This window comes from Mustela nivalis (genome assembly GCF_964662115.1).
Source record: "Mustela nivalis genome assembly, chromosome: X".
Taxonomy (NCBI): domain Eukaryota; kingdom Metazoa; phylum Chordata; class Mammalia; order Carnivora; family Mustelidae; genus Mustela; species Mustela nivalis.
This window is the reverse complement of record NC_139040.1, coordinates 114,205,319-114,266,266: the sequence shown is the minus strand read 5'-3', so window position 1 is coordinate 114,266,266 and position 60,948 is coordinate 114,205,319. Positions and strand designations below refer to the sequence as shown.

At 40.1% G+C, this 60,948-nt stretch overlaps 1 protein-coding gene across 8 annotated transcripts; it reads left to right on the top strand.

Annotated features, from left to right (window-relative positions):
- The first annotated feature begins 396 nt into the window (after positions 1-396).
- Positions 397-57,157, top strand: ZFX (zinc finger protein X-linked). 8 transcript variants are annotated; one of them, XM_082718255.1, is made up of 10 exons: positions 648-1,199; positions 2,396-2,693; positions 16,715-16,740; positions 24,412-24,500; positions 27,423-27,992; positions 50,518-50,667; positions 50,887-51,030; positions 51,404-51,556; positions 52,091-52,231; positions 53,093-57,157. In XM_082718255.1, exons 4-10 carry the CDS (start codon positions 24,440-24,442, stop codon positions 54,274-54,276), a joined length of 2,403 nt encoding a protein of 800 aa, XP_082574381.1. In that variant the 5' UTR covers positions 648-1,199; positions 2,396-2,693; positions 16,715-16,740; positions 24,412-24,439; the 3' UTR covers positions 54,277-57,157. The 8 variants fall into 8 exon arrangements, with proteins under 8 accessions (XP_082574383.1, XP_082574381.1, XP_082574380.1 ...); XM_082718254.1 differs by lacking the exon at positions 16,715-16,740 and adding an exon at positions 16,553-16,649; XM_082718256.1 differs by lacking the exon at positions 2,396-2,693.
- Positions 57,158-60,948: the final 3,791 nt, after the last annotated feature.

Genomic DNA, 60,948 nt, shown 5'->3' with positions numbered 1-60,948 from the left:
GGAAATGCAAATATGCATTTTTGGAGTTCATAAATGCTTGTTTATCAAATACATATTTTTTTGCTCTTAAATATTTTTAAAGTTTAAAAGGCTTGTTTTAGTTTGTAAAATAAAAAACCAACTATACTCAATTCTGCTACCTCTCTAAAGACCGAAAAACTCATTGTTTATAAAACAATTACACAAGGCTTAGGTTTCATAGGCTCCCAAACTCTGAAATAGATATGTAGAAAATATACATTAAAAATTCCTGTTCATTGCAATGTGCGAAACCAGTTTGAAAAGGCAGCGCTTTTCCTCATCTTTGTATCCTGCAAACTAATAAAATCAGGTCCTCTGACTAAATGCTTGTTAAAAGAAAAATTAAACGATTTGGTAGTAGCTGTAGGATAACCCTTCTCCCCCTCCTCGTGCCCACACACCCATTTAGACTGGCAAGCCTTTTTTCATTTTATTTCAGATTTTTTTTTTTTTTTTTTAAGCCAAGGCAGGGGACGGCGGGGATTGCTAAATTTATCTTCTCCAGCCACAGGGATGAAGAAAACACATTTACTGCGGGCGGGGGTCTGAGGCCCTGCAAACAACTCGAGCAGGCGTCTCGGCCAAGACCGGCACGGAGAGGCGGTAGGTCTCCGGGGAGGGCCCGGGGGGCGGCCGAGGCCCACAGGAGATGGTAGCGCGGGGGGGGGGGCGGCCAGGCCGGGTCGGGTGCGGGCCGCCCGCCTCTCCACGGGGTCGAAGGACCGCGGCCCGGCGCGGTCTTTACCGCCGAGGCGGCGGCAGCGGCGCGTGTGTAGCGGCGGCGGCGGCGGCGGCGGGCGGGAGCGCGGAGGAGGTGGAAAGAAGGGGGGCGCTGTCACGGAGACTCCGGCCGCCGGAGACCCCGCCGCAGCGAGGCCACTGGGCTCCCCGGTCGCGGAGCGTGAGCGGTGCCAACCCGGGGCGCCGAGGGGACACACCGGGCGGAGGAGGGGGCCTATCTACCCTTCCGCATTTTCCTGGGTCTCTCTCCCGGGCGGTGACGTGACGTGCTGACGGCGGGCCCGTGCCGGGGAGCTGGGCCGCTTTTTGTCAGCTCCGAGCTCGGCCCCTCCTCCCTCCCTCCGCCCGCCCCACCAGCCGGAGCCCGGCCCAGTGCTCCAGAGAAAGGCCGGCCTGCAGCACCCGGCACCGTCGCCGACCGCCCGCACGCCCGTCCGGTGAGTTCCGGGCGCCGCCGCAGCCGTGGGGCCTAGCGCGCGCGCAGCGGCCTGGTCCCGGCCTGGTCGGCGGCCCGCGAGGCCCCCTTCCGCGCTAGGCCGGGCGTTGCGGCGCGTGGCGCCGAGCAGGCCCCGAGGAGGCCGCAGTTAGGCCCGGGGAGGAGCCCGGCTGCCCCGAGCGGCGGCGGAGGCGCGCTCCGTGAACGGGCGGGGGTTGGGGGAGGGTCGCCCGGTGGCCCGGGAGGCGGCGGAGGGGCGTCGGGTCGGCGCCGCGGCCTGCCCGGGGCACCGCGCGGGGGCGAGGCCTGGCAAGGAGTCGAAGGCTGCAGGCGTGAGGTGAAGGCCGCAGGCCGGCCGGGCCGATTTTCGCTATGTAAATATCGGCGAGGGGGGGGCGGAGGGACGGGGGACAAGATGGCGGCGGCTCGGCGCCTGCTGCAGGGGACGATTGAGGGGGTTGTCGGGAGGGGGAGCCGCCATCTTGAAGGCGGCGTCTGAAGAGAAAATTCCGCTACAGCCCGTGAGGGGGGGTCGGAGAGCGGGCGGCGGCGGCGGCGGCGGCGGCGGCTCCGGTGACGGGCCCCCGAGGCTCGGCACGGCAGCGTGTGCGCGCGGAGGGGGCGTGCTCGCTCCCCACAGCGGCCATTGCCCTTGCCGCCATGATGGGCGCTCAGGCTCTAGGCGCTAGGCGGCAGCGCCACCTTGCTGCCCTCCCTCCCGCAGCCCCGTGACTGGCTGCTGCTTCCGCTGCATTTTAACTGAGCTGCCGCAGGCGGCCATCTCGTCCCTCAGCGTCCCTGGCTGCGCGCCTTTCTCCCGCTCTTGTAGCAACCCGAGGGCTGCCGGGACGGGTGGCAGCCCAGGCATCTAGGTTCACTACGGCAAATGGAACCCCACGACATTGTATTTTTAGTCAGCGTCGTACGTGGCTGTTATAGGGCCCTTGATGCGGTTTTCCAACACTCACTGCTTTCTCTAGTACCGGAATAAAGAAATACAAATAAAATTCGGTAGGAAAGAAGTTCTTGTCACTCCTTTATCCAACAGGGGGAAAAGTGTAATTTGCACAGCACGAAAACGAATACATTTTTAAAGGAGTCTTTTCCACTCATTTATTTGAAAACAACTTTCTTGAAAAGGTCCGTTTAAACTATTAGTGATCTGTTCGTATTAACTTTTTTTTTTTTTTTTTTTAGGAATAAGACGGGCAGAAAGTTTTATTTTCTTAGTGTTGCAGTACTTTTCCTCTGCTTGCTATGATTTTTAGTTTATTTGATTTTAAAAATTCTTAGGTGGCATTCTGTCCCTTAAAGGACTTTTTGATTGCATACTGTACAACTCCCCCGCAAACTTGGAACCCAGTGTTATTGATGCACTGCGCTGGCTGATAAGAAAGAGTAGAAAGGTTCTTGTAATGCAGACGGTGGCTGCAAGAAGTTCGTTGTTCAGAGACGGAGGAGACGTGGTGGATTGCGCTCAAGTGCTGCGGGAAAGGTACAACCAATTACTGGGGTAGCAGAGGAAGGCAGAGTTTCTATTTGGAGCATGAGGAAGGGGTTTCTGAAGTAGGTGACATTTTGAGGTTACTTAAGGATGGGTAGAAATTTGTTAAGCAGAGGTGGGTGCTGGGGAAAGGACATTTCAAGGGTGAAGCTTCTTTACAAATTAGTATGTGGGGGGAAAAAAACACCAAAGCTAAAAACAAGCAATAAGTACTTGTAGTTTGGCAGGAGTCGATGGGGAAGGTAGGAGGGTGGTGGGAATCCTGGCTAGAAAAGATGGAAGAGCTTGCTTGCCAGGTGGGGGGCGGGGGGGGGGGGCTTATATGATCGGGCTGCCCAGGGAAGCGCTCACGTAGAAGGATGGCGATACACCTGAGCTGGCGTTTATATTTACTTACCAGTTCCATTGGACCTAGGAAAAGTTTCAGCGTTGAGAAATAATGAGAGTAGCAAGTGGATCAGTGTTTTCACTACCTGAATGATGATCAAAACTGTTTGGAAGTTAAGCCAATTCTGCTATTTTTTCAATGATTGGTTTGTACTAACTTCTCCAAATAACGTTTAGTTCTGAGATGTAATTTCTGTAGTAAACAAAGAGTGAGAGGTTTCTAACTTTTCATTTACTGTGGTTGAAAATTGCAGCCGTAGTGCTCTGGGTTACTTTGGAAGATGAGCAATGAACTTACTTCCTGCAGGTATTTTCATGGTGATTTTTTAAGAAGTCAGTTTGAAAAGTTAGAAGAAAGTTTACTAAAAAGGCAGCAGCCTTTAGATGGCCTTTGGCAGTCCCTGTTCTTAAGCCTGGTGAGAGTAACTACCCTTTTGTTTGAGAGGGAACTAAGGCCATTTGCTAAGCTAAACTTGCTCATGTTTTGATTAATACTTGACTGTCCTAGAGGGACGTGTGGGGAATGTGTTTCCTAGAATCCTATGATCTAAATCTATAAGTAGCGTAAGTATTCACTAGGAAGTTGTTTCAGTTTTTCCATTTTCCTGGACCGCCAGGAGTCGGAGCACTGATGCTCCATAAGAGGACAGAAGGGAACTGAAGATTAAGATTCTCGTGTTTATCATAAGGGGCCATGGTTTAGAAAAGTTGGAGAACACTGCATTGTAGGAGGCTGACTAGAAGCAAGTTGCTAAGCAAGTGGGCTGTGGTTGTTGAGGTGGTAAGGATAAACATAAACTTAGAAGAACCAGTTGCTTTCTATCTTGACAGCTGGGAAAGACGTAGAAGAGCTGTAAAAAAGAGAGCACTGTCTAGCTGCACACACAGTACAGCAGGAGTAGGTGGTTAACATTGAGATTCAACTTGTGTAGTCAGGAAAACAGATCATGTGTAGTTCAGAAGGATTTCTGTCGGATAAGTTTTTGCCTGAAAGGGTAGACCTTGATGATCTGGAAAACTGGTGTAACACTTTACTACGCAACCATTTTGGATAAATAAGGTGTTCTTAATTTATGCGTATATTTCAGATAGGTTCAGGTTTCCTTTTTTTTTTTTTAACAAAACATGCCCACAGTGCATTAAAAAACATTTTGTCCCCCCAGATTGCTCTTTGTAAATGCTTCGTCTCTAACCCCATCGGGACTCGTAATTGTCATTGATGACCTTGCCTGTGTTATTTGTGTTTGTGTACACTGGCGATTCCAGACTATTTTTTGACTCTCAAACTCCTCCACCCGTCCTTGAAACCCCTCAGCCTCACAGAATTACCTAATCTCTTACTTAAACCAGAAAGATAGACAACAATCTGATCTAAGCATTTGAGTTTCCTTCCTTTCCCTTGTATACTCCTCCTCTCTCTCTACCTAGGCTTTCCTCCAGTTCTTTCGCTGCTGAAAGAATTGGCCTCCTTCGGGCCCACAACCATTCCGCCTACGAGGCTCTTTCAGTGATTCTGCTGCTTGCATCGTTGCCCCTATGCTGGTGCCTTTCCTCCTCAGAAACACTCCTAGGTTTGCTCATCTTACAAAAACCTCACTAGTCTTCTCGTTCCCTGCACCAATACTTTTATTTCTTTTCATTGCACTTACTCCTGAATCCACCATTTCCGAAATTGGGAAACTTTCAGAAGATGTCATTGGATGTATTAATAAAAGTGTTCTTTGTTTCAGAAATTTTCTGTGCCTTCTCCGTCTTCTGTCATGGGATTTCCCTCAAGGTTAATTCTCTGTCCTTTTTCTTGAGTCTTCTCTGTTGATTTGAATGTCCCTTTACCATGCCAACCCTCTTCTAGTTTCTCATCTAGCATTTCCAGTTGCCTACTGACCATCTCTACCCAGGTGTGTTACTGTCTCAACATGGAGGAAACCAAATTTATCTGGTATATTGTAGATGTTCAGTACTAGTTATAGTCTTTTTTCTTACTTGTTTTTTATCTCAGAGTCCCTCAAACAAATCTTGCTGTCTCACTTTCTTTTTGTTATTCGCACTCTTGTTTTTCCAGGCTCATTCTTCTTTGTCTCATATCAGTGTGGGCAACTTTAATTTAGCATTTGACCTATTATATTTTTAACTGTGTGTTTATATATATATTTTTTAAAGATTTTATTTATTTATTTGACAGAGATCACAAGTAGGCAGAGAGGCAGGCAGAGAGTGAGAGAGGGAAGCAGGCTCCCCGCTGAGCAGAGAGCCCGATGCAGGACTCGATCCCAGGACCCTGAGATCATGACCTGAGCCGAAGGCAGCGGCTTAACCCACTGAGCCACCCAGGTGCCCCCTGTGTGTTTATATTTTTGTCATCTTTTCTGAACTCTGATTGTAGAGACAGGTTCTCTTTTATTATCCTCGAGCAGTACCTGGCACATGGTCGTTGTCTCTGAAAACAATGATCTCAGTTATTGGTTATAGAAAACTTTTTGTAGTTGATTAGTTTTCAGGTATTAAAGCATCTAATCTGTGTGTCCTTTGTCCAAGGAGTATACATATTAAGGCACATACATGAGCTGGGTATCCCCACCCCCACTGCTTAACTTTTTGGGGTCATTATGGCCAATCAGTTCTTACTCCTCTCAAATTTTTCTTTTTCTTTTCTTTCTTTTTTTTTTTCAAATTATTTTTCCAAACAACTTTTTACAGTAAAAACCCAGGTATCTCAGGGTGCCTGGGTGGCATAATCAATTAATTGTCCAATTCGCTTTTGGCTGGGGTCATGGTCTCGTGATCCTGGGATCAATCCCTGCATTGGGCTCTGCGCTCTGTGGAGTCTGCTTGAGATTCTCTCCCTCTCCCCGTGCTCATCCCGCTAGGGTGTGCTTTCTCTCTAAAATAAATAAATCCTTTTTTTTTTTTTTTGAGTATTTTTATTTGTTTGCGCGAGAGAGCGAGCGAACACAAGTGGGGGGAGAGCGAAGCAAGGGAGCCCGATGTGGGGCTGATCCCAGGATCCCCGGGTTGTGACATAAGCCAAAGGCAGATGCTCAACCTACTGAGCCACCTAGGCACCCCAAATAAATGTTTAAAAATCCAGGTATCTCATAACTATGTTTTATTCAGAGGAGGCACACTTTAAGGAAAATTCGGTGAGACATAGGTATAGGATTTTTAAAAGTATATTTAAAATTTTTAAATTGTGAAATATTTCAGAACTCCTGAAAAGCAAGGATCACCCAGAACTTAATAGTTTATTACATATTTGCTTCATAACTTTTTTTGTTTGTTTAAAGAAAGAAAATTTCACAAATCCATTTAAAGAGTGTCCCCCCAGCCCATTCCTGTCTTTTCTTTGCAAGAAATAACAATTGTCCTAATACATATGTACCAAAACCATTATCAGGTATTGGTTTTTATGTTTGAACTTTACATAAATGGTATATACTGTGTGGGTCATCTCATGTATTTTTTTCACTTAAAATTGTGTTTTTGAGGTTTTTCCATTTTGTATGTGGATCTAGTTCAGGAGTTCTCAGAGTGTGCTCTGGGAATTCCTAGGGATCCAGAAAATTCTTTTCCCCACGTTCTTGTGTGCTCTGTGTGAGTGCTGTACAGAGGCTACATGATACGTGATGTCATAATAGGTTGAACACAGAAGCATTTCTGGGAATCCAGCTGTCCTCTCTCAAGCCTATCTTTAAAGAGATTTGAAGAAATGTAAAACAATACTCTCTTCACTTATTTTTTGTTTTGAAAAATTATTTTAAAATAAGTGTTTATGTACAGTTGGCTTGTTTTTAATGAATTAATATTTTTAAATGTCTCAGATTTTATTTCTAATGTAAGTATCTATAGATAGAATACATGTAAAGAAAAACTGTTTGGGGTCCCCAATTTTTAAAAATGTAAGGGGGTCCTGGGACCAAGAAGTTTGAAAACTACTGATCTAGTTTATTATACTTGTATTTCAATGTATAAATATACTGTGGTTTATTTATCTGTTCTTCAGAGGGGCCATTATGTTGTTTGTAGTTTTGTGCGGTTTCAAACAGTGCTGCTGTGAACATCCTTACACGGTGTTCTTCTCTCTTGAGATTATAGATGTAGAATTGCTACATTCAAGAATGTGAGTTTGTCGACTTTACTGGGAATTGCCGAATCATCAAATTGTGTTCCATATGACACTCCCACCAGCTGCATATGAGCCTCTATTTCTGGAGACTACTGCCAAAAGATTAGCTTTTACAATTTTTTCCAATCTGTTGAGTATAAATTGTATCTCATTGCTGTTTTCACTTTGCATTTCTTAGATTACTATTGAGGTTGAGCTTTTTTCCTCCTGTGTATTTATTGACCATTTGAATTTTCTGTGATTTGCTTATTTTTACCTTTGGGTCCATTTTTCTGTTGGGTTGTTTCTTTTTCTCATTGGTTGATGGGTATTCTTTTTATATTCTGAATACTAATGATTTGTAATTATACATACTGAAAATACCATTTCCTAGCTTGTGGTTTATCTTTTAGCTTGTTTGTGTAGGATTTTTTAATGTGAAGGTCGCCAGTTTTCTCAGTTTTTTTTCATTGATGGCTTATGTCTTTTTGTATATGCAGGCAGTTCTTCCTTTACCCCAAGGTCATACTGATACTTTTTAATATTTGGGTCATTAATTCATCTGAAGTTTCTTCTCTGTTGTATGATGTGGGGATCTAATTTTATTTTTTTAATATGGATTCATCAAGTAATTCAGCCATTCTCTGCACTGATTTGTAATGAAACTCCTGAGGTTTATTGTATTCTCATATATACACATCTGTTTCTAGTTTCTGTCTTCTGATTCCATCGGCCTGTTTGACTCTCTGTACCACTCTGACTTAAAAGTGATAGCTTTATAACTAAATTTTTTTTTAAATAATCTATTCTTTTTCTTCAAAACTTTTAAAGCTATTTTCTTTTTGGGGGGGAGGTGTCAGTTTGTCAATGTCTATGGAAAAACTGTTGGACTTTTATTGTATTTGCATCAAATTTACAGAATAAATATATAGACACATAGATACATGATAAGTAGTGGAGCTGGAATTTGAATCTGAGCATGCTCTGCTGCTTTTCATACAGCTTTTGCACAACTTTGCTTTTTTGCTAGATACTATGCAATTGTTGTGAATAGGATTTTATTATTAGTTATTTTTATTTAGTTATTGCTAATGCATAGGGAATGCTATGGACTTACGTATATTAATTATGTAAACTTGCTGATCTTTGCTCATACTGTATTTTATAGATTCTGAGATGCAACCCCCCCCACCCCCCATATTTTAGAGTTTATAAAATCAAAATAGGTTTTTGGTAGGTCACCTTATAGTCACTGTCATTCAGGCAGCAGTCATGATGTAGTTCTCATTGCACACACTTGGTCAACACTCTTTGTTTTGTCATTACTTAAATGAGCATGTACATTGTTGTGTTGTTATTTCATGCCAAACACTACAAGTGAAGGCAGAAGAAATTGTGAAGTGAATGTCTGACTGGAAAGAAGATCCCACAGATAATAGTGGAGCATCTTAAGAAATGCTGTGTCACCAAAACTCTTGTTGGCCGAGGACAGTATTGTTAAGAAAGATTGGATAGCTTTGAGTAGAAAAAAGCAATCCATAGTAGGACCTTGAATGTGAAGTTTTAGGAAAGTTATATAGGAAAGTTTTGCTTTTATTTTTCTTTCTGTATATGTATGATAAAATATGTATAAGTCTAAAAGAATGGTCTCAATCTAAAATGAAAATTCTAGATAAAAAAGTATGGCATTGGTATAATTGGCAGTGTTTTTTCGTAGTTTTATGTAAAACAACGGTGTATCTTATAGTTGGTAGTATCTTTAGATTGAGTGAAACGTGCAGATAATAGTTTATAATTCTTTTGTATTTTCTAAGTAGTTGAGTGTGATTAGTGGAGGTTTTATTTCTTATTTACCATTAGATTTTGCACCCTGTTTCATTATTTTCTTCTGAAACTGCATTGACTAATCATTTATTAGCACAGTGTTGAATGGAAGCACTGGTATCAGGCATCCTTCTCTAGGTACTTTAATGGAGTGCTTCTAATATTTTGTCATTGCATATCATGCTGTAGTGGGTTTTTTTTTTTTTTTTTGGAGGGAATAGATATTATTTATTTTCTACTGATCATTTTAGAATTTTCGTCTTGAACAATTGATTTTTTTGTGTGTGTGTGCCTTTGCTGCATCTGTTGGTGTGATGAATTGCATTAATATATTTTTTTTAGTGTAGGCTCCATGCCCAGTGTGGAGCCCACCACAGGGCTTGAACTCAAGACCCTGAGATCAAGACCTGAGCTGAGATAAAGAGTCAGACCCTTAACCAATTGAGCCACCCAGACATCCCTAGATTTTTCTGTTTTAAACTGTGTTTGGATGCCCTGGATATTTGCATTCCTTTGTTATTACCAAGTACTTTTCCTTTTTGGTGTAGTCTTAGTTTTGTTTCCATAACAAGCTTATGCTAACTTCATAAGATGGGTTATATTTTGAGACAAATTGTATTTAATGGAGATGCTCTGTTTCTTGAAAGTTAGAATTCATCTTTGAAACTGGTATTTTTTGTGATTTGATTTTTGATATAGTTTCATGATGGTAAGTCTTTTTGGCTTTTCTTGTTTCTTGTTACACAAAAGGAACAATATTTTAGAAGAATATAAAATTTCAAATATATTGGTATAAAATACAGGCTTCTATAGTGACTTTGAAATATTTATTTCATTAATTTGTTTCTTTTTTTCCTGACCAATACTACCAGTAACTTGTCTATGTTATTAAGGCTTTCCAAATAGCACTTTTATTGATCCTTTCTGTTCCTACTGATATGAGTAATATTTCTTTCCTTCTACTTTATTTGCATTTACTCTGATATTTAAAAAAATTTAATTTGAAGGTTTAGCTTATTAATATTTAATCTCTGCTCTTATTATGCCTTTAAAACTATAAATTTTCTATAAACTCTGACTTGATGCTGTGATTTTGACATTAATTCATTTTTATTAAGTTCTAAATATACTGTGATTTTCATAACTTCAGTGAATTATTTATAAATTTGTTTTTAAATCTATGGGATTTTTTTTCTCTTGTCTCTGTGACATTTATTTCTATATTATTGCATTATAGCTGTTAGTACTGATTGATATGTAAAAATAAACCGTATTTCTCTGTACTGACAATAAGCAATGAAAATCAAATTTAAGAGCCAGTACTTATTACTCAGCCATCAAAAAGAATGACATCTTGTCATTTTCAACGACATGGATAGAGCTAGAGAGTATTAAGGTAAATGAAATAAGTCAGAGAAAGACAAATACCATATAATTTCACTCATACATAGAATTTTAAGAAGCAAAGGCGCAGAGGGGGAAAAGAGGCAAACCAAGAAATAGAGTCTTAACTGTAGACAATAAATTGACGGTTACCAGAGGGGAGGTGGGTGGCGGGGACAAGCTAAACAGGTGATGGGGATTAAGGATTGCACTTGTGTTGAGTACCCAGTGTTGTATGGAAATGTTGAATGACTGTATTGTGTACCTGAAACTAATATTGCACTATGTGTTAACTGGAATGTAAGTAAAAACATACTAAGACCTTTAGTAAAAGCTTTACTGAGAAGTAGAAGAATAACTAAGTTAGTGGGGAGAGATAAATCCGTGGACTGGAAGTATCAGCATTTCGAACAGGTCAGTTGTGATATGTAGGGATTCGATGCAATGCCAAGCAAAACCCCAACAGGACTTCTTTTTTTTTTGATCAATTCTCAAATTTATATGGAAATGCAAAGGGCCTGGAATTGCGAAGGCAATCTTGAAAAAAAGTTGGAAGACTTACAGTACTATATATCAAACCTCATTATAAAGTTAGATTGATTAAAACAGCGGGCACAAAGCCAGATTGATCAGTAGACTGGAACAGTCTGAGAGAAGACCTACATAGAGAAGGTCAGCTGATTTACAACAAAAGTATGTTGGGATTTTGATTGAATGTAGAGGTTAATTAAGGGAGAATTGATACTATTCAACATATTAAAGAACAAGACTTTATAAAAAGTTTTTATTCAAATTCCAGTTAGGTAACATGCAGTGTAATAATAGTTTCATATGTACTATATGGTGATTCAGCACTTCCATATAACACCTGATGCTCATCACAGCAAGAACACTGCATACTCCCCAACACTTACTTAACCCATCCCCCCACCCACCTCCTGTCTGGTAACCATCAGTTTTTTCTCTATAGTTAAGAGTCTGTTTCTTGGGGCACCTGGGTGGCTGAATCATTTGGGCGTCTGACTCTTGGTTTTGGCTCAGGTCATGATCTAAGGGTTGCGAGATTAAGACCCACGTCAGCCTCCACACTCAGCAGGGAGTCTACTTGTGATTCTCTCTCTCCCTCTCCCTCTTCCTCTGTGCCCTGTGCCCGTGCCCTCCCCCCTGCCCATGCTCCGTGCTCCCTTGGGTTCTTTCTTTCAAAATAAATACATACATACATATGCACATAAATCTTTTTTTTTAACATCTGTTTCTTTGTTTGCCTCTCTTCTTCCCCTTTGCTGTCTTCTTTATGTCTTAAATTCCACATATGAGTGAAATGGTATTGATCTTTCTCTGACCTATTTCGCATAGCACAGTACTCTAGCTCTATCCGTGTCATTGCAAATGACAAGATGTCATTCTTTTTTATGGCCGAGTAATATTCCATTGTGTATATATACCACATCCATTCATTAGTTGATGGACACTTGGGCTGTTTCAAAAATTTGGTTATTATAGATAATGCTGCTATAAACATTGGAATGCATGTATACCTTTGAATTATTATTTTTGTATTTGGGTAAATAACTTATTGCAATCGCCAGATCATAGCATAGTTCTGTTTTTTTAACTTTTTGAGAAACCTCCATACTGTTTTCCACCGTGGCTGTACCAGTTTGTATTCCCACCAACAGTGCAAAGAGGGTTCCCCTTTCTCCACATCCGCACCAATACCTGTTGTTTCTTCTGTTGTTGATTTTATCCATTCTGACAGATGTGAGGTGATATCTCATTGTAGTTTTGATTTGTATTTTTCCTGATGATCAGTGATGTTGAGAATCTTTTGATGTGTCTATTCTCCATCTGTTTGTTTTCTTTGGAAAAGTGTCTCTTTGTGTCTTCTGCCCATTATTTAATTGGATTATTTCTGTTTTGGGTGTTGAGGTTTTATAAATTCTTTATATATTTTAGATACCCTTTATCAAACATGTTATTTGCAAATGTCTTCTCCCATTCTGTAGTTTGCCTTTTAGCTTTGTTGATTGTTTCCTTTGCTGTGCAAGAGCTTTTTATTTTGATCAAGTCCCAATAGTTTACTTTTGCTGTTGTTTCCCTTGCCTCAGGAGACGTATCTAAAAAGAAGTTGCTGTTGCCTATGTCAAAGAAGTTATTTGCTTGTGTTTTCTTCTAGGATTTTAATGTTTTCATTTCTCACATTTAAGTCTTTCGTCCATTTTGAATTTATTTTTGTGTGTGGTGTAAGAAAGTGGTCCAGTTTTCGTTCTTTTTGCATGTAACTGTCCCAATTTTCCCAACCCCATTTATTAGAGAGACTTTTTTCCCATTGCATATTCTTTCCCACTTTGTCAAAGATTAATTGACTATATAGTTGTGGGTTTGAAGAGCAAGATTAATTTATCTATATGTTTGTGTTTTTTCATCACACTTAGAGTTTTCAAGTATTTTTATCAATGGGATTTAAATGTGTTACGTAAGAAAACTTTTGTCTTCAAGTCTATTAATTTTGTACCATCACACTATAAAACCATACTGATGTTAGTTTTTCATTTGATTCCTTTGGACTGCATAGTTATATCATATATAAATAAGTATAATTTCTTTTAAATAATTGTGGTTTGCATCGTATTATCTTACCTAATTACATTGGCTATAAATTCTCATGTAATCTTAATAATACTGTTATTGGGTGTACTTGTCTTTTGAGAGTGTTAGGGAGTTGGTGGGGCGGGACAGAGGGAGAGGGAGATAGATGATCTTAAGCAGGCTGCATGCCCAGTGCTGAGCTCTGTGCTGGGCTCAGACTCATGACTCTGAGATCATGACCTGAGGCAAAATTATGAGTCCGTTACTTAAGGGACTGAGCCATCCAGGCACCCCAGGGTGTCCTTGTTTCCATTGACTTTAGAAGGAATACTTTTAATGTTTTACCTTAATTGAATCGATGTCTTTTTTTGTTATAAGTTCATACATCATTCTCCTATTCAAAAACATGTTGTGTAACAAGCACTAGTTTAAGATTTGCTTATACTTGTGTTTTTTATAATTTATAAAATTGTTATAAAATTCACCCTTTAAAAATGTACAATTCAATGGTTTTTGGTAAATTCAGAGTTGTGCAACCATCACCACTAATTATAGGGCATTTTATCACCCCCAGAAGGAACCCTGTGTCCATTAGCAATCATGGTCACTAACTCCCACCCCTCACAACCACTAATCTACTTCCTATCTGTATGTATTTGCCTATTCTTCACATTTAATACATGATCTTTTGTTTCTGGCTTCTGTCACTTAGCATATTCTTTCCAAGGATCATCCATGTTGTAGCATGTATTTGTGTTTCATTCCTGTTGTGTTTTTTTTAAAAGATTTTATTTATTTGAGAGAGACACCCCATGTGTACAAGTGAGCATGAGCTGGGGGAGGGGCAGAGGGACATGCAGACTCCCTGCTGAGCACAGAACCTGGATCCCAAGGTGGGGTGATGTGGGCTCTCTTCTATGGGCTCAATCCCAGTACCCTGAGATTATGAACTGAGCCAAAGTCAAATGTTTAATGGACTGAGTAACCCGGGCCCTCCATTCCTGTTGTATTTTTGTTTTTTTTGTTTTAGATTTTATTTATTTATTTGACAGACGGAGATCACAAGTAGGCAGAGAGGCAGGTGGGTTCGAGGAGTAGAGAGAAGCAGGCTCCCTGTGGAGCAGAGAGCCTGATGCGGGGCTTGATCCCAGGACCCTGGGATCATGACCTGAGCTGAAGGCAGAGAGGTTTGAACCCACTGAGCCACCCAGGCGCCCCTGTATTTTTTAACTGTTAGGAAAATAATCTTTCTGGGCTACCTGGCTGGCTCAGTAGGTACAGCATTGTGACTCTTGATCTTGGAATTGTGAGTTTGAGCACCATGTTGGGTACAGAGATTACTTAAAAATAAAACCTTTTAAAAAAATCTTTATATTACAGTGTAACGGAGTATTTTTTTTTTTAAATATATTTTTAAAGATTTATTCCACAAGTGAGCAGGAGCAGGAGGATAGGCAGAGGGAGAAGGAGAAGCAGACTCCTCGCCAAGCCAGGGAACCCCATGTAGGGATGTGGGGCCTGATCTCAAGACCCAAGGAGAAGGCAGATACCTAACCCACTGAGCTACCCTGGCGCCTCCTGAGTAGTTTGTTTTAAATAAAAAGTAAATGTTCCAGAGTATGGGAAATGAAAAGCGGACAAAAAAGGAGACATCCTGACTAATTGTTAAATTATGACCCTGCCCAAACCTGGAGAGAATACTGCTAAAAACGACATATAACAGAAATAGATGTTGAATTTCAACTTTTTTGGCATCTATTGAGAGTATTAGGATTTTCCTTTTTTGACCCATTAATTTGGGCCATTATTTGGCTCCATCCTTGAATTCCGGAATAACCATAGTTTGTCAAGGTCTGTGTGTGTCTGTGTGTACATGCTTTTTACATGATGGATCACATTTGCAAACACTTCACTTTGGATTCATAATTAATCAAGTTTGTGGTTTGATTACATTATTTTAGTTAGGTTTTTTAAAAAATGGCAAGATTTTGTAAAAGAGAAAGCTTTTCTCCTCTTTTCTCCTCTTTTTCCTTTATTCAAAAAAATTTTCCCACAATTTCATGGTGATTGGGTTTTCCTTTAATGAATTAATAATGCTTTACACATTTCTCATTAATGTGCTAACACAGAATTATAGGCTATTTTCTTACAGGATTTAAAATTTTTTGTGTGTTTATCATTTCAAATTATATGTTTGTGCTTTCTCTCAGTCTCTGCCCCCCCCCCATTTTAGATTATTATCTAGTAGTATTTTGCTATCTCCCCAAACTCCTGAAAAGAGCCAGGTTTAGATTCTTTTGGTGAGGTATAAATTGACTGGCTCCCTAACTTTGCCCCAGAGAATGATGGTGGAATTAATGCTGCTGATACTTAACCTGGAGCTGATACTCAGTGGAGCATGCCACTGTTAGTCATATAAGAAGCAGGTGATCCCTCAACATAGGGTTTATAAAAAGAAAAAGAGGAGAAAGCAGATGTGTTGCAAACCAATCCCTGTGGTGTCTAGCCTGGTCTTTTTTTTTTTTTTCCTCTTTTTAATTATGAAAGGATTTAACCAATTAGAGGTATAAAACATACTACTAATTGCTTTAGCAAAAAATCAGTATAAAAACATTCCATGATTCTGCAACTGTGAATTTACAAATTTTGTTATGGGGCACCTGGGTGGCTTAGTTGGTGAAGCGGTTGCCTTCGGCTTAGGTCATGATCCCAGGGTCCTGGGATGGAACCCCACATCAAGTTCCCTGCTCAGAGGAGAGCCTGCTTCTCCCTGTCCCTCTGCCTGCTGCCCCCCATCCCCGCTTGTGTTCTCTGTCTCTGCCAAAGAAATAAAATCCTAAAAAATTTCTTTTTTGTTATAGTTGTTGAAAAGCCTGGCATTATATTTTTTGCCAGTGTTTAACACATACAGAGAACATTGTTAGTGTCAGTAAACCTTGTAAACCCAAAGTCCTGTATTTAGGAAAAGCCATAATAAGCAGCATGTGTTCATGTAGGTAAGGGAAAAAGTAGGGTCAGTATTAGTTAAGTTATTGTGTTGGTGATCTGGCAAGACAGTAATTTTAAGACGTTTCATAGTTTAAGAATATTTAAAATAGCTTAAAAACTCTAAATCTGTAATACATGGTTTATATAACCAGTTGCCAGAAAACTAAGAAAAGCACTAGCTTGAATGAAGTAACATGAAAACAAGAATGCTTTAATCTAAAAAAAAAAAAAAAAAAAAAAGACCACCCAAATTCTAATGCATTATCAGAAAGATTTTCAAATATAAGGAGACATTACTCATTAAGAAGGAATTTGATAAGAAAAGTACTTAGTTAACTATGGGAATAATCAGTTCAAGAGATGAATTAAATGCCCAGTTTTGGGAAAGATGGCAAGTACAAGAAAAAGGAAAAGGGGAGGAACAGAGTTTCTAATAATACCAGTCTTTCTTCATCATGTACTGTATTTAACAGAGATTGACCTTTTAAAAATGCTGCCCCTCCACATGCAGTTTATTTCCATTAACTATTTCATGTACAATGTAGTTTAAATTAATCTCCCGTTCATATTATGTCAGGAACCTGCTTTTATCCTTCGGTCACATCAAGTGTTTGACATTTTCCCACTCCAGTACACCTGCAACTAAGGGCAGAATACTTCATTAGAGGAAATATGTGAGTAGGATTTCTGTTCAAAATCTCAATAAAGACTAATAAACTATTTAAAAATTATTTTTCAGGACAAAATCAAGAAGAGTGATCCAAAGTGAGTTTTTATACATTATTATTTTTTTTAACTGAAGTGTAGGTGACATACAGTGTTCCTAGTTCCAGTGTATTATATATTATTGTATAGTATATGTGGTACAGTATATTCAGTATATTAAAATGTAGTGACTCAACATTTATATACCTTATGAAGTAATCACCATGATAAATTTAGCTACTATCTGTCACTGTACAAAGTTTTTACAGATCATTAACTGAATTCCCTATTCTGTACATTTTACCTATCTTACTTAATTTATAACTAAAAGTTTGTACCTTTTACATCCCTTCCATTTTGTCCATCCTTCTACGCCCCCTACGGTAGATTGTTGTGTAATGAACCTGGATTGACATATTATTAAGTGAATTAAATAGCAATATTTTCATATGCTTTACATAAGAAAAACTAGTTAGAAAGGATATGCATTTCCTAACATCAAGCTACAGACTTAAAGGCCTTTAAAAACTCAAGTGCTTGGTGTTGACGGCACATCAGTACATCTAGGTTCAGAGGGTCCTTTGGCAGCTCTAAGTCTGAGCATGAATAAGGGCTTTGGAAAAATAAGGCATTAAGAAGACTTGTCATTTTAGGACCAGATTTTAATAGATTTTGCAAGTTCAAACTCTTAGACTTTAAACAAAACAGTGAAGTTATTGATTGGCTCGGTTTGGTTCTATGGAAAAAACTGATCTGTAACAAAAGCTTGGCATTGAGATTTTGAGCAAGTGTACAAAAGTTCCGAGTAGGGCAAGGCAAGGAAGGATGACGGGATTCGGGTATTCACAGCAGTAAGCATTTCTCTTCCTCCTCGTATCACAGAGGGTGGGCAAGGTTGTTTGAAAATAAAATATATTATTCTTCAGGAATGGAATTTGAGATAAAGCTATTAGATTAATATTGTTAATTATATACATCTCTTTCCTTAGTTTTTTTTTTTTTTTTAAGATTTTATTTATTTTAGAGAGAGCACTCACAGGAGAGCAGGGTGAGAGGCGGGGGTGGGGGGAGAGAACCCCAAGCAGACTCTGAACTGAGGGTGTGGAGCCCAAGGTGGGGCTGGCTTGATGTCACGACCCTGAGATCGTGACCTGAGCTGAAACCAACAGTTGGATGCTTAATTGACTGTGCCACCCAGGCACCCCTCCTTAGTGTTTGAGTATTTGATCTGTCAAGTGTTGGTAAGAGTTGTAACTTGCCACTACTATTAATTTTTTCTTTCTGTCTCATAGTTTTATTGTTTTTTATATTTTCATGTTTTTTTTTAAAGATTTTGTTTATTTATTTGACAGATCACAAGTAGACAGAGAGGCAGGCAGAGAGAGAGGAGGAAGCAGGCTCCCCGCTGAGCAGAGAGCCCCATGTGGGGCTCGATCCCAGGACCCTGGGATCATGACCTGAGCTGAAGGCAGAGGCTTTGACCCACTGAGCCACCCAGGCGCCCCATATTTTCATGTTTTATTTGATACATGCAAATTCTTAATGATTTCAAATTCAAGATAGACTAGAGAACACACACATTTTACTCCCCCCCCTTTGAAAATCATATTGAAGAAGCAGAAAAATCCAGAGAAATAAAAAAAAAAAAACTGACAGGTATGCCACTTGTCATCCAGAATATGACAAATTTCTGGTTGAATAAAGCAATTGAGAATCAAAAAATGGCAGTACCATAGGGAGCTTAGTGAACCTGTAGCCTTTTTCAAAAAGTTGGAAGGACCATCCAGAAATTTCATTCTGCATTATTCCTAATCTCAGAAGCAGGGATGTCTGAAAGAGCAAGCTGAGGTCACAGCCAGTTAATTAAAGATATGGAAAGCTAAATCATTTACCTATGAGTATAGATGTCTTCTCATGTGGTTTTCCTCCTGAGATAATGCCAGAAATTCAGCACTCTGATTTACAGATTGTCCATAGGAAATTCCAGTGTGTGGATACTGTGGGGAGAAAGGGACAGTGCTTTAGGTAGCTTGTAGTTAATCTGAGGGTTATTGGACCTCCCGTACCTGGAAGATGGGATGCTTGTCCCTCATTAAAGGAAAGCCTGGCTGTTTACATGGTTCTTTTCTCTCCCTTGGCCTCATCCTTCTAGACTATAGAGCTCTCAATGTGGTCATAATTTAGATTCATTGCTAGGCATATAGGGATTCTCACTTGAGCTGAGGAAATACAATCCAGTTATCAGAATGTAACTTTAGTCTTGACCTTCATCTACAGATATTAATTGACAATCTAGAAGAATCACGCTTTTGAGGAAAATCAGTCTGAAAGAGGCACCAAATCTAAACACTTAAATAATGAGACAGCAGAGGAGACAGTTTAATTTAGAATATAGAGTTAACTTCAGATCTTCAGAGATATTTGGGAAGATACTGTATCCACCAAAAAAAAAAAAAAAAAGAGAGAGAAAAGATTGCTGTGAAAAAGAAGCTAAGTCTATTTTGATCTTAGAATATGACCTAAAAACTCAGTTGACGGGGTAAAGATCAAATTAGCTAGCTTAGAGAAAAGAGTTTAGGGGTTTTTAGAATGTAGTTGAAAGAAAATATGAAAGAAAACGCAACATGGAGGCTAGATTTAGGAGTCCTTACATCATATAACAGAAATTCTAATATGAATGAATAGAGAAGATGGGAGGAAATACAAAAACAACAGAAGAAAATTCCTTGAGTTCAAGAAGGGCTCAGGGTTTTTTTTTTCTTTTGAAGCAATCTCTGTGCCCAACACCGGGCTCGAACTCATGACCCTGTGATCAAGAGTCCCAAATGTTAAGACTGAGCCAGCTCAGTGACCCCCAGAAGGGCTCAAGTCTTTTAATTGGAAACGCCCCATTGGGTTCTGGATGTAAGAAATCAGAGCTTTGTAGAGAGGTAGCAGTGAAAATAAAGAGGACTTGACAAAAATTTAAGAGTGGCTAGCTTAGAGGCAAACTTAATTTAAGGGCTGAATTGGTAAGAAAAGTGAAATATAATTCCATTAGGTATCTGAAGAAATAATGGCCAACTTTGAACAACATGGGGTAAAAATTAGAAATGTAGCTTAAGAGGGAAGATATTAATTAGGCTTTAAATGTAAATTTTCACCAGTTCCACTTTTGCTCTAAGAAAAATCTCAAGAGTATGTGACTTGATTTCAGGGTCTCAAGTTCGATCCCCATTTGGGGGTAGAGTTTACTTAAGAGAAAGAAAGAAGAGTTCTCTTAGAAACAGATCTGCTTTTTGCCTTTCTTGCAGCTTGAGCAATTCCATTTGCTGTGTACAGTACAGTTTGGTTCTCTGAGTTTGACTTAGGGAGAGGAACTAGGGTTGAGCCATAAAATTAAAAGGCAGTGAGTTTTGGGGAGGCCAAAAGCAGAAAAGTAATTCTTGTATGCGTAATAGCTGCAGAAAGCAAAGTGAATATGTAAGAACCCTGTTAACTTGCTCAAGAAGGGAGATCATTACAACGTCTAGGCATCAAGAGATCCAAGATGGAAATATATTCTTTACCCTAATTTAAGATAGATAAATGCCCTTGCTATACCTGTTAACTTGGTATGGTATTTTTACTGCTTCATTTTAAAGAATGGAAGAAAGTTTTTGTGAATTTGTTGAGTTTTGCTCATCCCATTATTTCCCTTAAAACTGTGTTTTTTCTCTTGTGAATCCTTCCACACCATGGTTAGGATCATGATTTTTGCAAGTGGGAAGGGACTGTTTTATTGACCTTGAGGGGAGAATGGGATCGCAGAAGTATTTTTGAGGACATTTGGTAATCAGACAAAATGTTAGTATGTGTTCACCTAAATGGTTAAGAGTATTGGTTCTCTGAACCATTCTGCTTATTTGCCTCCAGATTCAACTCTGGCCTTGGTTTTTGCAGCAGTGGCAGGGGCAATTTCAGTTATGTTATTAGTGCACATTTCCCCACTCTTAGTTTTTCCTAATCCTGAGAACTCTTCTAAGTAGTTTCTGTTCTAAGAGCATTGGTTTCTTTCTGATTATCAGAATTACTTCTAACCACACAGGGGTTACAAAGTTGAAGGATAGTCCTCTCCGCTTGAAGGTACAAAACGTGTTTTTTCCTGATGTGAATTTTGTAATGACAAAATAGAGTGAAAAATAATCAGTCAAAACTGTTTAATAATTACTGCTCACCTATGTCAAAAATAAGTTGAGTGGATACCCACCACTTGGGCCAGTATATCTGTTAGAAAATAAATGGATAGGCTGTAAAATGATGGGAATAATGGCTAATAAGTCTGTTGTGATGGCTAGGGTTAATATTTTCGAGCAGCTGGCATGTTGGGGAACTGTAGGCTTTCTGAGCCAGGGTCAAAGCGGTGCTTGGGAGGATCAGTGTGCAGCAGATGTGACTTGCAGGACCGCCTCCTCAGGACTTGGCCCCAGCCTTCACACGGAACATGCTTCCTCCTCATTTGTTGTGGGAGTGGCAGAAAGGCCAGTGGAGAGGCTATTTTCATCCCCCGTTCCCGGGGCGGGGGCGGGGGCGGGGGCGGGGCACGGTGGGGGTGGGTGGTGGGAATCAGGAAATAGGAAGCTCAGAGTAAGCGGTGACGCTGGAAATAGAGAGGGACAGATTCCTGAGAAGTTGTGGAGAAGAAACGGAGAAGGTCTGACAACCTGATTGAATTTAAGCAGGGAAGAAGGAAAAGGCCATAGTGGTCATGTCAGGAGAAAGCAGGGTTCTGTCCTGATGAAAATGTTCTGCAGGCAGTCTGGTGGAAGTAAGTGTTAGGGCTACCCCGAGTATGTGGATTTGGGGACTCATCTTTGTGTACATGGCAGTTGAAACCGTGGAATAAAAAGAATAAAAGAGGGCTGATCTTTTGGGGTCAAGGCTGCAGTAAGGAGTGGGGAGGCAGAGTAACCAGCAGTTGGCAAGGTGGGGAGAGAAATGAGAGAAGGAGAGAATCCTGGAATCCAGGGGAGTGATTATCTGTCAAATGGAAAAGCCAAGGAGGATGAATACCCAGCAAAAGAATTTTTAGTGTGCGGGTTGAGAATTCTTAGAGCTGATGGGATTGGGTTTTGTAGGGAAACTGGAGAGAGGGCCTTAATACCCTAACCTATTTATTGGCCTCTTAATTGGCTTAATTTTGGAAAGTAGTATGCCATTATGTTTAGAAGATTAATTTACTGTTTATCATTTTGTAATTACATTTTTAAGGGGGGGGGAGAGAAAACATTATGGTCAGAGATGATTTTATTATATTTATTTTTATTTTCTAAAGAATTTATTTATTTTTGAGAAAGTGAGAGAACACGAGTGGGGGGCCAGAGGGAGAGGGAGAAGCAGACTTCCCACTGAGCAGGGAGCCTGACAGGGGGCTTGATTCCAGGACTCAGGACCAACTGAGCCACCCAGATGCCCTGCCAGAGGTGATTTTAATGCAGAGAGAGCAGTTGACAAATTATTTAAAGCGTGTATATTTTCCATTTTTCATAGTTGAAAATATTTTGTTCCTTTTAATTCGAAGCAGTTTGAATAAATAGCACAAAACAGGTCCTTCTTTGAAAATGACTATGTCTCAGAGATGACATGTTGAAAATCATTTGTTATATTAATGTTATTTCAGTTTTTCATGGATGTTTAAGAACTATTTATATGTATGTTTAACATCTGAAAATAAGTTATATAAAAATAAATATTGCAACAAGTAAAATCAGTAAAAGGATAAAAGTTCTGTAGAAATTGAGAGGAAGGAGAGATTATTTTCGTGTGTGTGTGTGTGTGTGTGTGTTTGTTTGAGGGGATTTGGGGTAAAGGTCTAAGCAGAGTTAATAAGGGAAAGGAGTGCCAGGTAGAGGCAACCCTGAGCTCAGTGTAGAGCTGGCATCTTAGTGGGGACATGGGACATTTTTGTTTGGCTGAAGTGTGTTCCTGAAGTCCTCGGGGGAGGTGGTTGAAGGGAAGGTAGGGGAGAGAATGATGGAAAGATAGTTTGGGGCTGGAATTCAGAAGATGGCAGGAGTGTGAACTTTATTTGGAAGCAGCCCGAAGCCATTAAATATTTTTCAACAGAAGAGTGACATCGTCTAGGTGAATCTTTAGAAAAATGACTCTTGGGGCACCTGGCTGGCTCATTCACCGTGTGGGACTCATAATCTGGGGGTTGTGAGTTTGAGCCCCATGTTGGTTATAGAGATTACTAAAATAATAAACTTGAAAAATTTTGTACTTTCTGTTATTTGGAATTTTAGTAAGAGGCATTCAGTCCTTATATCACCAGCAAAAAATGAAAAATGTAAAAGAAAAATGCATCTAAATAGTACCATTTAGGCTGGATTAGAAAGTGAGAAAGTAGATAAGGAAACCAATGAGGGAGGAGGTTTATGCAGTATTTACAACATGAATAAACCACAATCCTTTATTAGTAATTAGTATTAAATGTGTAGTATTTAATTAGTTAAGATTTTCAGTTTTTAAAGATTTACTTATTTTAGAGAGAATGAGAGCGTCTGTGCGTGAGCAGTGAAAGGGGCAGAGGGAGAGGGAATCCTCCAGCTGACTTCCCTGCTAAGTGCAGAGGAGCCCAGTGCAGGGCTTGATCCCACAGCCCCAAGACCATGACCTGAGTAGAAACCAAGAGTCAGCTGCTCAATCGACTGAGCTACTTAGGCGCCCCAAGTTTTTTTGTTTTTGTAAGTTTGGGCTTAAGTAGAAAAAAAGGAGCATTAAGGTCATTGGATTGTCATGTAAAAACCCAAGGCAAGTAAGGTTCTTTAGCTGGGTTTCAGAAAGGTCTAGAACCAGGAGCTAAAAAGCTTTTGGTAAACCTCCCCTCCCTACTCCCTCTACTTTATTTCTCCAGGCATTCCGTGGATTCTTTTTTTAATTTTTTTATATGTAAAACTTGTCTCACTAATCTAACCTGAAGTTGGAAAATGGCCTTCCTCATGTCCTGTGTTACAACCAGGGTTGGTAGTGGTGGGGAGAAGACCTTTGTTCATGGTTTCAGATTGTCAGGGATAAGACTTTGATTTTATTATGCTCACAGATGAACTTGTGTTTACTTTTTTTTACCTAGTGCCAGTCACATGTGGCCTGGAGAGCATAAGTACACTGTGGGAATTTACTTCTCTAGATTGGAGGGTCAGTTAAGAGGGGTCAGTGTAAGTTAGGCAGAATGCCCAAGGGGTGGTTTTTTTTTTTAAGATTTTATTTATTTATTTGACAGAGATCACAGGTAGGCGGAAAGGCAGGCGGGTGGGGGGGAAGCAGGCTCCCTGCTGAGCAGAGAGCCAGATGTGGGGCTTGATCCCAGGACCCTGAAATCATGACCTGAGCTGAAGGCAGAGGCTTAACCCACTGAGCCACGCAGGCATCCCGGATTTATTTTTTTTTTGTTTTTAAAGATTTTATTTATTTATTGGGGGGGGGGCGAGCACAGGCAGACAGAATGGCAGGCAGAGGCAGAGGGAGAAGCAGGCTCCCCGCCGAGCAAGGAGCCCGATGTGGGACTCCATTCCAGGACGCTGGGATCATGACCTGAGCCGAAGGCAGCTGCTTAACCAACTGAGCCACCCAGGCGTCCCCCAGATAAATTTTTGATAGGTGTTCATCTCTCATGCAATTTCGAATGTTTCAGAAATGTAAATGTCATGATGAGATTTTTAATACATGATATTAAAAAAGTAATGCTTGGTTTACTTTTTTTTTCTGATTTAGGAACTGTGACTGATGAGAATTAAAGGCCATGGATGAAGATGGACTTGAATTACAACCACAAGAGCCAAACTCATTTTTTGATGCAACAGGTATAACTTGGGTTGTTGTGCTTCCCAACTACCAGATTTGGAGTTGGCTATCAAGTGGACAAATTGCTAGACTCTCACATTGATACTCACACTTGGGTATATTTTTATCCTGTCACGCCTACATTTGTTAAAATGAGCACATCATTATTCCTGTCCTTAAAAATGTCCTCACAACCAGCATTCGTGTTCTTCTCCATAATAGCAGCAGTATCAAAACGCGGGTGCTCCCTTTAATTACTCGCATCTTGCCGAGTTACAGTGCTGAGTCCGGTTATTTCTCCCTTTGAAAATGTTCCTTGCTTACATCTCTTCATTTGACTTCCTCCCCCATAGACGTTCTCTGTTGTCTCATGCTTAGTCTTTAGTAACTTTTAAATTCTTTTCCTTACCCTTAGTCTCTTTTGTCCAGCCCACCAATTAGAATACTGATCAAAAAAATAACATGTGGATTGTATCCTTTCTCTGTTTTCCATTACCCTGAAGGTAAAATATAAGCGCCAGGCCCTTCACATTCTGACCCTATCCTGCTTTTACAACCGTGTCTCTCACAGGGTGACAAAAGGAGCCCTCTGCTTCAGGAAGATGGAGTCTTCCCTCACTCTCCAAACTCCAAGGACGATGAAATTCATGAAGTTCTAAAAATAGGAAAAAAAAATGTATTTACAGTTTCAGGTTACCCATGATTGCAGTTGTGTAGCATTGTACAATGATTATGCTAGGTTTTATAATGTAAAATGGTTTTTTATCCCACTAGCTAGCCACCCTTTTAAATAAAATGTTGACTGGTTTTCCATTGGACTTAAAATGGTCATATTGCAGTATATTAAATAGTGATTCAGTTTATCAGGAAGTTAAATATTAATAATTTTACATTTTAATTTTTCCTTCAATCCTCTTTAATCTCTAAATCCAGTAGGGGTATATTTATTTTTCTTAGAATAGTCTTTTAACTTACATTTGGTAACTTCAGTTTGATAATGATAAATGCAAAGGTATAATTCTCTCTTCATTAGAACATGAAGTAGAATTAATGTGCTTGAAAGAGAGACTAAGCTCTTTGGAGAAAAACACACACTATTTAGTAGCTTAATCTTGCCACAAGTGAGCCTGGGTCATTGGCTAAGTGGTAGATTGAAGGGCTGTTGCATTTCAGCCCTGATTGTTAACACTACGGTGTTTGTTTATCTTTGAGCAAGTCACTTAATCTGTCAGGGCCTCCATTTTCATGTCCTAATAATAATGAAACCTCTCATTACAGTTTTTCAGAATACTTCCCATACATTCCCATTTGATCATCACAACAGTCCTGTGAGGTATGCATGGCAGATACTACTGTCCTCATTTGACTGATGAGGAAACCAAAACTCAGAGGTTAAATGACTTGCCCAAGGTCACAAAACGAACAAGTGTCCAAACTGTATTCTCTGATTTAGATTTTATAACCGGTCTTCTTGCCACCAAATGCTCTCATCTTCATGTCTGTGAAATGGAGATTACAATGATCTTTTGCTGATGTTAATATTGAGAATATGGAATATAAATGAGAATAAAGCATTTTGTAGAAGTTCTATAGAAATTAAAGCAAACATACTCTGTATTATTTCTAGATGTGATTAAAATGGATATTAACTGGCTGTAAGATTTCCTACATCTTTTTAATGATTTTTTTTTGGCCCTTGTTAGTAATTCTTTGTTAAACAAAGCCATATGTCTCTGAGGACCTGGCCAGTGACACACAATTGTTGAGTTAGGCAGCTGCTTGGACTCAGCCTGGTTTGAGTCACTTCCAGAAGCACCAATCAACAGAGTAGCATTTTAGGTTAAGACTTTTATAAAACTTTGCTTTTCTCTAGACCAGGATCCAAGATACTGGATTTGTTTTCTTTTATCCTATGTTTTTGGCATGGATATTTGATTTTGATTCCCATTTGTGGCATTCGTTCAGGTTAATATTTACAGCGCACCATAATTGTGCACACTGTGTGATCTTGGTGAAGTCATTTAATCTCAGCGGGGCTTCAGTTGATTCAACCCTCTACCTTTATTCCTTAATTGCAGAGTGGACTAGAGTAAGGTTTCTTATATTTTGAGGAGCTGCCTGGGGGATTGGGTTATAGGGGGACAGGAAGAGGCTGGGCGGAGACTGAATACCCTGGTGAAGTTGGGGCAGGCACCGTTCCAACTAACTTTGGCCTCCACCACTCCAGAGCAGCTGCACTTTTATGCATCTCATCTGTCTACAGAGACTCCTTAGCCAGTTGTCTTTTCTCTGTAACTGTGGCCTCCTAGCCCTCTTCTCATTTATGCCCTGATCCTTTTATATCCTAGATTCAGAGGATAATTTCTAAATTTCCACAGTCATAAGTGGAGGGTATTGGTGAGACACTGTTCTAGAACAAAGGGGGATAAAAATGGAAGGGGTGAAAATAAAAGAGATACATGAGAGAGGTGGAAAGATGAAAAAATATGAGCTGAGGAGAAAGAGATGGAACAAGAAGGAAAAATAAATGAGAACATATATAATGAAGGAAAATGGTGTATTTGTCGCCTGAACTTGCATTACTTATTTTTATAATCATCCCTTAAGTACCTTTGTATATGGGATTAGCTTTAGTGAGCCTAGAATTTTACTTTGATGATTTTCTGTGTGTGTGTGTGTGAGACTGTCTCGGGTGCCTTGTTTTCCTATATTTCCTTATGTGTCAATTGATTTGGGATGAGAGTAAAAGTTGTTGTATTAAAAATTTATGTTTCTGGTATGATTCAAAAATAGATTCCCTCTTTGATCTGTATTAGTGTTTGAGAAAACTGAGGAGCTAGTCTGTTTTACTGGTAGGAATTAAATAGTTTCTACATTATTTGAGGTAGTCATGCACACCTACATGTGATTTGTGATTTCAGTTTTGTTTTTTTTTTTTTAAGGAGCTGATGCTGCACACATGGACGGTGATCAGATTGTTGTGGAAGTACAAGAAACTGTTTTTGTTTCAGATGTTGTGGATTCAGACATAACTGTGCATAACTTTGTTCCTGATGACCCAGACTCAGTTGTGATCCAGGATGTTATTGAGGATGTTGTTATAGAAGATGTTCAGTGCCCTGATATCATGGAAGAAGCAGATGTGTCTGAAACGGTCATCATTCCTGAGCAAGTGCTGGACTCAGATGTAACTGAAGAAGTTTCTTTAGCACATTGCACAGTCCCAGATGATGTTTTAGCTTCCGACATTACTTCAGCCTCAATGTCTATGCCAGAACACGTCTTGACGAGTGAATCCATACATGTGTCTGATGTTGGACATGTTGAACACGTGGTTCATGACAGTGTAGTGGAAGCAGAAATCGTCACCGACCCTCTGACAACGGACGTCGTTTCAGAAGAAGTACTGGTAGCAGATTGTGCCTCTGAAGCAGTCATAGATGCCAATGGGATCCCTGTGGACCAGCAAGATGATGACAAAAGCAACTGTGAGGACTACCTTATGATTTCCTGTAAGTCTTGGGGTACCGTGATTGTCAAAGGTATTTTTGAAGGCTGTCTTTCCTAACTTACATCAGGGGTGAAATTTTTCTCGACTTCTATAAAATTAAAGTAAATCTCATAGATCTACCTGCATTGTTTCAGTGTGGAGCCTATAAGATAACCCAAAATTAAGAAAAGTGAAATGGTGCAGAGTAAAGAGGCGTTTCTCTATAAGGACACAATAGAAAGATGAGATTTCTTCAGTCTAGAAAGACAAAGATGGAAAGGAGTAGAACTGAACTTTCTGAAATCATGAAGGATGTGATTAGGCTGTTATGAGCCTTTATTAGAATTAGGAATCCTCTTGAAACTAAAAAGGAGTTCAACTTGGAAAAAAGTGTATAATCAAACACATTCTTGTATATGGATGCACAGTGCTACTTATGTACTACTTACGTACTTACCCTACTTACATGTGAAATGCTATTTCTGTAACAGCATGGAAAAGAGCTCTGGCATAGTATTGAAACTTTAAATGATTCCAAAACGTGATTTCAAGTATGATGGACTCATAGTAGGTTATTGAAGAAAGTAAGGTGTTTTGGAATACACTTGAACATTTCTAACTTAACGTCTGGAAGGATAGCTGTATCTTTATACAACCTGTTTCTTGGTACCACTTTCAAAGATAAAATCCTCAATTGGATAGACCACAGTTCTGACCCAGTATGGGGATTCTTGTGCCTTTAGGAACTAAACGTCAAAGACTCACAGACTATTTGCTTATATAAATTCACAAGACTGTTTGCTTTGCTTGAATACCTGTTACAATAGAGGAATTTCACATAACATATATTGGAGTCCACCAGCATTTTAAGAAATACTTTTTAAAAGCTCCCGATTTTGGAAATTGAGAATTCTTTGTGTGAAGAGGAAGAAAACGCCTTCATTGAACACATGTGTTTGGTTTCCCTACTCTGTGTTAGACATTGTTGTAAGTAGTGCAGATATGGATAGGTGATAAATAAAAAAAATACATAAAACCACTGTTGCTAGAGAGCTCACAGCCTATTGCAGGAGAGAAAGAGAGATTGCCCTGTGATGCAGAGACATGACCAAGTTGCTGTGGAGACAAGGTGGAGTTGCTGACCTGAGCTCAAGGACGAGTTCTAGTTTTTACCAGGTGAAGAAGGGCACGAGTTGGGAGACATTCGAGGCAAATTGTATAGAATGTTTAAAAAGAAAAAAAAAAAGTCCTGGCTGTTGCTGGGAATGATGGGAACTTTAGGAGGTACTTGTATATCTTTGGGTACTTCTTGGTGAATTCATTAGAACAAATTTCTTGAAACAGAATTGCTAGATCAGAGGATATACACATTTATAAGTCTGGTGATATTGCCTCAATATTCTACCCAATAATAATTCCCCCACCAGGTTTATGAGAAGATCCATTTCCCTACACAACTGACCAACACGATATTATTTTCCTTTTTAGTTTCTGCCAATCTCACAGGGAAAAATATGATAGCCATTTGAAGTTTGAGTTTATTTTAGCAAGATAATTTTGATAGTGATACAGAATAAGAATAGATGAGGGAGAGACTGGTGGTGGAGGTTAGTTGAAATGGTTCATTTATGAGATAAAGAAGATCCTAAGTGCCTTCATAGGAATGGGGATGAAAGGGGGAACTGGATTCAAGAGTTCAGGAAGTAAAATGAATGGGATTTGGTGACAGATATAATAGGGGTGGGGAGCTGAGGGAGAAAAAAATTCATGGAGGAGCCTAAGATTTCTGCCTTGGGGAATTGGGTGCCTGGGCATGCTGTTACCCGAGAGGTAGAGAGAACATGATTTAGGACCTGTTAGAAGTTAGAGTTGCTCGCTGGGGTCAATCTAATGGATGTTTTTTCTAAGCAGTTGCTAATAGGATTTGCTGCCTTTTTTTTTTTTTTTTTTTTTTTTAGATTTTATTTTTTTATTTGAGAGAGAGAGATCTCAAGTAGGCAGAGAGGCAGGTGGAGAGAGAGGGGGAAATAGGCTCCCCGCTTAGCAGGGAGCCCGATTCGGGGCTCTGTACCAGGACCCTGAGACCATGACTTGAGCTGAAGGCAGAGGCTTTAACCCACTGAGCTACCCAGGTGCCCCTGCAATTTGCTGCTTTTGAGAGGGTTTGTGGCTAGAGGAAGAAATTTGGGACAACAAAATACAGAGGGTATCCCGTATGGAAATGGGTGGTGGTTCCTCAGAGAGTGCTTGCAGAATAACAAGTATGGGTCCTTTAGATATTCAGTAAGTATATGGAGAGGAGCGCATGAAAATCAGAAGGTTTGGGGAAGTGGAGGAGAAAATCTTTAGACCTTTTTAATACTGTTAAAGATGAAAAGAATTTCTAGAATGTCATCACTGAAAGGAGATAGTGGACCTGTTTCTTTGAGCAATTGGGAGGTCATTTGTATCTTAATTAAAATAGTTTCAATACAGCATGGGGCAATGGAGAGGAAATAGAAGAGCTGAACGGTAATGGATTGAGAAGTTGGTGGAAGTGAAGTAGGTGAAGCGATTTGTATAAATGGCCATTTTGGTCGGGAAGGGACAGAAGAAGCAAGAGTATAGCTTTTGATGTTTGGTTGGATAGTGAAAGTGTGTTGAGTATATGTATTGTCTTATATGTGCAGGATACAAACCATTGGATAGAGAGACTAAAGATAAGGGAAGGGTTACCAGGGGTTACCAGATGGAGCAATTCCAGAGAAGGAGGAGGGAATAATGAGGTCCAGGGTGGCCGTGGAAGGCTGCTGGGTGAGGTCTAGAGAAGAAGAGGGACTACCTTCTCTGAGACAGAGGCAGTAAAAGGAGCTTTAGAATATTGGGAACAGGTACCTGGCTGGCTCAGTTGGTAAAGCATGTAAATTTTTTTTTTTTTTTTAATCATGTAGCTCTTAATCTCAGGGTTGTGAGTTTGAGCCCCACAATGGGTGTAGAGATTACTTAAAAAGAAAATCTTTTAAAAAGGTAAATAAAGGGGGGCGCCTGGGTGGCTCAGTGGGTTAAGCCGCTGCCTTCGGCTCAGGTCATGATCTCAGGGTCCTGGGATCGAGTCCCGCATCGGGCTCTCTGCTCAGCGGGGAGCCTGCTTCCCTCTCTCTCTCTGCCTGCCTCTCCATCTACTTGTGATTTCTCTCTGTCAAATAAATAAATAAAATCTTTTAAAAAAAATAAATAAATAAAAATAAAAAAAAATTAAAAAAAAATAAAAAAGGTAAATAAAGGGATGCGTGGGTGGCACAGTCAGTTGGACATCTGCCTTCCACTCAGGTCATGATCCCAGGGTCCTGGGATTGAGTCCTGTATTGGGGTCCTTGCTCAGCGGTGAGCCTGCTTCTCCCTCTGCCTACCACTCTCCCTGCTCGCTCTCTCTGACAAGTAAATAAATTTTTAAAAATAATTTAAATAAATAAATTAAAATGTTGAGAGCTATTTTCTTTGTGCGGCAAATTCATCTGCCGATATGGGATGTACAGAGATTGGGTGGAAGGCTGAAGAATAGAGGTGACAAGTTGAAAAGCCTTAGTCTTAAAGGGAGGGACCAGGGCAGGAAGTTTAAGAACTTACAGGATAGATTATTTAGCTGCGTCGAGGGGCTGGCTGAGATTGGGAGTCTTTAGTTTGTATGTCAGATGTGCCATTCAGTGTGAAAACACCATTTTGAAATACCACTATGAGATTTTCTGTTGTAAGACCAGGCAACCCAGAGGCAAGGCTGAAGAAAGTAAGGAGTTGGGTTCATCGTACTTTATGAGAGCAAAGGGCTAAAAGGATCTGGTGAAATATTTAGGAGACAGCACTCTTGGTTCTCCTTGACTTCCCTTTTCATTGAAACTTGTTTGCTAAGGAGTAAAATGTATAACATTGGTTTGACCTGTAGCTTCATACTACCTCTTGCCTTCATTACTCTTTCAGGAAGTTCAGCCCTCCAGGAATGTCATTAAAAAAACCTCCCAAAAGTTGATTTAGTAAGGGTTGACATAGTATACTAGATTCTTTTTTTCTTTATTAAGATTTTATTTATTGAGAGAGCACATGAGTAGGGGGAGGGGCAGAGGGAGAAGCAGACTCTCCACTGAGCAGGGAGCTGGACACAGGGCTCATTCCAGGACCCTGAGATCGTGACTGAGCTAAAGGCGGATGCTTAACCAGCTGAGCCACCCAGAGACCCCAGTATACTAGAATACACCGTATTACAGAGTCCAGACTTACAGAATTTTCATTAAAAATCTTACAGTCCGGGGCGCCTGGGTGGCTCAGTGGGTTAAGCCGCTGCCTTCGGCTCGGGTCATGATCTCAGGGTCCTGGGATCGAGCTCCACATCGGGCTCTCTGCTCAGCAAGGAGCCTGCTTCCTCCTCTCTCTCTGCCTGCCTCTCTGCCTGCTTGTCATCTCTCTCTGTCAGATAAATAAATAAATAAATAAAAGAAAAAGAAAAAAAGAAAACTCCCTCTTTAAAAAAAAAAAAATCTTACAGTCCTCTTTCTTTTGGTCCCTGGGTTTCTGCTATTTTATATAGATTTTAATGTTCCTTAAAAAGCAAATAAGGGTGGATACAAACTGTTATTGTTATGTATTTTTATATATTTTATGTATGTATATAAGTTAACAATACAGTGATAGTTTTTTCTTTTTTTTTAAAGATTGATTTATTTACTTCAGAGATAAAGAGAGTATGGGAGTGGTGGGGGGCGGGCAGAGGGAGAGAGAATTCTTAAGCAGACTCCCTCCTGAGCACAGAGCCTGATATGGGGCTCAGTCCCAGGACCCTGAGATCATGACCTGAGCCAGAATCAAGAGTTGGCCGCTTAACCGACTGACTGACCCACCCAGGTGCCCCTATTCCTTTCTTTTTAAAATAGAATGTCACATCCAAGCTTAAAGAATACAGAACACACACACACACACACACACACGTGTGCATGCATAACCTAATCCCTCTATATTACTATAATGAAAAGGTTTGATTACTTTTATTTAAAAAAATTTTTTTAAAGCACTATTTATTTATTTTTGGGAGAGAGAGAGAGAAAGAGAAAGCATGAGTGGAGGGGCTGAGGCAGACGGAGAGAGAATCCCAAGCAGACTCCATGCCAGGCCGGGAGCTCGACACAGGGCTTGATCTAACGACCTTGAAATAATGACCTGAACTGAAACCAAAGTCGGATGCTTAGCCAGCTGCGCCATCCAGATGCCCCTGATTGCTTTTAAGTTGGGTTTAGGGATGGGGACTTTGGAGGGGGTGGTGGTGCCTTTTGGTAGTATCTGTTGTTCTTTTGCAGATACTGCATTCATTTTTCCTCCATTCCATACCACCATCCCTTTTCCTTTCAAAGTATAGTCATGTTAAAAATTTTAATTTACTACTGGCTTTGGAACAAACCAGTTGAATGCTTTGGAATTAACATTTCTCCTGTTTCTGCCTCCCAGTACTGCATTTCAGCTTAAAACCAAAATTGATTTCAGAAGTTTAGGATTGAAAAAGGCTTTGTGGTAAGCATATAGGGGAACTATGGTCTGATTTTCTCCATGATAGAGAACGCAGAGATGCTGTTACTAGCAGTCAACTTCAGTGCATTTCATAAAATGATGAGAGATAGTAGTAGTATCTCTGAATTCCTATGATACTTATTTACCTCATTGGTCAGAGAACATGAACAGACATCTAAATACTCTTCAAAAATTTCAGTAAGTCATTAGATCTAAGAGCCTAATAAACAGCTTTTAATAAAGCCTTTAGTGTCTACCCTGGCAGATTTCTTCCCTCTGAAGGTCTCATTTAAAATGATGACAAGGGGGTACATGGGTGGCTCAGTCGTTAAGCATCTGCCTTCGGCTCAGGTCATGATCCCAGGGTCCTGGGATCAAGCTCTGCATCGGGCTCCCTGCTCAGCGGGAAGCCTGCTTTTCCCTTTCCCACTCCCCTGTTTGTGCTCCCTCTCTCGCTGTGTCTCTTTCTGTCATATAAATAAAAATATTTTTAAAAAACTAAAATGATGAGGAAGTAGCAATCCTCATTCTTTACAGTGTCCTGATGGTGTATATAGACACAAACGTTCTTTGTCACACTAGAGCTGCCTTTGAGGCCAGGATGACCTCCTTATGCCATCTCTGTAGTCTAGACGTTAAGATTGCTTATGAATTTGATGGTCTTTGTCTTGAAAATAGGAAGTACCCACTGCCTCTTAGCTATTGATATATCTTCTTCATCAAACCTTATGCCTGTTAGTGTGAAATAAATATTAGTTGAATATACGAAGGTTATAGCTGCAAGTCTGTAGGCATTGTGCCACACTGAAGGTATTAATAATTCATTTCTTCCCTATCAAAAGCTGTTGGTTCTCACTTGGTTCTGGTTAGGCTAGATACGGTGGTACCGCTTTAGAGCACTTAGAGAGCTTTCTGGGTCTCTGAGGTGGAATGTTTGAGTCATCCATGTGTTAACCAAGTTGTTTTTTAGTTCTCTTTTAATCTGAGACAGCTGCCAGACATCCCTGATTTCTTTGCAGTGGTCTCCAGCCTCCTGGAGTTTCACTTTGCAGCTGTGTAGTCAAGATGCTATTTTGTCCAACATCAATTTGTACAATAGGGAAAACTGGAGAAGATCTGGTGATGATGAGTCAGGCGCTGCCTTACGACAGCTGCGCGCAGCCAAGTATTCTCTGGGTGCCTCCGGTATTACCATGAGCGATGAGAAGTCACTCTTTCGATCTTGTTGACATGTCCCATGTCTTTTAATTAGAACAGTTAGAAGAGGAACAGGAGCTAGGTATTCTTTCTAATCCTAGATTCAACTTAAGTGTTGAAGTAAACTTTTTTTGGTAACAGCTTTGACACATGTAACAGCGTGTAACACGTGCCAGACTGTTTGCCCATTGGAAGTGTGCAATTCGGTGGTTTTTAGTGTGTTCACTCACTTGTGCAGCCGTCATCAGACTTTAGTAACTTGTAGTTACCCCAAGGAGAAACTTCATACCCTTTAGCTATCACTCCCATCAACCCTCTCTGCCCCTTCCATATCTAAGCAACCCCTAATCTGCTTTCTGCCTGGATAGATTTGCCTGTTAGGGGTATTTCCTATAAACAGAATCCTGTAATACATGATCTTTATGACTGGCTCTTTTCACTTAGCAGAATGTTCTCCGCATTCATCCGTGTTGCAGCAGGTGTCAGTGCTTCATTCCTTTTTATTACTGAAGATTATTCCCATCTTTCTCGGTGTACGGGGTATATGTTTTAGTCCATTTGTAAGTTGTTTCTACTTTTTGGCTGTTGTAGCTATGATTTTAACATTTGTATTCAGGTTTTTGTGGACATACATTTCATATGTGGAATTACTGGGTCATATGGTAACTCTTATGTTTACTCTTTTAAGGAAGTGCCAGCGTGTTTTCCAAAGGGGCTACACCATTTTACATTCCCACCAGCAGTGTACGAGGGTTCCAGTGTTTCCACACCCTTTGTAGCACTTGTGAATACTGTCCTTTTTTTTTTTTTTTTTTAAATATCCTAGCCATCCTGATGGATGGGAAGCAATATCCTGTTGTGGTTTTGATTTGCATTTCTGTGATGGTTAATGATGTCAAGCAGTTTTTCATGTGCTTATTGGCCATTTGGATATATTCTTTGAAGAAATGTCTGTTCAGATGCCTTGCTCATTTTTAAATTGAGTTACTTGCCTTTTTATTATTGAGTTGAAAGAATTTTTTGTATATTCTAGTTACAAGTTCCTTACAAGATAAATGATTTACAGGTATGTTGTCCCATTCTGTTCATAGTCTCCACTTCCTTGATAGTGTCCTTTGATGTACAAAAGCTTTAAATAATGATAAAGTCCAATTTATATATTTTTCTGTTGCTGTGCTTTTGGTCTCATATTTAAGAAACTGCTTCCTCTTCCAAGGTTATGAAGATTTACACCTGTGTTTCCTTTTAAGAGTTTTATAGCTTTGGTTCTTGCATTTAGGCCTTTGATCCATTTTGGGTTTATTTTTGTGTATGATGTGAGGTAGATAAGGAGCTAACTTCATTCTTTGGCATGTGGATATTCAGTTGTCCCAGCACCATTTGTTGAAAAAACAATTCTTTCCCCCATTGAATGTCCTTGGCACTCTTGTTGAAAATAATTGACTGTAAATGTGAGGGGTTTATTTTTTGGACTTTTAACTCTGTTCCTTATACTAGTTCCTTATACTATGCTTATACTAGTTCCATGCTGTCAGGAGTGCCTTGTGAATTTGCAAAATTTAGTATACCCTCAATGATAAGTTTAAATTTTTAAGTCCAGGCAAAAATGCATAATTCAGTTTTAAAAGGTGTAACACAATAAGTGATGGTGACATTGTATGTTCTTATAGAAAACACTGGTGCTTTGGGCATGCTTGCCTGTCTTACAGTAACACCAGGGGAAACAACTAATACACTTCTACAGCATGCGGTCCTTCCAGTCAAAAATTGAACACTTAGCCATAGAGCCTCTTTTCTAATGTCAACCTATATGATGGCTTCATTTCATTTCTATACATTTTAATAAAATATGTGCTCTCAGTTATTTTAAGCAGTTAAAATAGATAAATTAAGAAAAATTATAGCAAATAATTAATACTTAGAACCCTTTAAACTAGTTTGGTTAAAGTATGTCATAATTTTTAACATGTGGATTATAAAATTGGAAATTTTTACTTTGTTCCGACCATAAGCCTAATAAAAGTTATGACAATGAGTGTGGAGTAATAATACAGCTGTCTTCTCTCCATTTAGTTGGTTTTATACACTAAGGCTAAAGACGTTTTCACTAAGATAAAGTTGATTTCGAAATACTGTTTTCTACAGTATGTAACTGCTTGTATAAAAGTTGAGTGATAATAAATCATTAGATTGGTTAGTTCTTAACTAATGCTTCTTAAGCTCTTTTGGTTTGGTGGCATTTATATAATTTAAGTCCATTTGAGTTAGTATTTCAAGAAGAGCTCGGGTGCTAATGTGTGGAACATGTTCAACAGACCTATTTTTTAAATGACCCTTGAGTCAGTTTGCAGGTTTATTGTTAATAAAGGTCACTTTTCAAGGGGAAAATATTTATGACTATATTTGTGGTTTGATTATTACCAAGTCAAAATGGACAATTAAGAAAAAATTTTTTGACTTAAGCTGTTTTATCCCAGGAAAGATTGTAGATTTGTAACAAGTTGGTAACAATAAAAATAGGTAAGAGTAAACCTTCAATAAATAGTATTTGTGTGCCAGAACTTAGTGTATATTATTTTCTTTACACAACCTTATAAATGTTGGTGTTATCACTCTTCTTAACTTCCTGGGAAAGAGGATCAGTTTAAGTAACTTGAGCAGTTATACATCCAGCTGGCATTAGATTGAGGATGTGGAATCAAGTGGTTTTATTCCAGTGTCTGCCCTCTACTCTCATATTGCCTTTTTCGTGTATATGTGTGTGTGTATTTATATACATCGAGTATAAAGCTTCTACTACAAAGCAGTAGAGTTTGGCTTAAATACTGCTTATAGGTGGGTGGAGGAGGCAACTAGAATTCAGTGGTTCTTAAAATTTATATTATTTTAAAAAATTTAAAAATTTACAGTATTATTGAATACCCAGTTTCAGCAGTGTTAGGAAATAATTTAAGGGACTTAAACATTTTCTTTCTTAACTCATAGCAGAAGCCACCAAGACGGCCTCCAAATCCTATTCTATTGTTTTTCTATCTAAACAATAGATTTTTTTCAAATTTATGTTTAAATGAGAAAAAGAAATCATACATAAACTGTTATTTTTACTTTTGCCCATATTTACTTTCCTTGCAGCTTCATTCATTCAGAAACATTTCTTGACCAGCCACAATAAGCTAGGAACCTTGGTAGCTGTTAGAGATAAACAGTGCGAGTCTCTGGCTTTTTAGAGTCCAGCACACAATCCTAGAGGGAAGACAAACAGAAACAGATCATTACAGTGGATTGTGAAAAGATACAAAACTGAAAATACGAAGTATTTTAGAAGCGTTAAGGGCGGAAATGGGGTTGTGTGTGGATTTTTGGTATACTTCTGTGTGCTACGTGCTGTGAAAGCATTGCAAACCAGAGTTCTGTGGACGCTTGGTTGAAGACCTGAATCTCTGTATTTCATCTCTACTCCTAACCATTTCCTTCCCGCTCATAATTATTTTGGAGCAGATTCCATTCATCATTTCATTCATAGGTAGTTTAGTATATATATCTGAAGGACAATGATTTTTTTTTTTAATGAAACAATATCATGGTCACATCTTTAAAACAATCATTGGAGGTGAATTCATTTGAAAGACGAGTGGGTGGGTAAGGCGGGAGGGGGGATGGCCTATTTAAAGGGAAAGGCAAGGAGATGTGAAAGATCTTGGAGTGGTCAGAGACTTACTTGTTGGCGTGCAAATAATATCTTTGGCGAAGAAAATGGAGGAAATGGTGAGAAATAAGATAGACAAAACAGGCAGGGCCCAAATCATAAAGGCCCTTGAAGGCACTAAGAGGCCCATTTTACCTTGTCAATGTGGGAAGCTGTTAAAGGGTTGTAAGCAGATTAATAATAACATGGTTAGGCTGTTGGTTTGGAAAGATCATCCTCAGGGCAGTGTTGAGAGCAGACAAGGTAAGAATAAAATCAGAAACAAAAAGGGCACTGTGGGAGGTTTTAGTAGTTCAGGTAAGAAACTGATGGTAGTTTGAAATAGCTCAATCAGTAGAGTTTGGCAGAAACTGCTTCACGACATGTTTAGGAAGTAGAATTTGGATTAAATTTAGGCTTGAGGGAGAGGGAGAGTTCAAAGCTCCCTTCCTGGTTTCTGGCTCGTGGGGCTGGGCAGATGGCGAAACCATTACCAGAGGAGGAGCACGTTTGGACACGCTGCAGATCCGTCCACAAGGACACGCCGCAGATCACGTCCACCACGTGGACTGCCTGCGTCCGTCCACGTGGTGCCCCTGGCCTTCCAGCTAAGGTGTTCTGACCAGATGGTCTGATGTTAGCTCCTAGTTAAGCACAACTTTGGTCATAGTGGATAGCTAATAAAAATGGTTCTGGGGGAGGGGAACGCCTGGGTGGCTCAGTGGGTTAAAGCCTCTGCCTTCGGCTCAGGTCATGATCCCAGGGTCCTGGGATCAAGCCCTGCATCGGGCTCTCTGCTCGGCGGGGAGCCTGCTTCCCTTCCTCTCTCTCTGCTTGCCTCTCTGCCTACTTGTGATCTCTGTCTGTCAAATAAATAAATAAAATCTAAAAAAAAAAGAAAGAAAAAAGGTTCTGGGGGAAGGGAGGTGGTTCAGTCGGTGAAGTGTCCAACTTGATTTTGGCTCAGGTCCTGACCTCATGGTTGTAAGATTGAGCCCTGTGCTGGGGCTTAAGATTCTCATTCTCCCTCTCCCTCTGCACCTCCTCCCACAAAAGTCCTTCTGGGAATGATTGAGGAAATAAATCCAAACTTCTATGTTTAATGCATAAACTCTGAGGGTTAATACAATCTAATGGTTTATTTACTGATTCTCAGGGCTGTTAGTGTAGGAGACATGGTAAAATATTTGTTTTATTCCTTTGTTCTGTGGGCAGATGGTTGGATGTTTCTGTATCTTACCATTATTTTTATTTACTCTGTCAGTTTTGTTTCGTAACGTTTAGTAAACCACAGTATACAATTTTAGAGTTTAAAAAATATATATCCTCATGGGAATGTTTCTGAAATGTGAGAAAAGTCTTATTTAAGGAAGACATATGGAATAAGCTTTAAGCTTGTTCTGATGAAATTCAAAAAGATTTCTGTTAATCCGTCTAAAATTATTGTCTTTCTTGTGGGCACTCTGAATTATCGGTTTAATGTTCAGTGTGGATGTCAGTTGGATTTGTACCAAGGGTGAAGCAGTCCAGTAAGGCACATGTATTGTTGTCCTCCCCTCTCCCCACCAAAAATAAGATTGGGTAAAAAGTCTATCTTGAAGGCCTTAGAAGCAGTTGGAGCTTCAGATGAGCCTTGTGACTCATATTTACTGTTCATCTGCTTGTGACCTAGACAAAATTGTCCAACAGCTTGCCCTTTGAACAGATCTGTGATTACTTTGTGGGATAATGGGGGCTGGGCAGGGGAGAGAGAAATGAGAGAGGGAAAGAAAGAACATGCTTCAAGAAATTCTTCAGTGTATGGCAACAGTGTTAGAGTGAGCCAGCTTTCTATTTGGATGCCAGCCCAGCTGGTCATTAGCTGTATGATTCCGAGCAAATTTACTGATTTCTCTTTGGCCTTTGTTTTTTTTATTTGTAAGATGGCAGTCCTTCTACCTGGCCTGTGGACTGGTTGGGAGAATTAGAGATCCTATGCAGCAGGCACCCAGCGCAGAGCCTGCCTGTCCGTAATGGCTAGTCATTATTGTTCACACGGAGTCTCTCTGTTAGTGGCATCGCTAACTCTGGACTGGCTTCACTTAAGACCTTCCTGTTGTCTGATCAGGAAATCCTTTGCTAAAGGCCCGCACAGGGTGAGAGTGTGATAGTCGTTCCTTTCTTTTCCCCCTGAATTTATAGTATTAAGAAATCCATTCTTGGCTAACTAGATTTGGTTAGCTGTGTTTTAGACCAGTTTGGCAAATATTTTTCATAAGTTCTGTCTCTGACATTATGCTAGAGCTCACTGTAACTGAGATCAGACACTTGAATGGCTCTGATCCTTTAATTCCCCTTCTATAGAATACACTAATTTCATTAAATCTTTGAATGTCTTCAGGAAAGCTTCAAGAGGTAAAGGAGATAGATTATAACTAATCCTCTGAAATCTTTTATACGCTATATAATGAAAATAAGATGGAATTTTAACCACAAAAAGAGGGTTCCTAAGGAGGAAGCTAAGAAAGGAAGGCCCAAAAGTGAACTTGTAAGTATATTTATCTGCTAGAACATCTGCTTACTCAGCAGAATGCTTCCTGCAGGTTACTTAGTCTTAAGTGCTCAGGTTTCAAATCTGTAAAGTGGAGATAAAACACCTAAGTCATGGAGCTATTGTCATTGATATCATGATAAAATAGAGGGATACCACTGACTACAGTGTCTAGGACATAACAGTTGCTCATGAGCTCAGGTATCCTTTTAAGGGGAGCTGCCCATCTGTGGTTATTATTTTTTTTTTCCCTAGATTTTATTTACTTGTGAGAGAGAGAGAACGAGCCCAAGCAGGGGGAGCAGCAGGCAGAGGGAGAAGCAGGCTCCACAACGAGCAGGGAGCCCAATGCGGGACTTGATTCCAGGACCCTGGGATCGCGACCTGAGCCGAAGGCCAATGCTTAACTGACTGAGCCATTCAGGTGTCCTTGGTATTTTTACCTGCTCACACAGGAAACCTTAAGACATTAAATAATACCAAGTTTTTACTCTGTAGTTTTTTTTTCTTTTGATTGGATTTTGGGTTTAGAGGTTTAAAGATTGAAATGATTAAGTAGTGGTAAGATGATTGGGCTTATCAGAGTAAGTTAGAACAGGTTCTTGGTTCAGAGAACCAAATTCTTTCTTCAATAGCAAGACTGACTGTCTTGGGGTCTTCTGAAAAGGCCTGATTTCCCTCCATGATGTTAATCCTAACATTCACACTTGTTAAAACTTTAAAGATTTGTGTATTCAGACTGTCCCTTGAAATAAATTATTTAGGGTATAAAGTCATCTTTATTTTTCTTTCAAAATTAACCTGTTTTAAGATCTATTAGGTGGCTAGCTTCTTGTTCTGCTCCATTCTGAAGTAGTTGCTTTCTAGGTTTAATGTAATACAGACATTTTTCTGAAATTTTCCGTCTCTTATGTCCCCAGATAAATCCACTGTTTTATGGATTTCCTTGCCATCTTCTTTCTTGATTTACTCCCTTATTGTACTGGACCACATATTGAAATAACTTCCTAAGGAGTATAGATTGTGTACTAAAATATTTTTATTCTACCTGTAAATGGGATTGATAATTTGGTTAAGTACAGAATTCTAGATTAAAGAGAATTTTCCTTGAGAACTTGAGTTGTTGTGTTTCAGTGTCACCTAGCATCTAGTGTTACGGTTTAGGAGCTTGATGTCATCTTGACTCTCATTCCTAAGTGTTTCTTTTTATTCTGAAAGCTTTAAAGATCTTTTTATCCCTCCTGGTCTGAAATACCATACATTTGTGCTTAGCTAGGTATAGGTCTTTTCTTGCACTGTGTTTTCAATAATGATGAGTTCTTTGAATCTAAAGAATCTTCAGGTTTCTGAAATATTTTTATTTATTAATACAATATATTAATTGCAAGAAGAATCTCTGAAAGAAACAGAATAAGTATATCCTAACAACTGTCTGCACCTCTGTGTTCCATTATGATAGTCATTAGCCATGTGGCTCATTAAATTTAAGTTTAATTAAATGAAAAATAAAATTAGGTGTCTATTGTCTAAGTTGCACCAACCACATTTCAAGGGCTGAATAACCACATGTAGCTAGTGGAGCTAGAGATATAGAACATTTCCAACGTGATCTTTCTTAAAAGCCAAAGAGGAGATGCAGAAGTTCAAAGAATATATTATAAGACAGTAGAGGCATCTAGAAAATAAACTAACAAAATTCAAAAAGAAGCTGAGGAGAAAAATAAAAATAGAATCAAAATAAAAGCCACCATAGAAGCAAATATAAGAATAAATATGCCTCAGTAAATAAGCATGGGTAGAGGATCCAGCTTTAGGAAATCACAAAAATGAAATGGTTAAGAAGGAAAAGGTGCAAAAATGATTATGGAGAAGAAGGCTAGATACAGGAGACAGATAAAGGAGGTAGACACATAAGGGGAGTTCTCAAAGAAGGGAACAACCAATGAACTACAAAAATATTTATAGTGGAAGAAATTTTCCTAAAATAAAGACTGGAATCTTTCACAGAATTTTCCTGAAATAAAGATCAAATCTTTCTTGTTTCAGGAAATTGATAGAATGATAAAACCAGCAAGTCATAATCATAGTGATGTTTAGTGAAATTTAAGGATAAAGAGTTGTAGGGACATCTACACAGAAATACTCAGTGTTTGAAGGGAGTGGAACAACTCTTCAAAGTTCTGAGAAAATGTAACTAAGAATTTTATACCCAGGGCACCTGGGTGGCTCAGTTGGTTGAGCGACATGATCAGGTCATGATCCCCAAGTCCCGGGATTGAGTCCCACATTGGGCTCCCAGCTCCACGGGGAGTCTGCTTCTCCCTCTCACCTTCTTCTCTCTCATGCTCTCTGTCACTCTTTCTCTCTCAAATAAATAAATAAAATAAAGAATTTTATACCCAGCCAATGTATTCTTCAAGTGAGGGCCACAGACTAACATTTTCATGTCAGCCCTATTTGGTAATCTAAGCAAACCAAGGGATCATTCAGTATAAAGAACTCTAGAATGGAGAAACTGATAAAAGAGTTGGTAGTGAGCATTGGCATTCCTTTAATATTTAAGTAACTATAAAATACTTGGGACAGGGAGGGGCACCTGGGAGGGCCCCACTCTCAATTTTGGCTCAGGTTATGATCTCACAGTCATGAGATTGAGCCCAGCATTGGGCTCCAAGCTAAGCATGGAGCCTGCTTAAGATTCTCCATCTCTCTCTGCTGACCCCCATCCCCTACAGGTGCATTCTCTCCTTCTCTCTCAAAAAAAAGTGGGGGGGGAATGGGAGGCTATTGATATGTTCATTTCCGTATCTTTCATAGTAGGATGGCAGTAGATACTGGCCTTAAAATTGACTCATGGGGCGCCTGGGTGGCTCAGTTTGTTAAGTGTCCAACTCTTGGATTTGGCTGAGGTCACGAGATTGAGCCCCGCATCAGGGTCTGCGCTGGGTATGGACCCTGCTTGAGATTCTCTGTCCCTCTCCCTCTGCCCCTCCCCCCCACTCTTGTGCATGCACTCTCACTCTCCTTAAAAAAAAAATGATTCATGTATTATAAGCAAAATATGGCTAAATTTTTTTTTAATATATTTTTTCATCTTTAGAGGTCTAAGAACTAGTAACATAATGTCTGGCATTTACTTGAAGATCAGCATTCACATATTTAAGAAACGAATGTTAAATCTTTTCTGTATATCAGAGTGTATTGTAGACACTTGGGATACATCATTGAACAAAACAGTTGCCAGTGCTTTTCCCTCCCTTATGTTGTAGCAGAGGCACACAGACATAAATAAGTGATGTAATATATGTGATACCTTCTTGGGAAGAAAACAGAGGTATAAGGAGGATTCGGGGTTGCAGATGTGGGCAGGGTTTGCTGAGATGACATTTGAGCAGAGACTTAATTTTGAGATACCTGATATGTACAAATCTGAGTTTAGGAAATAGGACTAGAATGGAGATGCAAAATTGAGAGGTACTGGCACAGAGATGAGATTTAAACTATATAACTGAATGACATTGCCAAAGGAGTGATTGTAAATAAACCAACACCAAAAGCCAAGCCTGAGGTTTGCAACATTAAGAGGCCACTCCTGCAAAGGACTAAGGACCCAGGGCTGGTGAGGGAGGAGGAAGCCAAGAGCTTACATCCTGGACACCAAGTGAGGAAAGTGAATCAGAGTCAAAGGAATGCAGAGAATGGGCGACCTTGGTGAACAGTTTTGGTGGAATCATGGGCGCAGTTGAAGTGAGTTTAGAAGATATGGAAAGACAATTGGAGAAATGGGGAAAAGAGGTTTTGTTATAAAAGGGGGAAAGAATAGTTTGTTTATATGCTGATGAAAGTGATCCAGTAGAGGGGGAGAGATGCTGGAACAATCCAGAGGGGGCAGGCTTTAGCTAGGAATGGAGGGGATTTGCCGGGTTTGGCTGCTGGTGGGTGAGTAGAAGCTGATGGTGAATCTTCGATTGTTTTCCCTTGCTCTCAGTGAAGTAAGAGGATTGTCAACTGGGAATGAGAATGGAGAGGTGAAATTAGAGATTTGAGCAGAGAGGATACTAGAAAATGAGAGAGAAAGTAGCAGAAACAGTTTGCTTCAGGTTTAGGGTCACAGATTTAAGGTGGGATCATCGGGGTGCATGCGTGTTTCCGGTCAGCTGGTACAGAGGCAGAGAGGAGAATTGAAATTAGGCAAGTCTGTGGTTCTCTCAAGCCAGTATGACGGAGTGAAAGGAGGGAGAGGGCGGGGGATCAGAGAGCAAGGGAATGAGAGTCACTGTGTAATTCAAGTTGAGTTCAAGTAAATGATAACATAGTATTTTTTGTTTAAAAACGACATATTACGATATCCAGTTTTCATTAAAATATCTGTTCACTCTTTTATTTATAAATATGCATAATATTTATAAAAATCTATAAATTCATAAAATTTATAAATATGCATATTTATTTATAAATATAAATATGTCTTAATAATTATCTGTAAATTGATAGTTCTAAGTGGTAGGATCTTGATCACATTTTAATTTCCTTTTTTTTTTTTTTTAAGATTTTATTTATTTATTTGTCAGAGAGAGAGAGAGCACAGGCAGAATGGCAGGCAGAGTCAGAGGGAGAGGCAGGCTCCCTGCGGGGCAAGGAGCCCGATGTGGGACTCGACCCAGGACGCTGGGATCATGACCTGAGCCGAAGGCAGCTGCTTAACCAACTGAGCCACCCAGGCGTCCCTTAATTTCCTTTTATACTTTAAAAATACTTCTCTTTGGGGGGGCCTGGGTGACTCACTGGGTTAAGCAGCTACTTTCGGCTCAGGTCATGATCCCAGGGTCCTTAGATTGAACCCCGTGTTGGGCTCCCTACTGAGTGGGGAGCCTGCTTCTCCCTCTGTTTCTGCTGCTCTTCCTGCTTGTGCTCTCTTGCTCATGCTCTCTCTCTCTCAAATAAAAATAAAATCTTTAAAAATACTTTTCTTGAACAGTAACCTGCATGATTTCTATAACAAATAACATACAAGTAAAAGAAGCGTAAAAGAATAAAAATAAAAGTGTATTATTTAAGTTCAGGGCACACGGGTAGTCTAGGGCCTATTGGAGAAACAGGATTGAAAGCAGAAAGCACTTTGGGGGGTGCCTGGGTGGCTCAGTGGTTTGGGCCGCTACCTTCGGCTCAGATCATGATCCCAGGGTCCTGGGATCGAGTCCGCATTGGGCTCTCTGCTCAGCAGGGAGCCTGCTTCCCCCCCTCTCTCTCTGCCTGCCTCTCTGCCTGCTTGTGATCTCTCTTTCTGTCAAATAAATAAATAAAAATATTAAAAAAAAAAAAAAGAAAGAAAGCACTTTGGTCAGAGATTGCTAGACTGTGCAGTTTGTATTTTATTTGGTAGGAGATGGAGTACCATTCTGGGCCAGAGAGTAAGGCAACTGGATCTTTGTTTTAGGAAAGCTGACTGAGGCCCATGTCTAGGGGTATTTGGTAGGAAATGTAGGAAGAGAGAGATAAATGGTAAAGATCTTTTATTTTTATGATGTTAATTTGTACAGAATGCAATCCCATCACAATCCAGTATCATATATTTTCCTGTCTTGGTAAAAATTATACTAAAATTTGTCTAGAAACTTAAGTGAAAGTAACAAAACAGTATTAAGTATTTCATAAGGTTTTCATGAGGAGTGAATGGTTACATTTTAAGGGCTTATCATCATGCTGGGCATATGAGCTATGTGGTCAGTAAATGTTAACCATTATCCATCATGGCCATCATCTTTCCCTGTTATATAGATTCTCCAGCAGCTTAGTTTTACTGATCTTTTAATTAGATCAATGTTCGTTTAACAGTTTACTTGAGGGCACCTGGGTGGCTCAGTTAAGCATCCAACTCTTGATTTCAGCTAAGGTCTTGATGTCAGGATCGTGAGTTCAAAACCTGTGTTGGCCTTCACACTGTGTGTGGAGCCTACGTAAAGAAAAAGACGGGTGCCTGGGTGGCTCAGTCAGTTAAGTGACTGCCTCTTGATTTTGGCTTAGGTCCTGTTCTCAGGGTTGTGAGGTTGAGCCCTGAGTCCTGTTCCCTGCCTTGGGCTCTGTGCTGGGCATAGAGCCTGCTTAAGATTCTTGCTTTCCATCTCCCTCTGCCGCTCGCCCCACCCCGGTGCCCCCCACCAACACCACCACAGGTGGTTGTACACTCTCTCTCTTTAAAAAAAAAAAAAAAACAATTTACTTGAAGTGATGTATTTCCTACCCCCATCCCAGTAATTTTTCTCTTCCAGAAACTACTGGGTTTTTTGAGATATTGATGAACTATATTTTTAGACACCACTATATCTGTAACATTGCAAATAAGTATCCCTCAATTTTTGGTCTTCGAAGAGAATTTACTGAAGCTCCTTTCAAGCAGTATAAAGTCCTGCCTATGTTTTGCTATAGTTTTGCTGTTACTAATGAGATTATGGGTAAGTCAGAGGTTTCTCAGTTCTGAAGTTTATAATACTGGATGAGTTGTAAAGCTTATTATTATGTAAGGCTTGAGGAAACTGATGCCAATTTTACTTTAACAAAAATAGAAAAACTGGGAAGAAAATTCACTAACATCATGAAGGAGTCTCTGGTTGGTGAGACTATTGGTGATTTTTTTAATTGTAAATTTTATACAGTAATCATACATTTTTTTAAAAACCAGAAGGTGAAAATAAAGGTCTGTGTTGTAAAGACAGGCACCTTTTCTCTCTCCCATCCCTCACTCATTGGTTCACTGACTTTGGGCAAGTCACATACCATCTCAGAGCCTTTATTTCTTTATCTGGAAAAGGTAAAGATCAAATAAAAGTACCGAGAAATGTTAAGGAAATAGCAGAATGCCATGCAAGATGGTGATCATTATTAGAAGTAGTCTTAATTTCGAGACATTATGCTCTTCTATTTTGGAGAGGCCTTGTTCCAGAGCTCTAGGCCTTCATCACTACATTAGGAGAAGGCACTTAGGCGGAAATCATACGTATGATGACTCAGTTTTATCCAAGGCTTCTTTGTCTGTTTTTAGAAGTTCATTTTTAATGATAGCTTTAAATGCACAGAGAAATTTTGAGTACTTATCAGGACCATCAAAGTGGGTTTTTTTTTAAGTCACTTTTATAATTTTTCATCTTCAGAGTAATTTCATAAGTTCAGTGTGGGGCAAATTCTCAAGGTGAAAACCCAAAGGTGAATTCTACTTTAGTCTAATAATAGAATAGCTTGGCTTGGCTCAGGTGAGCCCGTATATTTGAAATGTGTTTTCCCCACATATTTACAAAAGCAAGCCAAAAGGTCTTTTGCTCTAAATTATAGATAAATACGTGACATTTTGCAGGCTCCAAAGCGACTAGATTTTTTCCATCATCAAAGGCTTCATCTTATTAGTACCAACAAACTAACATATGCTAGAACAGCCAGCCTAAACCTTGTTCTTTGTAAACACAAGGACATTTGATTTTCCAGTACCTGTTAGAATCAGTTTTGCCAGACCTTGCCCAAAAAGGGCAAGCTTTATCAACAGTACCTAACTGTTCGGAGAAGAGTTTTCTGAATATGTAACAGCAGGCCTCTGCAGCTAGTGTGCTGGGCTCTTCATCCTTGTAAACTCTATCTCACCTTGAAATTGCAGAGCTATCTTTAAGAAAACAGCCTTGGTTCAGTCAGCTGGGTATGTCCTAAAAATATTTAGCTTGGAAAAAGGGTAAGTACATAGCAGGCCAGAAATAAGGACCTAATGCCAGTTCTTTCCCCCTACAAACCATTTTTATAAAGCATAGTCAAGATACTTGGAATTTAGTTAGTCATGTGCAGAGTTCAGGGAACCTCTCTGTTTTTTCAAACCACAAAGAGTTTAACCACCTGGTCTCTGAACCTGCATATTGTGAAGCTTGTCCGGGATCAGCTCGTTTTCTCCAGCTCTTCACCCGGTTTGCCATTTTGTCCTGGTAACCCAAGCCCTTGCCTTCAGTTTCATATCCACGGTTGAAGTCAGCAGCCACCAACTCCTCCAGCTCCCCGCGGGACAGCCTTCCCCCTTCACGCGGGGTGGCCGTGTTCGCATCCGTGTTTACCACCTTGAGTCCTAGAAGGGTAACACGTTGCTCCCCCTGTCTAAGGAGAATTTCGTCATCTTAGCCTCTTAATTTCATCTTCCCCTTTTCCTCTGAGGTCTTGATCCGGAAGTTTTCCCATGTCTTCTGGCTTAAGCTTCTTCCCTTCTGTTGTATTTGCTCCCACAGACTGAATATGCTTAAGTATTCTTATCGATTAAATAGAAAAGTCCTTGACCCTGTGCCCCATTCTAGTTACTGCCCCTATGTTCTCCATTTTAAAATTGGACTTTCTCAAGAAATGCACACCGTCCATTCAGTCCTCAGCCCACTTTAATCTGACCCCACATATGTATGTGTGTAGCCTTCACTACACTGCTTTTCACCAGGAGCCTCAGTGACTTCCAGGTGATCACAGTCCATACAGACATTTCTCCTTGACTTGGGTGTGTGCTGCATTATTACCGTGGGCCTTACTAGGTTTCCCAAACCTGTGTGTCGGCCTTCAGTTTCAGACTCAAATACCCAGCAACCGTCTTCCTGTCTCATTCATTGAATTGTTGGCTCATCCACATTCTGAGCATCTGCTGTCACCAGATTCTTGTCTTTAAAGACTGATGAGTAAAGTGACAGGTATCTGCTCTGTCTGTGGGGAAGATGGGGGAAAGTCTCTGATAGTGACAGTACAGTGAACTGTGTACTTGGAGAGAAGCAAGCAAAGGAGAGAAGCAAGCAAAGGGTGCTGTGAATATCGAAGAACTGGGACAGGCACCAGCCTGAGAGCTTTTAGGGATGTTAACTTTCAGACCTTAAATTAATTAGCTATGTAGGAAGAGAGATCACCTAAATCAGAAACCTCATAGTTATTCTTGGCTCCTTTGTTATGTTCAGTTTTCACTCTTGGATTCTACCATGAGTCCTGAGACAGGGCTCCAGTCCTGCCTTCTTCCCCATCCATCCTCCTTCTGTCCTGATGTAAGGCCTTGCCCTCTGTTGCCTACATTTGGGGGTGGGGAGGTGTTACCCGCATCTTTGCGGTAGACCCACGAGTGGTACCCTTGCTTTATGTCTCCATCCCTTGGCATCCACTTCTCTAAAGGTCAGCATGGTGTTAGCAAAAATGGCGATCTGCCATTCTCACTGCTCTCCTGAAAAGTCTCTGCTCAGAATCTCTAAATCTCTCCACGTATCTGGCTTCACCCCTACACATTCTAATTCTGTGGTGCTGGCGGGCTGGAGCCTGTGTTCTTTGGTTCCCTAAGAGATATTGACATCTGACCAGACTGAGAAACCTCTGACCTATCATTGTCAAGTCTGAACCCCTCTGCCTGGTTGCGCAAGGGCCTCCATGACACCCACCCCCAACACTTGGCTTAGCAGTCAACCTCATTTCCCACCATGCCCCGTGTGTCTACTGGTCTAGATAAAATCATCCCATTTTGTATGAATCCTGTTAGGGTATTTGTAAAAAGGACTTTTCAGAACACGACATTTTATTTAACTATCTGCTATTGTTATTTGTAATGTGTTCCTGCCTTTTCAGTGGATGATGCTGGCAAAATAGAACATGATGGTTCTTCTGGAATGACCATGGATGCAGAGTCGGAAATTGATCCTTGTAAGGTGGATGGCACTTGCCCTGAAGTCATCAAGGTGTACATTTTTAAAGCTGACCCCGGAGAGGATGACTTGGGTAAGAGGAAATCTTCACCGTATTATGCATCCTGATCAGGCACATCAACCTGATTTCTTTTGGCTGGTTGAGATTACAGACCTTTGAAATCTTGTCTGAAGATAACTTTTAAGCAAGGATTTTCATGCAGCTGTGGAAAAGGATATGAAACATACTAAGGCAAATGGGAGGAAATGAAGTTTTCAGATAAATTCTCAGAGCTGTCATCTTCCCTAATAGGTGGCACTGTAGACATTGTGGAGAGTGAGCCTGAGAATGACCATGGAGTTGAATTACTTGATCAGAATAGCAGTATTCGTGTGCCAAGGGAAAAGATGGTTTATATGACCGTCAACGACTCTCAGCAAGAAGATGAAGATTTAAGTAAGTAGGTGGCCTTTTTGTGGGAGAAAGTCTTACATTTCTGTAGCTCTCTTTTTAAATACGGTCAGTATTCAAAGGAAAATAAGTGGCATTATTGTAGAGATTGTTATGCTACCGTGTGCCTCCAAGGGCAGTCTCAGTAACTCTTTGTGGATGCATAGAACATTGCCTTACAGACACGTTAAGGTGAAAGCCAAGAAACAAATGATTCGTTCAACAAATACTTGTTGCCTGCTTAGGACTCTGTAAAAGTTCTAGGTGTGTAACACTTGAACCTTCTTTCTACTCGTCTGTTACCTGAATTCAAATAAAAATGCCTTTCCTGTGATCTCTGTAAACGTGGTCACAAAAGTTGATATAATTTCCTACTTAGATGTCGCGGAAATCGCTGATGAGGTGTATATGGAGGTGATCGTAGGGGAGGAGGATGCGGCGGCGGCGGCAGCAGCCGCTGCAGCGCACGAGCAGCAGATCGACGACAATGAAATCAAAACCTTCATGCCAATAGCCTGGGCAGCGGCTTACGGTAAGTCCCTTGGCGGCTCTTCAGACGGACTTGGCTCGCAAGTGGGACTTCGTGATTGAAAACGGTGTCTGTGGCCTTAGGTTTCCGAAATAGGAAACACCACTACCCTGTAAGGGTTACTTGATTTGAACAGGAGGACAGTAAGATGATAAAGTCTACCTTCTGTGTTTATTTATAACAGGAATTTCCTCTGTGTGTGTATTACATAGAAGGAAGTACTGCAAGAAGTACAGAGGCTTTCAAGCTGTACCTTTTCATCTTGATCGTATCTGGCCCATGACTTTACAGTTTGGGGAGACGACACGGGAGTTCATGGGACAAAATGCTGACATGTGTTTTTTAGATTTGAAAGCAAGGCCTTTCCTGCTGTCTCACTATAATAAATGCGGTCCTAAAACCCATTACCTAGAATGGGGACTTTCTGTCATTCATGAGTATCATGGCTTACTTTTCGTTGTTATAGTTAATAAAGCATCCCTAATTTTTTATAGTTTATAATACTGTATGATTTTGTTTTTTAATGCGCATTGTTAGGTAATAATTCTGATGGAATTGAAACCCGGAATGGCACTGCAAGTGCCCTCTTGCACATAGATGAGTCTGCTGGGCTCGGCAGACTGGCTAAACAAAAACCAAAGAAAAGGAGAAGACCTGATTCCAGGCAGTACCAAACAGGTGAGGGCACACAAGTCCCACAGCGCAGCGTGCTTGGCGAGCTCTCAGATGAAACTCTAGTATGTATCCACAGAGGTGTTGTGATGGCATTTTAGCTGCTAGACCACATGTAGCTTTTGTGTGTGGAATTTGAAAATATAATTTTAAGAATTCAGTGATATTCATGAATGATTGCCTGGGATAAAAAGAAACAGGGAATGGATCAATCATGGATGGGGAACAAAATTCAAAACTCGGGTGGTTTTTATGCGGAAATGAAAGAAATCCCTCAGACATGTTACAAGCATTAACTGTTTTAAAACCTAAATTAACTCAAAGAATTGGATCATGTTACCTTAAGGCAGGCTTAATTTACAGAGCAGTAGGACAAGTACCTCAGTTTACCTGACCTTATTCTTGTCTATTCGTGGATGGTGATTTGCATATTAAAATTTTCATAGATAGATTTAAGCTTTACTGTCGAGTGACACAAAATTAGGTTTTTCAGAATAACCAAAGCAGGAATTGTGATTACAAAACTTGATTTTTATGAAGAATTTTCTGCCGATTTCTAAAATGATAGAGCTTTGATCACTAGCTGGCAGAAGTTACGTATTTATTGATTGATTTTTTTTTTTTTTTAACTGGAGGGACTGAGGTTGGTACTACCAGACTGAATGAAGTTTTCAGACCAGGGTTCTCTTTATAACAGGGTTGCTCTGCCTCTTATACTGAAAAAACGGTAGAAGGAACGTTACGTAGCAGATAGCTTAATGTGGGAATGCTTGCCTAATAACGTTCTGAACGCACACTTGAAATGCTTGCAGAAACCCAAACAGAATCTGGTTTGATCACTCATGCTCCTTTTTTTTCCTTTCCTAGCAATAATTATTGGCCCTGATGGACATCCCTTGACTGTCTATCCTTGCATGATTTGTGGGAAAAAATTTAAGTCAAGAGGTTTTCTGAAAAGGCACATGAAAAACCATCCTGAACACCTTACCAAGAAGAAGTACCGCTGTACTGACTGTGATTACACTACCAACAAGAAGATAAGTTTACACAACCACCTGGAGAGCCACAAGCTGACCAGCAAGGCAGAGAAGGCCATCGAATGCGATGAGTGTGGGAAGCATTTCTCTCATGCTGGGGCTTTGTTTACTCACAAAATGGTGCATAAGGAGAAAGGAGCCAACAAAATGCACAAGTGTAAATTCTGTGAATATGAGACAGCTGAACAAGGCTTGTTGAATCGCCACCTTTTGGCGGTCCACAGCAAGAACTTTCCTCACATTTGTGTGGAGTGCGGGAAAGGTTTCCGTCACCCGTCCGAGCTCAAAAAGCACATGCGCATCCATACCGGCGAGAAGCCGTACCAGTGCCAGTACTGCGAGTATCGGTCCGCAGACTCTTCTAACTTGAAAACACATGTAAAAACGAAGCATAGTAAAGAGATGCCGTTCAAGTGTGACATCTGCCTTCTGACTTTCTCAGATACCAAAGAGGTGCAGCAACATGCTCTTATCCACCAAGAAAGCAAAACACACCAGTGTTTGCACTGCGACCACAAGAGCTCGAACTCAAGCGATTTGAAACGACACATAATTTCGGTTCACACGAAGGACTACCCCCATAAGTGTGACATGTGTGATAAAGGCTTTCACAGGCCTTCCGAACTCAAGAAACACGTGGCTGCCCACAAGGGTAAAAAAATGCACCAGTGTAGACATTGTGACTTTAAGATCGCAGATCCATTTGTCCTAAGTCGCCATATTCTCTCGGTTCACACGAAAGATCTTCCGTTCAGGTGTAAGAGATGTCGAAAGGGATTTCGGCAACAGAATGAGCTTAAAAAGCATATGAAGACACACAGTGGCAGGAAGGTGTACCAGTGTGAGTACTGTGAGTATAGCACTACAGACGCCTCGGGCTTTAAACGGCACGTCATCTCCATCCACACGAAAGACTATCCTCACCGGTGTGAGTACTGCAAGAAGGGCTTCCGCAGACCTTCGGAAAAGAACCAGCACATAATGCGACATCACAAAGAAGTGGGCCTGCCCTAACCGTCCCGCCACGGACATTTGTGGCGATGTTGGCCTTGAAGCAGAAATTTCATTTTAGAGCCAATTGGTCTCGTTCACATACAATACTGTATATTGATTATCCCGTGTACAAATAGAATTATTGCTTCTAGTTGAGTTGGTTTTTCGTTTTTCGTTTTTGTTTTTGTTTTACATTTTGTTTAATAGTGTGTTCTGAATTCTATTCAGTTTGTTTAATAAATGGGGGAAAGCAGCAACAAGTAAGTTGCTTTTAATAAAATAATCCCTGGTTCTATACTGAATTTTTCTATCTTAGAAGTTTTATATTTATTTAAATATTTACCTTGCTTACCTTGATGGTACTCTTCTAAGACCATTTAACTTAAAGTTAAGGTAACTTTAGATTGGTAACTCTGAAAGGACTCATGTTGACTCAGTCCCCCCCCCCCCATAAATTTCTCACAATAAAATTGTCAGAGACATCTACTAACATAAATGGGAGGTTTTTCCAGTCAGCTCTAATTATCCTAACATGGAAGTCATTTACTCGTCTTGCTTACTATTTTCAGACCACATGACAATGAAAGTTTCCATTTGAGCTTTTGCGTCCCTGGCATCGCTGAGGAGAGAACAGTGGCTGGGTTCGTGTTTCCTTTCCGTTTTGTTTAGCAGACAAACTGTACTTCTTTGGGGGCTTTCTTTGGTGTATTGACATCTTTTGTCAGCATAGCAAACTTTTAGAAGAACTTCCTTGACAAATTTTACTTGATGCTGTTGTATTTTGATTATTCCGTCTGTGCTGCTTTGTCTTGGAATGGTTGTGTGCTACAAATGAGATTATCGAGGACTGCATTTTGGAATCTCCTAGAGGTAATTCGTGGCTCGTAGGATCTTTTGCGACTTTATATATGTAAATGTACCCTGAATTATATATATGCACATATATAGAGAACATGTATCTGTGTGTATTGCTTATTTTACATATTTATACACACAACCCCAGTAGTAGTTAAGATCTATAATGAAAAGTATTAAATTTACAATAACATGAACGATGCAGGGATGCACGAGAGCATTTTGTGAATCATGCTCTTCAGAGAGACTACTCAGGTGAAGAATTAGAAGGAAAATAAGGACACTAGTATTTTTAAAGAGTAAAGGTATTTTCTTTTAAATATCTTTGGTAATTGAAAAAAATAGACGTTAAGATGTTTCTAGATAGAATGTTTTCATACAACTTCAGCTCCATGCCTTTATATTTTTCTGAAAAGCTAATGAGTATCCGGACATAACTCCCTCAGTTCTCTCCGGAGCCCGTGAGGGAACCCTGCGTCACCCAGTGAGGGGGATTAAGGAAACCACAGCTCCGTGTCCCAGAGATCGGGTGCTGATTATGACTCAAACTTGGCAGGTTCAGCCTGCCCTGTTACTTCTTAGTTACAGTTAGCAAACTTTTAAAAACTGAATGCTCAAATTGGCTTTGGTTAGAAGATAAAGGTGTGTTTAAGTGCATGAGGAAAAGCGGAGGCCTTATTTGGAACGTCACCAAGTCTTTCACAGTTTTGTTTTTCTTTGAGAGCCGACATTTTTTAAACAAGCAGTTCTGAATCAAGAGTCAGACATGCATAAAACTTGAACTTGGTTAATGAGAACTAGATTATGTTAAGATGGATCTTGGAAAATGAAAAACACTTTCTGGGGTCCTTTAAATTGGCTGTCAGCATAGAGTGTCTGGCACATCGTAGGAGATTGAGGAATTTTCTTCCCACTTGATAGTTGCCTTGCCACTTCATTATGGTGCTTCATCCCCTCTGTGCTGTTAGGTCTTGACCTTTCGTCTTTCTCTTTGCCATTGATATTTGTATTCAAGAAGTATATTTATAGGGTTAGAAATCTAAATATTTGGTGGTTGGCAAGCCTCTGAAGTGCTAGATTGATTTCGTCCAGTTGTAAATCAAGTGCTTTAGGCTGGTATGAACTCCAACCTGAATGCCAGTTAAAGCCAAGGCATGGGCCTATCCTAGTGGGAGCTCCTGTGCCCTCTTGGCTCTCATACCTGCTTTTTTTTTTTTTTTTTTTTTTTTTAAATAACTTAAACAATTGTGTGCTTCATTGCCCTGCAGTACTATCCTTGAAAGCTCTGTCTGTTTTTTTGTGAGAACCTTTAAAATCTCCCTTCTTTTTTTCCCCAGAAATCATGTAAAAGAAGACACTTAAATGAAAGTGGAAATTTATTAACTTTAAAACATGGTGTAAAATTAGTACAGAAAATATAAATAATTGGTCATTTAACTATATTTTTTTAAATAAACTGAAAGATAAAGAACACAACACTCTACACACTTTATATTTCTCTTACATAGTCTGGAATCATACACAGTGTACTTTCTTTTTAAAGCACAATATTGAAACCTTTAAAAGGTATTTAAGGGTTTGGTCAAGTGAATATGATGAAATGTATTTGTCTGTATAAAGAGAAAATGAAATTGTAGTCACTGTTACGTACTGACATTAGTTACAACCTAGTTTTAATTCTTAAAACAATTTTGATTAGCAAAGCTAAAAAAAATGGATGTTTCAGTTAAATGTTTTAAAGAGGTACAGATTTTTACAAGGACATAATATAAGTTATTGTTCTGTAGAAATATCCTATTAAATATTGTATGTCCCTCCCTCTGTACACTTTGTAAAAAAAAAAGTAAAATACATAAAAAGAAAATCATATAGGGATGTGTGACATTATTGTAATTGTGTACTTGAGAATAACGTGCAAAAATAAAAATCAGAATATTTTCCTGTTAATGGATGTTTAGTCTATTTGATACCAGTACTAAGTTAATGCTTTTTCTTAAGGAAAAAAATGTACAGTTTTTGTAAAACCTAATAAACATCAAAAACAGTGGATTATTTTCATTTCCCCATTTCTTAATTCCTTTTATGCAGCAGTGGATTGCAAAATGCTTGATTGCTTTGAATTTTGTGACTCGATGCAAATACTCCTCATAGTTCAGCCCTTCAAATTTACAAGTCATATATCAGAGAGCCTAAGAGATGATGGGTGAGTCCTTTGATGAACATGTCCTTGAAGTTCCTTTTTTCCCTTTTCTCTTCATAAGGGATTTGTTTTATTAGCATCTCCAGTTCCCCTGAGACGAATTTGCCATGCGTAATGGTTTCTGAGAACACTGAAGGTTCATTTCGGTATCACTGCATAGCACACTTAATCAGGGGGTGTTGTCCCCACCTCCACAGCAGAAGCCCCCCTAGAGTAACGCCTCTGTGGCCACATTTGGAGGGTTTTCATTTCATAGACGCTAACTCGCTGGAGAGTGGCCACAGTTAGAAAAATCGAAAGTTAGGTAAAAGTGACCAGGAGTCAAGAGAGAGTAACATTGATCTGAGCCATCTTTGATTTTTAAAGATGAGATCCTCAGATCTTCAGCTATGTAGGAACAAGTGTGTGTTTGCCTAATAGTTGAAACGGTAAATAATCAAAACTTAGGGTCAGCAGTCAAGGGAACATGGTGAGTGTCACTGCCCAGAGCCATAAACCACACAAAAGCGGAGCGTGTGAAACCGTTCGTTGTAACAGAATGCCTGGTAGACAGCCTCTTACTGCTCAGATCCCAGGCAGGCAGGTAAGGTCCGGGTCTGTTCTCTGGGAATCTCGGTATTACCAGTTTGGTTGCCCACAAATGCTAGGGTTCGTGAAGGAAAAGTGGGACCGGTCCAAACGTTCAAAGGGTGTTATTTTAGAGCTGTGGTTTTCACAGTGTGGTCTGCAACAGTGACAGTAGCAGCATCCCCTGGAAGTTGGTTAAAGATAAAAATTCTTGGTTACACGCCTCACCCACCGAATTGGGCAGCTGGGCACAAGACCAGGTGATCTGTGTCTTAACATGTCCCCTGCGGGCTTCTGATGCACGCACAGGTTTGGGAAACCGTTTCAGAGCACCCGGGAAACCGAAAAGATCACTGGTGCAGCATTTTGTGTGGTAGACAAGAAAATCTTTCTCTCTCTCTCTCTCTCTCTCTCTCTCACACACACACACACAGAAATAAGCTGTGAGGGTGAAATGGGACTTAGTTAACACCTTTGGTTTACCTTTTTTAAAGTGTGAGCCCTCCAGACAAGAAGCGTATCCTTTCTAGTATACATTAAGTGGCCTGTATTTCATCAGTCTTGAATGGCCTCCAAATTATATTCCCCAGAGGTTAATAGGATTCAGAGGAAGATTCAGCAAGTAAAGGAGAAAAGCTGAAAAGTGTCTTTGATTGGCCCATCATTACTTACGTAATTCATATCTGAAAAATCATTTTGCCATATTCCGGTGCTCTTCAGATCAAGTCAAAATTAAGTTTGCCCTTTTGGATTTTGTTTTCTTTCGTGTATATATTGTTTGCCTTTTTGATAAAATAAGTCTTGGATTTGTTATATATAGTTTCTGTTACTTTTGACATCTTTGCTATTGTAAATAAATTCCTATTTTGTTTTAAGTTACCCTAGTGGAGTGTTGGCTATAGACAAGGCATACGCATGCAAACACACACATAAACACACACACCCACAGACACACAGAAGTGAAGTGCTTTAAATCACAAAGTTAATAAACCCCCAACAAAGTATAAACTGGGTGATGTGATCCCTTCATTTCTAGCATTTCCAGCACCAGTGGAAATATCACTGTAGCATCTGCTCCTAACTCTGACTTGAAAATCATTTTCATGACTTCTGAGGGAAATTCTTAGTTTGCCAAGTTTGAGGTCAACGTCAAGAATTACCTTATTTAGATTTTTCTGTCCCTTTGGGCTCATGTTACTTGTATTGCTGGTATTGGTGAGCACAAAGGATTTGGCGTTTGTGACCTGCTGCTAGAGTAAAGCCACTATGATGATACTTTGCTACAGAAAACCTGCGAAGGAATTTTAGATGGCATTTCTTCTTTCATGATGTGAATTATCACAGAAAAATCCGAACGCATTGACGAAAACAGAATAGTTAACAAAACCTACGATATTTTGCCTTCTAAGAGAGGCAGGTTTCTGCTTTTCCTGTATGGTTATGCTTGGCTTTAAATTCAGAAGCCATTTCTTTTTGTCTGAGCTGCTCTGAAATAAGGAGAGGTATGGCACAGACATCTGTTGGGGTTTTGCGGGTTCTAATTCCACCTGTTATCCTCTTTGGGTTCTAACAACATTGGAAATAGACAGGAACCACCAGTTGAATGTGAGACTTCTAGTAAAGTTGAATTGGGAGACCCAGAAGCCAAATCTCTCTCCCCCTAGTCGAGGCCTTGACTGATGCAGCCAGTCACTCGAAGTCCCTCTGAGCCATTGAGACCACTCGGTCTCCCACCAGAGAAATGGAGCAAGTGGGGGAGAATGGCTGCGGTATCCTTGCCAGCCCTCCCAGGCCAGGACTCCGGGAAGACGGAGAAGACTTGCCTCCTGCCATCTTCGTAAAATAGTAAGGGTAAGTCCAATTCCGGGTTGTCCCCTGCCATTAGCCCCATGGCAAAACGTGAGGTTTTTACTGTAACCTTAAATATTTGCTGTTTTTCCGCAATTCACTTCTATTTGTCCCCCTTGAGGTGGTGGTTGTGACAGACTTTTAAAGGTTTAGTTCCTGGGGTGCCGGCATGGTGCAGTTGGTTGAGCATCCAACTCTTGGTTTTGGCTCAGGTGATCTCTGGGTCAGGAGATCAAGTTCCACCTCGGGCTCTGTGTTAAGTACAGAGTCTCCTGAAGACTCTGCCTCTGCACCTTCCCCCCAGCCCCCGACCCCTGGTCTCTCTCTCAAATAAATCTTCAAAAAAAAAAAAAAAAGGTTTTAGGGGCACCTGGGTGGCTCAGTCATTAAGCGTCTGCCTTCGGCTCGGATCATGATCCCAGGATCCTGGGATCGAGTCCGGCTCCCTGCTCAGCGGGGAGCCTGCTTCTCCCACTCCCACTTCCTCTGCTTGTGTTCCCTCTGTCTCTCTCTCTGTCAAATAAAATCTTTAAAAAATTTTAAAAAAAAAAGGTTTAGTTCCTGTTTCTTCTGGTACGGTATGCTTTAGTTTTTCTTGAGAAAAACAACTTTTCAAAGGCAAATTTACTTATATTTAAAGCTGATAACTTTGCAAGTTACTTTTATTACATATTTTTGTAACAAAATTTAGAAAAATGATCACCCACAATGCTACTTGCTTTATTCAAGGAGTTCATCTTTGTTCATCTTCTGGTCTTCATCCGTACACGTAAATCTTTTATCTGTCTTGTTACCATAGCATTGGTTCTAAGTTAAGGAATTTTCATTTCAAGCATCAACTATTTCCCTATCTACTGGCTGTCTTTTAAAAGTTTTTAATGCACATTCTTTTTGGAGAGAATATGGAAAATTCGGAATGGTACTGAGAAGAAAGTAAACTGCCTTTTTTCAATCCCATTACCTAGAACATACTATCTTCTTTTTTCTTTCTAAAAAAGCTTTATTTAAATTCCAGTTAGTTAACATACAGTGTAATGCTAGTTTCAGGTGTACAACATTTCCGTACATCACTTGGTGCTCATCATGACACGTGTCCTCCTTAATCCCCATCACCTGTTTCCCCCATCCCCCACCTCTCTGGTAGCCATCAGCGTGTTCCCTAGAGTTAAGACTGTTTCTTGGTTTGTCTCTCTCTTCCGCCCCTTTGCTCATTTGCTTGTTTC

What these genes read in the sequence shown, in the direction of transcription:
- ZFX (XM_082718257.1), top strand. Translation starts at nt 24,440, where the DNA reads ATGGATGAAGATGGACTTGAATTACAACCACAAGAGCCAAACTCATTT. An exon ending in GCAAGAAGATGAAGATTTAA is followed by an intron (nt 51,031 to 51,403) that starts GTAAGTAGGTGG and finishes TTTCCTACTTAG; the next exon opens with ATGTCGCGGAAATCGCTGAT. An exon ending in AGCCTGGGCAGCGGCTTACG is followed by an intron (nt 51,557 to 52,090) that starts GTAAGTCCCTTG and finishes GCGCATTGTTAG; the next exon opens with GTAATAATTCTGATGGAATT.